This window comes from Pelobates fuscus, chromosome 1 (genome assembly GCF_036172605.1).
Source record: "Pelobates fuscus isolate aPelFus1 chromosome 1, aPelFus1.pri, whole genome shotgun sequence".
In the NCBI taxonomy this organism is placed as follows: domain Eukaryota; kingdom Metazoa; phylum Chordata; class Amphibia; order Anura; family Pelobatidae; genus Pelobates; species Pelobates fuscus.
The window spans coordinates 378,654,113-378,726,201 of record NC_086317.1 but is presented as its reverse complement, the minus strand read 5'-3'; the positions used below and the strand labels follow the sequence as shown (position 1 = coordinate 378,726,201).

The window sequence follows — 72,089 nt, the reverse complement described above, 5'->3', positions numbered from 1 at the left end:
ATTTTACATCTACTCAAGGTCATAGATATGTTTCTCCCTGCGTTTTGCTTATTCACACCCATACCCCCTTTAACTTTCCCTTCAGACTACTGATTTAGTCTATCCTCATGTGCATAGAAACTAGGAAATAGACAGGTGCACTAACCCAATGCATTAATACCTTTTTTTTTTTTAAAGCGAATTTAAGCCAATATATACTGGCTGTAAAATAGATTTACAGATGTTTACTTATACACTTATTTTGGAGCACAATGCATTAAATGCACTGAACAATTCTAGTCCCTCTTATATCTCCTCGCAGATCCATAGGTATGCCCCTTCTCTGTCTCTCCACTCTGCCCGTGACCTTCTCCTGTCCGTTGTTCGTACCCATCCAACTCACGCTTGCAGGACTTCTCGCGGGCGACTCCCTTTCTATGGAATAGCCTGCCTACCGCCGTCAGACTCTCCCCTAGTCTTCAATCCATTAAGAAGTGCCTTAAAACCCATCTCTTTAGGAAAGCTTATGGCCTCCCAGAGTAACCTCTACCTCACATACCTGTCTATTGCTCTCTCCTAAAGCACTCTACTCTCTCCTCCAGCTCTGCTTCTCTCCCACCTTATTTGATTGCCATTTCCTGTCCTAATGTATTTTATACCCCACCTCCTATAGACTGTAAGCTCGTTTGAGCAGGGTCCTCTTCAACCTATCGTTCCTGTAAGTTTTCTTGTAATTATCCTATTTATAGTTAAATCCCCCCTCTCATAATATTGTAAAGTGCTATAGAATCTGTTGGCGCTATATAAATGGTGATAATAATAATAACTGCTTACATTTTTACAGTGTGCGTAATAACAGATAAATGCTCACTGCATCATGTTCACAAATAGAAAAGTGATACCACATTGCCACTGGGAGTCTACAAAACATTTTCTTTCCTCTACTTTTATAACTTTACTGGAGTTTCACAAAATCTTGCATACCTTTACAGGTATGTTTACAATTTTCTGTTAGTAAATATGCTGTGCTGGAATGTGGCCCTCATTGCATATCTTATCATGATAGGTCCTCTGTCCTTCAGGATAGCTTATTGCACATTCTAAGGATTCCTTATCTTACAGATTTGGGCACATTCCCTGCATTCCTGAATTCCTTTTATTAGTGGAACCTGTTCATACAGGGTCTTACTTCCTTTTTTTGTGTGGGGTCTGGTTCATGATTTGTTAATTTATCTGCAATTCTATTGTATGGAGCTGAGGAGCCTGATGTTGCTGTATTCACTTTAACTTGTGTATCTCTATAGAGGCACAAAACCATAATCTTTCTTTTTGTTTCCTCAATACAAAAAATGGGTTTATATACTTAACTACAAATTTGCAGTTAACATTCAAAACAAAAGCTGCATTACAAAAATAAATAAAATAGAAAAAATACCTCAAAGTGTGTCACAGAGACATTAACTTTAGGATTGTACATTTGTGGAATGCAGTCCTTACCATGTGTTTTTCAGTATCAGTATTAACAAATCTAATGCTATTTAATGTTATGAAAGCTGGATGGGGGAGCAGAGAAGACATGCCACTTGCGAGCTCTGGTTTATCGCACTATACAGGGGCGGACTGAGAGCATTTGGGGCCCCCGGGCAAAATTAGATCCCAGGCCCTGTGAATGCACAAATATATGTGCATTAAATAAATGTTAAAGGATCACTATAGTGTCAGGAAAACCGCTTTGTTTTCCTGACACTATAGTGCCCTAAGGGTGCTCCCACCCTCAGGTTCCCCCTCCCGTTGCGCTGAAGGGTTAAAACCCCTTCAGCAGCTTACCTTTATCCAGCACCGGGCCCCCTCGGCGCTGGTGACCTCTCCTCCCCCGCCAACGTCAGCTCACGAGTGGAGCGAAATGCGCATGTGCGGCAAGCACGCTTTCAAACAGTCCATAGGAAAGCATTTCTCAATGCTTTCCTATAGACGTTCTGCATGTCAGGATGACACCCACTAGAGGTTTGATTAACCCTGCTAAGTAAACATAGCAGTTTCTCTGAAACTGCTATGTTTACATCTGAAGGGTTAAAACCTGAGGGACCTAGCACCCAGACCACTTCATTGAGCTGAAGTGGTCTGGGTGACTATAGTGTCCCTTTAAATATAACTCTCATATAATACAGCATTCCTTTGGATGTGTATATTGTGAAGACCTGTGTATGCATGCATGTTTGTATTTGAGTCCGTGTGAATGCACTTGTACATGTCTGGATGACTACATGTGCTTTTTTGTATATAGTGTCAGTGTGAATGCATATGTGACAGGTGACAGAGTGTGTGAGGGAGAGGGTGACAGGTGGAAGAGTGTGGGAGGTGGTGACAGGTGGCAGAGTGAGGGGGTACCTGGAGGCAGAGTCAGGGAGGGAGGGGGTGACTAGTGACAGAGTGAGGGATGGGGTGACTGTCCCCCTTACTATGTCACTATTCACCACCACCCTCCCTCACTCTGTCACCAGTCATCCCCTCACTCACTCTGTCACTAGAGTTAAGGGGGTGACTACTGACAGAGTGAGGGAGGGGCTGACTAGTGACAGAGTAAGGGAGGGGGTGACTAGTGACAGAGTAAGGGAGGGAAGGGGTGACTAGAGTGAGGGGGTGACTAGTGACAGTGACAGAGTGAGTGAGGGGGTGACTAGTGTGAGTGAGGGGGTGACAGAGTAATGGAGGGAAGGGTTGACTAGTGACAGAGTGAGGGAGGGAGAGGGTGACTGTCACTAGTCACACCCCCCCTCTGTCCCTAGTCACCATCTCCCTCCCTCACTCTGTCACTAGTCACCCCCTCCCTCCCTCTGTCACTAGTCACCCCATGCCTCCGTCACTCTGTCACTAGTCATCTCCTCCCTCTATCACTAGTCACACCCTCCCCATCCCTCACTGTCACTAGAGTGAGGGGGTGACTAGTGACAGAGTAAGGGAGGGGGTGACTAGTGACAGAGTAAGGGAGGGAGGGGGTGACACAGTGACAGAGGGAGGGCTGGGGTGACTAGTGACAGAGGGAGGGATGGGGTGACTAGTGACGGAGGGAGGGGGTGACTAAGGACAGAGTGAGGGGGTGACACAATGACAGAGGGAGGGAGGGGGTGACAGAGGGAGGAGTGACAGTGACAGAGGGAGGGTGACAGTGACAGAGGGAGGGGGTGACTAGTGACAGGGGGTGACTAGTGACAGAGGGAGGGGGTGACTAGTGACAGAGGGAGGGGTGACTAGTGGTAGAGGGAGGGGGTGACTAGTGACAGAGGGAGGGGGTGACTAGACTAGTGACAGAGGGAGGGTGACCAGTGACAGAGGGGGGGGGTGACCAGTGACATGGGGGGGGTGACTAGTGAAAGAGGGGGTGGGTGACTAGTGACCGAGGGAGGGGGTGACTAGACTAGTGACAGAGGGACGGTGACCAGTGACAGAGGGACGGTGACCAGTGACAGAGGGGGGGGGGGGTGACCAGTGAAAGAGGGGGGGTGACCAGTGACAGAGGGAGGGGGTGACCAGTGAAAGAGGGGGGTGACCAGTGACAGAGGGAGGGGGTGAGTAGTGACAGAGGGAGGGGGTGACTAGTGACAGAGTGAGGGATGGGGTGACTGTCCCCCTTACTATGTCACTATTCACCACCACCCTCCCTCACTCTGTCACCAGTCATTCCCTCACTCACTCTGTCACTAGAGTTAAGGGGGTGACTACTGACAGAGTGAGGGAGGGGGTGACTAGTGACAGAGTAAGGGAGGGGGTGACTAGTGACAGAGTAAGGGAGGGAAGGGGTGACTAGAGTGAGGGGGTGACTAGTGACAGTGACAGAGTGAGTGAGGGGGTGACTAGTGAGAGTGAGGGGGTGACTAGTGACAGAGTGAGTGAGGGGGTGACAGAGTAATGGAGGGAAGGGTTGACTAGTGACAGAGTGAGGGAGGGAGAGGGTGACTGTCACTAGTCACACCCCCCTCTGTCCCTAGTCACCATCTCCCTCCCTCACTCTGTCACTAGTCACCCCCTCCCTCCCTCTGTCACTAGTCACCCCATGCCTCCGTCACTCTGTCACTAGTCATCTCCTCCCTCTATCACTAGTCACACCCTCCCCATCCCTCACTGTCACTAGAGTGAGGGGGTGACTAGTGACAGAGTAAGGGAGGGGGTGACTAGTGACAGAGTAAGGGAGGGAGGGGGTGACACAGTGACAGAGGGAGGGGTGGGGTGACTAGTGACAGAGGGAGGGATGGGGTGACTAGTGACGGAGGGAGGGGGTGACTAAGGACAGAGTGAGGGGGTGACTAAGGACAGAGTGAGGGGGTGACACAATGACAGAGGGAGGGAGGGGGTGACAGAGGGAGGAGTGACAGTGACAGAGGGAGGGTGACAGTGACAGAGGGAGGGGGTGACTAGTGACAGGGGGAGGGGGTGACTAGTGACAGGGGGAGGGGGTGACTAGTGACAGGGGGAGGGGGTGACTAGTGACAGAGGGAGGGGGTGACTAGTGACAGAGGGAGGGGGTGACTAGTGACAGAGGGAGGGGGTGACTAGTGACAGAGGGAGGGGGTGACTAGTGACAGAGGGAGGGGTGACTAGTGGTAGAGGGAGGGGGTGACTAGTGACAGAGGGAGGGGGTGACTAGACTAGTGACAGAGGGAGGGTGACCAGTGACAGAGGGGGGGGGGGTGACCAGTGACATGGGGGGGGGGTGACCAGTGACATGGGGGGGGGGGGGTGACTAGTGACAGAGGGGGTGGGTGACTAGTGACCGAGGGAGGGGGTGACTAGACTAGTGACAGAGGGACGGTGACCAGTGACAGAGGGACGGTGACCAGTGACAGAGGGGGGGGGTGACCAGTGAAAGAGGGGGGTGACCAGTGACAGAGGGAGGGGGTGACCAGTGAAAGAGGGGGGTGACCAGTGACAGAGGGAGGGGGTGAGTAGTGACAGAGGGAGGGGGTGACCAGTGAAAGGGGGGGGGACTAGTGACAGAGGGAGGGGGTGACCAGTGACAGGGGGGGGTGACTAGTGGCAGAGGGAGGGTGACTAGTGACCGAGGGAGGGGGTGACTAGTCTAGTGACAGAGGGAGGGAGACTAGTGACAGAGGGGGGGGGGGGGTGACTAGTGACAGAGGGGGGGTGACTAGTGACAGAGGGGGGGTGACTAGTGACAGAGGGAGGGGTGACTAGTGACAGAGGGAGGGGTGACTAGTGACAGAGGGAGGGGTGACTAGTGACAGAGTGGGGGTGACTAGTGACAGAGGGGGGGGTGACTAGTGGCAGAGGGAGGGTGACTAGTGGCAGAGGGAGGGTGACTAGTGACCAAGGAAGGGGATGACTAGTCTAGTGACAGAGGGAGGGTGACTAGTGACAGAGGGGGGGTGACTAGTGACAGAGGGGGGGGTGACTAGTGACAGAGGGGGGGGTGACTAGTGACAGAGGGAGGGGTGACTAGTGACAGGGGGGGTGACTAGTGGCAGAGGGAGGGTGACTAGTGACCGAGGAGGGGGTGACTAGTCTAGTGACAGAGGGAGGGTGACTAGTGACAGAGGGACGGTGACTAGTGACAGAGGGTGGGTGACTAGTGACAGACGGGGGTGGTGACTAGTGACAGAGGGGGGCGACTAGTGACAGAGGGAGGGGTGACAGTGACAGAGGGGGGGTGACTAGTGACAGAGGGGGGGTGACTAGTGACAGAGGGAGGGCTGACAGTGACAGAGTGGGGGTGACTAGTGAAAAAGGGGAGGTGACTAGTGACAGGGGGGGGTGACTAGTGACAGAGGGGGGGTGACTAGTGACAGAGGGGGGTGACTAGTGACAGAGGGAGGGTGACTAGTGACAGAGGGAGGGTGACTAGTGACAGAGGGAGGGTGACTAGTGACAGAGGGAGGGTGACTAGTGACAGAGGGAGGGTGACTAGTGACAGAGGGGGGTGACTAGTGACAGAGGGGGGTGACTAGTGACAGAGGGGGGTGACTAGTGACAGAGGGAGGGGTGACTAGTGACAGAGGGGGGGTGACTAGTGACAGAGTGGGGGTGACTAGTGACAGAGTGGGGGTGACTAGTGACAGAGTGGGGGTGACTAGTGACAGAGTGGGGGTGACTAGTGACAGAGTGGGGGTGACTAGTGACAGGGGGAGGGAGGGTGAGTAGTGACACAATGGGGGGGGGGGGGGGGGGGAGTTGATTAGTGCCTACCTTTCTCTTGCTCCCTCTTCTCTCCCTGGCTGCTGCTCCTTCCTCTCTCGCTGATTGGCTCTGTATGAGAAGAGAGTACAGGAAGTGATGTCACTTCCTGGCCCCCTCTCCCCATCACACAGAGCCGCATGGGACAGGGAGAAGGAGACCTGGCAGAGAGGAGGTGAAGCTGCCAGGTCTCGGGTGAGGGTGAGAGGGGGGGGGGGGGATTTACAGAGCGGTAGGTTGCTGGGGCCCTGCGCTCCATCAGGGGCCCCAGCAACCTAATAAAGGAAAATATATTTTTTATTTTTTTTTGCTGTTCCAGTTGGAGAGATCTCTGATCTCTCCAGCTGGAGCATGGCTGTGCTGCCGGGCCCCTGGCTGCCTCGGGCCCTCGGTCCATGACCGATATGCCCGAGTGGTCAGTCCGCCCCTGGCACTATATATCTATTTTCTTCCACATATCTACGAGAAAATCCACCATTACGAAGACTACACGCAGAACCTGGTCCATATTATATCCCTAGACGGGGATCATTCCGCCCAAGGGTTCAAGTTGGAGCTTAATCTAAGCTCCTAAAAACTGTTAGTGCACAATTTTTTTTAATCTTTTTTATCTTGTAATATTTTACGTATCACACTATGTTTTTTCTTTGTTATTACATATATTTTCATAGACATCTTAGGCGCTTCACAACTCCCTTTATTTTTCTCATTTTCTATCGGACAAGAGAGACCCTCGATCTGGTGATTAAGCTGTCCTTTAAACTGTATCAGTATTGAAAGTATTGGAAGAAGGCTGGCTGGTGGAGACCGTATATGCTCTGAGCTATGTTCTGCTGGGAAACCTTGGCTCTGGCATTCATGAGGACATTACTTTGAAACCTACCACCTACCTAGAGATCATTGCAGACCATGTACACCCCCTTCATAGCAGTGGTGCTTTGGGATGGCAATGGCCTTTTTCAGCAGGATAATGCACCCTGCCACACTGAAAAAAAATATTCAGAAATGTTTTGAGTAACATGACAAAGAATTCAAGGGCCTCCAATTTCTCCAGGTCTCAATCCAATTGAGCATCTGTGTGATGTGCTGGAACAAAAAATCTGATAAAATTTAAAAAAAACAAAAAAAAAACGTGTGTGTGTGTTAGAGTGTGTGAGTGTGTGAGTGAGTGTGTTACTGAGTGTTTGTGTGCGTCTGTGAGTTTGTGTCTGTGCGTCTGTGTGTGTGTGTGTGTGTGTGTCTGTCAGTAAATGTGTGTGTCTGTTAGCTAGTATGTATGCGTCTGTTCATGAGTGTGTGTGTGTCTTAAGCACTTACCTTTCTCCAGCACCGGACTCCCTTGGCGCTGGGGATCTCTCCGCCCCGATCCGCCTCTCAATGCTTTCCTATGGACGTTCAGCGTCTTCGCACTGTGATTTTCACAGTGAGAATCGCAGAGGCTCCCCTAGCGGCTGTCAATGAGACAGCCACTAGAGGCTGGATTAACCCTCAGTGAAACATAGCAGTTTCTCTGAAACTGCTATGTTTTCAGCTGCAGGGTTAAAACTAGAGACCTGGCACCCAGACCACTTCATTGAGCTGATGTGATCTGGGTGTCTGTAGTGGTCCTTTAAGTGTATGTGTTTATGCATGAACTGGCGTACATACCGCGGTCGCAGGGGTCGCAGCCCTGTGACCAGGTGCCTGCCGCCATGTGTTGCGGCCCCAGCCCCCGCAGAGTAAGCACGCACGGGGGGGGAGGGCCCATGGATCAGTTTTCGACGTTTGGATCAGGGCATCTCAAAAACGGCAAGTGTTGTGGAGTGTTCACAGTACGCAATGGTTGCTACTTACCAAAGTGGTAGACAACTGGTGAATCAGGGTCACAGGCACCCACGGATCACTGATGCATGTAGAGAGCATCTGGTCAATCACACAGAAAAGCTACTGTAGCTCAAATTGCTGAAAAACAATGCAGACCATGATAGCAAGGTGTCAGAACACACAGTGCATCACAGTTTACTGCAGTAGAGTGCCCAAGATGACCCCTGTTCTTCACGGAAAAAGACTTTAATGGGGACAAGAGCTGGACTATGGAGCAATAGAAGGTTGCCTGGTCTGATGAATCATGTTTTCTTTTAGATCAGGTGGATGGCTTGGTGCATGTGCATCATTTACCTGGGGATGGTATGGCAACAGGATGCACTATGGGAAGAAGGCAGGCCAGCGGAGGCAGTGTTATGCTCTGGGCAATGTTCTGCTGGGAAACCTTGGGTCCTGGCATTCATGTGGATGTTACATTTACATGGACCACCTACCTAGAGATTGTTGCAGCTCTTCATGGCAATTGTGTTCCCTGATGGCAGTATAAAGTACTCTACCACACTGCAAAATTGTTTACGAGTGGTTTGAAGAACATGACATGAGTCAAAGTGTTGACTTGGCAAAATTATATTTACTAAATCTTAACCTTGCTGGCTTCTGAAGCAATTTAATAAATGTGGAGGCTTGCAACTCTGGTTTTGCAGAATTCTCTGTTTCACAATATTGTGTGAGATACACAATTTTACATCCCATTTAAAAAAAGTAACATGCATATGCCCTGGAGACCAGAGTTGTTAAACCTGTCCTACAAGATCTCTGAATTCTAACCATTATAGGATTTCACTAAGCAATCAATTTAGTGGAGTATCAGATTTGTGAACCTGCTTGCACATCGTTGACTAGGTGTTTGCCATTAACTATTGCTTATTCAGGTGAAATACTTAGCTTTGGTTTTATTTTAGGTTCTCATACTGCAGTTTCAGTGGTGAATAGAGCAAAAGAGAAAATAATCTATGGAGTTACAATACCCAGCATAATATGAGAATGTATTCCTCAGATCACATATCCCTTGGAATGCAATCTGTGCCTGGAATTCTATGCCTTGATACACGAGATACCCGTCAGCCTCTAACCTTCCATTCCTTATATAGCAACCTGGAAGAGATACCTGTCTATATACATATACTGATAAGTTACTCCATCCCTTATGCAAATATTTTTTTATTATTATTATTTACAAAGCCATATAGGGCATTACAATTAAGTCCCCTCTGTAATATGTTTTAAATGTACTTTAACCCAGCACCAGGAAAAGCAACCATAGCTGCTCTTCCATGGCCCATACTGATGTGATTGGACCGTTTCTCCGGCTCAGTGTGCATGCGCACAATCTGAGACAGCAAGAGGAAGAGGGATTGGGAAGGGGAGGGATGAGAACTTTATTTTATTTTTTTAAATATCTATTTAAGACACACAGGTCCACCGGGTGGGAGGGAAAGGCTATCTTACCCTTTACAGGCCCGCTGCCTGCAAGATGGAATATTTTTACGTCTGTCAGCAGAGCGCGGTCCTATAAGTGTTGTGTGTGATGGTATTTGACAGCTACCATAGAGACAAAAATGAGAAATTTTTATATTCCCTAAGAAATTAGTCTAATCCTGGTGAAAATAAAGGATTACAGGAAAAAAGGGGAATGATCTGGGATTACATTGTAGGCATTCTTATATTACCTCCATGCTTTAAGAGTGTGCTGTAAAATAATATTCGCAACGTCATAGTTCTCCTTTAACCTCGCTGGCGGTCTGATTATTTCAGTATATTTTAATGTTAAAGGGGTACATTGTTTTTACAATGTATTGTGTGTATTTAATGGCAAGTGATACTACAGTAGTCACAGCATGGCTCAGGGTTACCGCTTTTGGTACTGAAAATTAACCCCGAGCCACATCCGGGATTACCGCCAGGGAGGTTAAATATAGCAGTTACTTTGTAATTTTAAAAAAAGGTATGATCTCAAGTATGTATGTCCTGAGATGCAGAATACGAAATATAATGAATGTATATAATGGATATATCTACAGCACTGTAAGATTCTATAACAAGCCGTACATAAGCACTCAGTTTGATACAGACATAAATGAAAACGTAGCAGTTGTTAAGGTATGTTCCAGAAGCTAAGAGGAAAAACTCAATCGTTGGGTGAAACCCCAATCTTTCATGGGTATTCACTAAACAAAGAAATATTGAGACATTACTAGACGACTGCAGAAAATGGGCTAAAATAGCAGAGTTGGCGATGTAGATTTAAAAAAATAATAATTCAATTTGGACAGTCTTGGCTAACATGTTGAAATGTCCTTGGTAGTTCCTGATCCTGACAAAGCCCAGTTTAGTAGATATATTCTGTAAGTTGGAACAGAAAGAATCCTTACCTCATGACTTCATGAATTCTTTGCGATTGGCAGGAGCATAGCAAGTATGTCTCACGTCAAAGTGTAACAAGGTTAAGTGACTATTTCTCTTAAACAAGAAATCCAAGAGGGAATGTGCTGTTTTAGACATAGCTAAATATAAGAACATTTCCATCCACAACAATTATGGGTACAAATTAACAGACATAAAGAAACATCCAAACACTGCATTACATCACGTTTATCATTTCATATCAGTGGCTTGAAAATTAGGTCAACTTTTTTTTCTTACATTTTTTTTTCTTTTTTTTTTCTTTATTCTTTAATTGCTGTAACATATAAATCTAATTTTCATTGTGTGCTTATATTGGACTACGGAATAAATTCTAAAACTTTATTAGTCTTAAAACAAAATAAATAAAAAAAAAACCTACAGCCAGAATTTAAAACAAAAAAAAAAAACAAAAAATAAAAAAAGGAAAGAAGAATATTATTTGCATACCTGAAGCTTATTTATTTATTTATTTATTTATTTTTAATCAGAGGGATTGTTGGATGTTAACCGAAGAATTTTGAAGAACTGCTTCGAGTGAGTGTGTTCATCATTAAACTTTACCATTTACTCCAAGAAACAAACTGGAAGTTTTGTGGACATCCCTATTTTATTGCCTAGTTGCTTGGTAACCTGTATAAAACACAATACAAAACATGCCAAGTAAATATAAGCAAAAATATAAGCAAAAAAGGAAGTCAAGTACATGTGGTCATTTTACCTTTTTGAAATCTATTACTCACAAATTCAATAATAATACTTACAGAATGTTCTCCATGCCACATGCAGCTGTAAAACAGGTCTGTCAAACATGCGGCCCACGAATTCGGCTTGCAGCAATAAAAAGCAGCACCTTGTGTGCAATATGGTGTTTGTGCGGGCTTGGAGGCTTATTGGATCTGTGTGGGACTCGGAAGGGTTCCTAGATAAGGGGCTCTAAGCCCTTTAATACCACACTGGACTAGGACCTTGTCACAACATTCGTTCCCCCGACCCCCGGCAACCTACTGAGTTCAGGTCACTTCATCCCAGCTTGCTGTTTCAGTGTATCTGTATGTGTGTCAGCAATGGTGGAACTTAAAGGGACACTCCAGGCACCCAGACCACTTTTGCCCATTGGAGTGGTCTGGGTGCCAACTCCCTCTACCCTTAACCCTGCAAGTGTAATTATTGCAGTTTTTTTATAAACTGCAATAATTACCTTGCAGGGTTGACTCCACCTCTAGTGGCTGTCTACTAGACAGCCACTAGAGGGCACTTCCTGCTCTAGAGCGTCGCTGGACGTCCTCACGCTGTATGAGGACCTCCAGCGTCGCTCAATTCCCCATAGGAAAGCATTTTCAATGCTTTCCTATGGGGAGCTCTAATGCGCATTAGGTCTCCCTGGCCGGTGGGCGGGATCAGTCTTGCCCACCGGCCGACGTAATGACTGGGAGGAGCGGCGGCGAGAAGAAACCACCGCCGAGGGACATCGGCAGGGTCTCAGGTAAGTGGCCTGAAGAGGTTTTCACCCCTTCAGCTACCGGGGATGGGAGGGAGAGGGGAACTGCAGTGCCAGGAAAACGGATTGTTTTCCTGGCACTGGAGTTTCCCTTTAAGCAGATAGGAACCCTGGTGCAAGAATTATTTTGCATCCCTATCTCAAGGATGAAAAAAAAAAAAAAAAAGTAGATCCCCATATGTTGTACAACTCCCACAATGCGTCACCAGTTGGGCATTGTCACTGCTTACCTTAGTTGGGAGTCTGGTAGGCAGAGATTTGTGCTCACCCTACAGATAAACACAGCCCACGGTAAACAGATCAGAAGCTACCTGGGCTGTGAATCTGTGCACAGGGGCATAGGCAGGAACAGTAACCGGGTACGAGGAAACAGACCAGGTGAAATCCAGAAGAGTAGTCAGACACTGTTCCAAAAGTGAGGGCAGGCAGCGAACAGGCGATAACGAATAATCCAAACAGAAAGGGTCACGAGCCAAGTCAGTCTTAGGAAACAACAAACTGACAATGTCCTCAGGGAGGGGCAGTGTTTTATGCCCAGCTAATGAGTGAACTGCCTCAGGTGAACTTAAATGGACAGGTAGGAGCCACTGGTGATGTCCAGCCCCGTAGTTCAGAAGTTGTTCAGAGGCAAGAACTCATGCTTAGGATGCAGAAGGCCCCAGGTTCAAATCCTCTGTTAGGCCCTTCTGGGGAAACCCTGTCTGGCACAGTGAGAACCGTGACAGGCATCTACCACTTGCCCATCCTTGCAGGGTTGTATTTAGCACTGAGAAGTGTTTTTGTATTGAGTAAGTGTGTGTGAACGTAGGGGTGTATTTGTATGTAATGTTATGTGTTTTAAGTACTGTTTCCATTTGAAAGCAGTGGTTTACTTGTGTGTAGAGTTTGCCTTTGAATGTAAGTATGTATCTATTTGCAGTGTTGTTTAAATGTGTATTTGTGTTCAGTGTTGGGAGTTTGAATGCTGAGATGTATGCACATATACACACTACTGACACACACATCCAAATACACAGGAACAGACATGCAGATATACACACTGACAAACATGCAGATACACAGACAAACATATACACACAATAACACTCAGACAGATACAACCGCTGACACACATACGGATACACAGGGGCACACATTGACACACACACACATGCAGAATATACACAGTTTAAGCTACCTTCCGGTTTCCAACCTTTTGGGTGCAGAAGGGTGGCTTCCCTCTGTTTCAGTCGGCTGGCTAAGGCTGTTGGGAGTCAGAGGCTCTCCCACTTCGAGCCCCCTACTATTTGCCTTTTCTTCCTGTGTGGCTCTGTTTTATCTGGGAGGAAGTGACTGTTTCTCACTTTCTCCCAGCGCTGCCGAGATTACAGGGACCTGGTCAAGCTGTTAAAGGGCTGCAGTGCACGACTGGGCCCCTAAAAAGATTTTGCCATCAGCTGGCCCTAAGTGCATGGGCCACCCAATGGACCCCCTGAGTGTGCCGGCTGCACCGGCAGTAGTTCTGCCACTTTGTGTCTGCGCCTTCTTTCAATTTCTTGTTAATAGAAGAACAAGAGGATTAGTGTTATTTCCAGTTTATACCCATAAAACTGCAAGGAGCTATGGGCACAGTCGGTGCTGTATAAATGCTCATAATAAAGTTTAATAATAAATGCCATGCGTTAGTGATAGATCTAATGTGAACACGCAATAAGGAACCTAAAAGGTGGGGGGGTTCCCAGAGCACCACAAAACTAGACAGGAATAGACATTGCTCTCTGGGTCCATCTTCACCCCATGTTGTTGTAGATAGTTTTGAAAATGCTCCTAAAAGGTCCGAATTCTTTTAGATTGTGTTTGGAGAATTAATGAGCAAATAAAAGAAGTGAAACAAAATTAAATTAAGTAATTCACTGCTACTTTATGAAACTACGGAAAACGTCATATGAGGACATTAAAGATGATGATGTCCATTTACAAATTAAAAAACAAGAAACTGGGAGGTGAAAATTACACATGCCTTTGTGATGATTTTTGAATAGGTGAATAAATTATAAAAAATGCAGATGTAAACACCTTTTAGTCTAACCCAGATTTCACCTCTTAGAATTCCTACTAAATGTATTTACAAGATATCTATTGCAGGCTTCTTATCTTAAAGTGTATATTCTGGATACAATGCTACTTACAATCGGTGTCATTGTTCCTCACTTCCTTTTATTATAAACTTGTTTGAGCAAGTTTCCAATCAAGACTTGCTTATGTGTACCTTAATTATCCTTGTACCTATGGTACAGTTGGTGTATAACAAATAATTACACACCACACTATTTTAATTAAATAATAGTGGTTGCACTAATTTTAAGCGGGTGTGTTTTATCTATAACTATTTTTTTTTCTTGATCAAACTTTCAATGTTATTAAATATTCTTTACTCGCATTTGTGTGTTCCATTTTTACCAATATTTTTTTTTTTTTTTTTATTCTTTTAGAAGCTTTGTACAGTCTAGCATTTCATTATTCGGATGAATGAGTGAAAGAAAATAGCTCGAAATAGTTTGTCCCTAGAAAAGTGAGTTTGCTTCTCAAAAACCAATTAGAATCAAATAATGCAGGCCATTGGATTGTTTTAATGATTTCCTTTTTTTTTTGCAAATGTTTCTATGTAGAACCTGCCCATTTGAAAAAACATCTACCTAATACATTTGTGGGCATAAGTAAATGTGTTACACAATGAAATAATTATTTTAGTATTCAAAATAATAGTATGTCTATTAGCCATCATTCCTGATGTATTAACCAGCATGCCAAACACTGCCAGAAACATGATAGTGTTATGGTACTTTTTCAGTAAACCAAAATGTTTAAGTGTCTATCTGTTCCTGTCCAAATTAAAGAGAATTGAATTGCGTATATACGCTGAAGTAATTCAGTCTGACACACGGAGTTCAGGTTAAAATAACTTCGAGGAAATTTATTGGCAAGTGCAGAATCAGCGGGCGCGCAGGCCCTTTTAAGAGACATTTTCGTCATCATTGATTATCAAGATATCAGTGAATAAACATCATTAATTGGATTAATTGTTAAGTGTCTGGGTTAGTGTCCACCTATCAATATAATTAATTGGATCAAAAGCTAAGTGGTTAGTTCCGTGTCCACCCACCAAGAGGTGGTACTTTTTCGGACACGGGTGGGGGACAAGGGGTCTTAAGCGTCATTTTACTCGGTCGGTGATGTCAAATCTCGTGGTTAGGTGCAAGGTCTCTTATGAATAGAACATTTCATTACTACTGTGTTCTCATGGCCTTTAAATTATATTATGTTGCGAGTTAGAGGAAATTCAACAGTTCCTGGGTTAGTCATATCCTTATGGAGAATACTGTCCTTGTCTATTGTATTAGATGTCCTGAGAAATACTGTCATGTAATGTAGTTTTCATATGAAGAAGTCAGGTTATGAGGACAAAATGGAGGATTTGTCACAGTATCAGGTTAATACAGAGTTAGAGCAGCAATTCAATATAAATACAATAAGATTTTTTAATAATTCTACATCAGTCCCCCCTATGAAATGTTAGATTCTAAGAGATAAAAACTTTATTTGTTAATACCAGAAGACGTGTTAGCCCAAAGGCACAGAAACCCCGTGGCCGCTAGCTAGGTGTTAATGCAAAGTGCAAGTCTGTCCCTAGATCTGACCCTATTAGGCTAGCTCATCTGTCAGTATGGCTCTCGAACACTTCACACCCAAGGGTATCCCATGGCAGCTAACCCACCACTTCTCCACATGGGGCCTTTACCATTCACCGACAGATGCTGTCCCTAAGGTGGTCCCTTCCTAGAACTCTCGCACTTTATCATCAAAAGGGATGGATTGCAGCGGCAAACAGGGTGAGTTGAGATCCTGGAAATCTTGGTCATCAACATCAAGTAGTGTGAAAGTGGGTGCCGCTTGGTCAATAGTCTTCGTGAGAGCTTTCCTTAGGCAGGGGAAGACACAACAAAAGAGAAGAGCAAAGATAAAAAGAGAAATTAGTATTGCCATACCAATATGCATTAAAGCCTTTTTCCAACCTGTCATCCAACCAAACCATCTGTCCCAGGGATCTTTTATCCCAGAATTCCTTTTTAATTCTTCTGAGAGGTCATTTAATTTTGCTATGGCTAATGTAACTTTACCATTAGGACCTGTGTTTTCTGGGATGTAGGTACAACATGTCATGGTGTCGGGCAAAATTTTACATACCCCTCCTTTTTCGGCTAGGATCATATCCAGGGCTATTCTATTTTGGAAGGCCATTTGGGATGTTGCCTGCAACTGTTCGGCTAATCCCTGGAGGGCATCTCTAGTGTAATTAACGAAACGCTGTTGATTGTAATAAATGTAGTTTATCCAATTTAAGTTCTTGTTTGCAGTAACTATGGTAAAAATTGATTCAAATCCTGCAGCAACTTCATCTCTTGCTTTAAATTCATTGGGTACCCCCCTAGGCACCCCAATGGCATCAATGTAAATGTGAGGGTCAAAACTTCCTTTTACTGGGGCTTCACGCTTAGCCTTAGTGTGGCTGGACTCATGGGTGTTGGTGTGTGTGTCAGAAATAATGTGTATAGGCATAATGGCCTTGGCCAATGTACACTCCCCCCACCACTCTGTGTCCATTCTGGATCTTAACTGTAAATCCCCACACAACCAGTAAATATCTCCTAGTGACCTAGTGTGCTGCTGCAGCAAACGTACAGGAACAGTTCTATACGTAGTACAATAACCTGCGGGAAAGTTACCCACAAATTTACCAATCCCATCATGTTTGACATAGCAAGTGTAATTACCTTTATATATGGTAACACCATGAGGAGGTCTTACATTTTTGGCTATAAGAGGATACTCCGATGTCCATGCTTGACATTGAGACCTGTTGAAATTATATTGGTAGGCAAAAAGACTTAAAATGCATTTTTCATCATCTACTGGCAGGGTTAAAGGTACAGTGCCCAGATGAGGCCGGGCACCACCACACACATAGCATGCGGTTCGGTTATGTTTGTTGGCATTATATTTCATCCATTCTAACCATAGGTTAACATCATTAAAACCTGTTTCAGCGGCCATAGTATCTTCAAAGGTGGGGTTAGCAATGGCCATCATGTCCTTAAAGGACTGGATGTGTGGTTTTAATGGGTTTGTGACCATATGAGTAGCTCCTCGCCACTCAGGGGAATTACACATATCTTTAAGGTAGAAATGCCCTAATTTAGTATAGGAACCCTTTTTCCAGTACATTCCCAATACATACTGGTCTGCATCTGTTGGGCTTGGATGCTCAACGTTAAGAATTAACTTCATTGGTGTGCCTCCTCCAGGCTTTCTCAGAGTCATTCTTTGAAGGAGGGACCTACCATGATCATCTACTTTAGATAAGGCACTTTTTGGCTTGTAGCCCCAGGAAGGCCCGGCATTCCATCCCGCCGCCCCCCAATGGCCACAATCATGCCCCCATTGTTTGTCAACTACACAAACATATGGATCTTTTACATGAGGGATATCTCTATAGATATTCTGGATTTGTGTTGTAGTGAATGGGCATTCTACGATGTCACAATAATCAAAGGTATAGGTAGCCACACGGGTACATGATGAATTATACCAGAAGGTGTACCCACTAGCATCTTTAGTGATGGCTACTTGCTGGGCCTTAATTAAACTAATTAAGGAGACAATGTACCAGAGGTACATGGTTGTGCGGTATCTGCTTCCTCTGGGGCAGGAGACTTCTTGCAGTGGGAAGCGTGGATCCAATGTGGCCTGCCGGCCAATTTGACAGAAGTTGCGGTGATCAGGAGAACTTGGAATGGCCCGTCAAATCTTGGTTCCAGGGAGCTTTTCCGCACGAACTTCTTAACCAGAACCCAATCTCCGGGAAGCAGGTTATGGGTACCTGTGTTCAGATCAGGATCTGGAATTGAAGAGAAAACTTGGGCATGTATTTTGTTCAAGGCACTTGCAAGTTCAGTTACATAGTCTATTAAAACATCTGATTGAAGCTGTAACTGCTGTGGATAATAACAACCTAGCCTGGGTGCTGTCCCAAATAGAATTTCATATGGGGATAACGAGTATTTCCCTCTAGGTGTGTGCCTAACGCTGAACAAAGCTATTGACAGACTTTCTGGCCAGGGCATTTTTGTTTCTTGTGACATTTTTAACATTCTGGCTTTTAGAGTGCCATTCATGCGCTCTACTTTACCACTACTTTGTGGGTGGTAAGGGGTGTGGAAGGCTAGGGTCACTCCCAGAGCAGTCCAAATTTCTTTAGTCACTGTTGCTGTAAAGGCTGGGCCTTGATCACTTTCAATGACTTCTGGAAGTCCAAATCTACATACAATGTCTGTAAGTAGGCGTCTTGCGGTTGTTTTTGCAGTGATATTGGCTACAGGGTAGGCTTCTGGCCAGCCTGAGAACATGTCCACTATGACTAGTGCATATTCATGGGGCCCACTCTTGGGCATTTGGATGTGGTCAATTTGGATTCGCTGGAAGGGGTACATGGGCTTTGCCAGGTGTTTTGCAGGCACCTTGATTGGTCTTCCTGGATTACATTTTGCACAAATGACACAGGCCCTGCAGAAGCTGTTGATCAGGGTTGTGATTCCAGGTGCTTCATAATATTTTTGAATGAGGGCGGCCATTAGGTCTTTTGACAGATGTGCAGGCCCATGGGCCCATTGGACAACTGCTGGGTATAAGCTTCTTGGAAGGCAAAATTTAGAATTGTTGTAGTAAATTCCGTCCTTTAGGACAGCTCCTTTCTTCTTCCATTTCTGGATTTCTTCAGGGGTAATTTTAGCTTGTTGTTCTCGTAGAATTCTTAGGTCAGTAGGAAGAGTTTGTAAGGTAAAGATAGGAACTTCTTCTTCTTGACCGGACACTTCTTCATCCACTTCCTGCAAATCTCTGGCTGCTTGCTTAGCAGCCTGATCAGCCAAATGGTTGCCCTTTGCTTCATCTGAATCCAATTTCCCATGTGCCTTTACTTTCAAAACGGCCACTTCTTCAGGGAGTAGGAGGGCATCCATTAGTTCCTTGATTGCAGAGCTGTGTTTGACTGGTGTACCGGCAGTGGTAAGAAATCCTCTTGTCTTCCAAATGAGGCCGAAGTCATGTGCCACACCCAGGGCATATCTTGAATCTGTATAGATGTTGGCACGCTTTCCCTTGGAAATCTTGCATGCTGAAGTCAGGGCTTGCAATTCAGCTTCTTGCGCAGACATTGCTGGCGGTAAAGGTGATGACTTGAGAACTTCCCCTGTTGTGGTTACGGCATATCCTGTATGGTATTTTCCTTCTTCATCAGCATACCTTGAACCGTCCACAAACAGAGTAAAATCCGGATCCGGTAATGGATTCTCATGCACAGTTGGTAAGTGTACTGTTTCCATTTTCATCTGTTCGAAACAGTCATGAGGAGTTTCTGGGTCATAGTCATTTGTTATAACTAGGTCTTTAAATTCTTTTTCTAGGAAGTGGCGTGGCCATGCTTCCAGAAGGTCAGTTGTTGGGTATTTGACAATACCATTTTCCTGTAGCTGTTCTTCATCCATGGTGGCCCATAACTTTGCCATGGGCCCAAGATCATTCCATGACTTTGTCTTCAATTTGGTAACAGGAATATGTGGGATAGCAGTATCCCAATGGCGGTAAAGGTAGTTAAGTTGTTGAGGTAATTGGACCAAGACCATGCTATTGCCTTCAGAGTCACAATAGAAATCTTGAGCAGTGAGCTTAACATCAGTCCAATGGTAGAGCTCATCTTCATAGCAAGGCTCGGGAGTAATGTCTGGTTTGTACCACATGGTACAGAAGGCGTAATCTGGGCCTTCACAGAGAGGCTTTTCATCTTCATAAAATGTCAAATGTGGATGCATGACTTTCTTGATACATCCACAAAGCAGGTAAATGTAGGTTTCATCTGTGATAAATCCATAATAGATACCCCCCTCAGGGAGTGGAAGAAGAGTGGATGGGTTAAGAACTTGACATCTTTGGATGGAAATGTTGTCAGGTAGAAGAAGATGGCACTGCAGGCGTAGGTGTCTGGCTGGAGACACGTGCTTGAGCTGGACTTGGTTGATGATGGCAGAAATGTCATGAGGGGCCAAAACAACCAGGGGGTGGCCAAGGACCAGGTCTGAGGTTCTTTCTATGAGCTCTCTTGCAGCAAAAACAGCCCTGAGACAGGAAGGGGTCCCTCTGGCCACAATGTCCAGTTGACATGAGAAATATCCAATAGGCCTCTGGCGGCCTCTTAAGTCATTAGTTTGGGTGAGAACTCCTGTTGCGTGGCCTTGTCTTTCAGAGACAAATAATTTGAAAGGTTTGGAGTAATCAGGTAGGCCCAAGGCAGGAGCAGAAGCAATGGCACGCTTAAGAGATTTGAAATTGTCCAGAGCTTCGTTGGTCAGGCCGAATGGATCTGACTTGAGTGCATCGTAGAGAGGTTGCATAAGCAGAGAGGCCTCTGGGATCCATGCTCTGCAGTAGGAAATGAGGCCTAAGAAGGCATGAAGAGATTTTGAAGTCCTTGGGGGTTGAATGTCCAGAATTGTTCTGACTCGGTCCCGAGTGAGATGTCTGGTACCTTGAGATAGGCAATGTCCAAGGAAAATCACAGAAGGTTGACAGAATTGCAGCTTGAGAAGCGAAGCTTTACATCCTTGTTCTGCCAAATAGCAAAGCAGACTAATTGAACATTCTTCAGTAGTGGGTATATCATCTCCACAGAGCAACAAATCATCCACATACTGGAGTAAAACAACTTCTGGGTGTTCAGCTTGCCATGGGTCAAGAATAGTACACATGGCTTTGGCAAATTGACTTGGAGAATTTTGTGCCCCTTGGGGCATGACAGTCCATGTATATTGTTGCATTTCATGGGTGAAAGCGAACAGGTATTGACAGGATGGATCCAGTGGAACACTGAAAAAGGCATTAGCTAGATCAATGACTGTGAAATACTTTGCAGAAGGTGGGACGCCAGAGAGCAGGGTATGGGGGTTTGGTACAAGAGGGGTGTCCAGGACAGTGGCTTCATTGACTGCACGGAGATCCTGAACCATCCTGTACTTTACTGGCTCACCTTTTAGAGTCTTCTTCTTCACAGGAAATAATGGAGTATTACATTCTGATTTACACTTCACTAAAGCACCCTTTTCCAGGAGCGCTTTGATGTGAATAGAAATGGCTGCAGCCTGTGCTGGTTTTAGAGGATATTGTGGTTTCCTTGGTAACTTAGCTCCTGGGATAAGCTTAACCACCACAGGTGGGACATTTAGATGACCTATATCCTCTGGGCCTGAGGACCATAACTTAGCAGGTACCTGAGTTTTTAACTCATCTGGGAAATTGGACCTAGGTTCTGCTGCTTGCTCATTGGATATATCTAATTGCAGCATCAAAGGTATGGAGCACAGGGCTGAAGTGTCAGAAACAGATAGAGGTGTAGACATTTCTACCTGTCCATCTGGAGTGAAGGTTATAGACGCCTGTAGGCGTGAAAGGACATCAGCGCCTAACAGGTTAATTGGGCATGTGGAGGAAACTACAAAACGGGCAAGTAAGCTTGTGCCAACCCGCAGAGGGGTTGTTAGAGGACTGTGTCTCGGTTGGCCATCCACTCCAACACAGGAGACATCAATACTTGACAAGAAAGATGGGTCTGGCAGGTCTTGTTCTCTGAGAACACTTCGGGCTGCGCCTGTGTCAATAAGAAATGTGGTAGGTTGGCCTTCAATGGGTAAAGTTACTGTGGCAAGTGGCCCCCCCCCCTTATCCCCTGTAAACACTGCCATGACAGGGGTTAATGACACAGGTTTGCCAATTTCCTAATCATCATCTGGTTCCTCTACAATTGGAACCGTTTTCATGGTCTTAGGGGCCGGGGCAGGCTTGGGAAACTTTTTGGGCTCCCCTGTAGGAAACTTTTTGGGCTCCCCCGGTTCCCTTTTGGGTTCTGGACAGTCACTTCTGTAGTGTCCCTTAGCCCCACAATTGAAACATGATACGTCCTCTAACTTGACACCCTTGGTGCCAGGGGTGATGGGGGTGGCACGGGCCACCATGAGAGGAGCTGAATTGGGTCTTCTGGGGGTTTGGGCAGATTCCAAACCTCTAGCAACTAGGAGTAACGTATCTAGGGGAACAACCTTGTATTCAGGGCGTGCAGCAATGATTCCCTTGCGTATGGAATCTTTAACACCTTGGACAAACGCACCTGATAGCATTTGTGAATGAATTTTGTCAGTGAGATCAAATCCCAAATCTGTAAACATTTGATATAATCTTGCATGAAACCTTTCCACTGATTCTCCTTTGTCTTGCACAACATCAGTAAGGCCAGCAGCTTGATCTGCAAGTTTATCCTTAGCCCAATCTCTCAATTGATTGCAAAAGGTTACTCCGGAGGGATAATCAACATCACTTGTAAGTAGATCTGTACTGAGGTGGCGGGCCATGCTGGGCCAATATGCATCCCCTGCTTTAATAGCACAAATGCTCAGTAGGTCACGCCAGGCGGCGGAATAAGTCTTTTGTATCTGAACTATCCCTCGGTAAAAAGGCATAGGCTGTTTCTCTGGGTCAGGGAGAGATTTCATTAAAGCACTAGCTTGTGTGGGGTTAAAAGCGACATATTTAGGAGGGGCCTGTTCTCCCCGACCCTGATGGCCGAAGGGATCTTCAATAGAACGGTGGGCTCTCGCAGCCTCCATTGAAACCTGGGACAGCCTGTCATCCTCTCCCTCATCTAGCTCTATTATCTGGGACCTTCTGCGTGAGGGGATCACCTGAGGAGACAGGGCCGGGGGATAGGAGGGAGCTCCGGAGGCGGGAGTTGCCATTGGGTCATAATCTTGGGACCGGTAATCACCGGGAAGCACCGGCATCAGGGGTGCTGAATGGCTGGGGGCCGCCATATTGGAGGCGGGGAAGGAAGTTGCATTGGGGTTAAGGGAAGATGTGGCGGCCATGTTGGATGTGGGCACATCCGGGGCAGACTGAACCGGACTGGGCATGACCGGAACCTGGGGAGTGGCTTGGGGAAAGGGGTATGGCCAGTGAGGATAGGGGTATGGGAAGGGGTATGGCCAGGCCATTTGGGTAGGAGTTGGGGCGGAACCTGGAGTGGGCAGTGAGGTTGGGGAGGGATTAGCAGAGGGGGTGGGAAACTGGGCTGTGGTCGGGGCGGGCGAGGGAGAGGGTGGGGAAGAGTCAGTAAAGGTGCCTGAAGGAGGAGGAGCCGGAGTGGGATCAGCAAGATTGACAGTGGCAGGAGAGGAGGGGTTAGTGAACTGGGCAGATGCAGATGGGAGGGTAGGATTATCTACGGAGACAAAGTGTGAGGAAGGAATGGCAGATGAGATGTTAGCATTAGACACAGAAGGTGGCTTGGGGATGGATGAGGATGATGGGAATGTTAGGGAAGGAGAAGGGGAAAAGTAGGATCCATCAGAATTTAGGACCGGGCAAACGGGAGAGGTGACGGGATGGGGATTGGGAGGATTGGGAGTGGGACACATAGTCAGCTGGCAATCTCCCATTGCTGACTGGACCTTTGGGATAGACATCCCCCGGGCGCCATTTTGGGGCGCTGGCTGAGGAAGAGCCCCAGCAACACAATTATTATGGTACACAAACAATTTCACACCCTTGTGAATTATTTCTTCCTCAACCCAACCTTCTTGCTGAATAGCCTTTGCTACTCTGTACCATGCTTCAGCTGTTTTTAATAAATTATAATTTGCAAGCTTGCCTTTCTTTTCCATCAACAATCTACGCCAGCTTTCTGGTTGTAATCTACCACATGTCGGCACAGCAATTTTACAAACTTTTGCAATCTTTTCAACACCTTTAACCATCTCCTCACCCTCTCTGTCATCAACTAAATCACATGCTAACCAGCCCTTACTGGGCTTACCTAAATCCTGCCCCATAATCCCTTCTCCCCTACACCAGCGTCCCAGATATAGGGAAAGATAAGGAAAATTGAACCAGAACGTCTACAATGCTCGACTGCCACCTGAGAATCGTGGGTCTTTCTCAAGTGCGTCTTCCCAAAACGTAGACTAGTCACTGAATCCGCCTACCCGGGGTGGTAGACACGGATTGGAGCGAGGTGAGAAGTGTGTGACCAATCACTTCTCTATTAAGAGGAATGGGAGTGGATAGTACAATAGTACAGGAAGTGTAGAAAAGGTAAAGAGTAAGGGAAGGAAAATCCTTAGAGACAGATACAGGAGTTTAAATGACTCCACATTAAACAAACAAGACAACAATACAATTGAAATACAGTGCATGCATCACAGTTCAAATGAAATCAACAGTAATCCCTTTCCTTCTACATGTGCTTACTCCAAAGTCACCTTTCTCAACCTCGTAGTGTCCCCGCTCGGAGAATGACTTCCTCAAGTCTCACTACCAGCGGCCAAGGATAACAGCTAACACCGGTCCGAAATCCTTTCTAGCCTCCCTCGTTACAGCAGTCCACTTAAAGTGGCCACGCCACCCTCACTCCCGTAGTGCCCTTATAAAACCCACTCTATAAGTCTCACTACCACGTGATGCGGAAAACAAGCAATGCCTGCCTGAATCCCCCCAGGAAACTGAGTCCCCTGCCACAAGGCTAAGTCTCCTATCACAATTAAAATAATCAGTGGACCCTCAGCTCAACTAGAGCCGAAGGGTCCGGGTCAGGACGTCCCCAACTCAACTAGAGCTGGATGGTCCGGGTCAGGACGTCCCCAACTCAACTAGAGCTGGATGGTCCGAAAGCGCACAGTGAAGCTAGCTAGGCTATCAAGGTGACACAAAATTGGATCACAGGAAACTATGATTCTACACAGATCCCACAATTCCACAAACTTCTTTTTCCTTACAGCCACAGCCACGAGGCTCCTAAAAGAAGTAAACAGGCAAAGAAGACCCCCAGGAACACATCCACAGGTCAACCCCCCTTTTTCCCTACAGCCACGAACACGTGGCTCCTAAAAGGAGTAAAACAGGCAACAGGACTCCAGGCAAACCCCCCGGGTCCACCCTCCCCTTTATCCCAAAAAAAAGGGAAAACAGACAAACACAGGACCCTCAAGCAAACTACCACGGGTCCACCCCCCCCCCCCCCTTTATCCCAAAAAGGGGAAACAAATAAACATTCAGCCCGGGCAACCAAACTAGACACACCCAGGTAACAGATAGACTAAATGCAGGTAACAAATGGGTAATAAGACTCCGGGCAAGATATTACCTGTCTTTGATGTCCTCCCGGGAAGCAGTCACAGACACGTGGACGGGTCAATCAAAGGGGCCGGAACGTACCGGTGGCTCTGCAGAAGTCTCTACCGTGTAACTGGAGGTGATCAGTCTCCCTTTCCTTCCCCCTGGATTCCTCCGTCCACCCTTGTCTTCCTTAGGACGGCTCACCGGCCAGACATAGCCCGGAGCCCCACGTTGGGCGCCAAAGTTGTTATGGTACTTTTTCAGTAAACCAAAATGTTTAAGTGTCTATCTGTTCCTGTCCAAATTAAAGAGAATTGAATTGCGTATATACGCTGAAGTAATTCAGTCTGACACACGGAGTTCAGGTTAAAATAACTTCGAGGAAATTTATTGGCAAGTGCAGAATCAGCGGGCGCGCAGGCCCTTTTAAGAGACATTTTCGTCATCATTGATTATCAAGATATCAGTGAATAAACATCATTAATTGGATTAATTGTTAAGTGTCTGGGTTAGTGTCCACCTATCAATATAATTAATTGGATCAAAAGCTAAGTGGTTAGTTCCGTGTCCACCCACCAAGAGGTGGTACTTTTTCGGACACGGGTGGGGGACAAGGGGTCTTAAGCGTCATTTTACTCGGTCGGTGATGTCAAATCTCGTGGTTAGGTGCAAGGTCTCTTATGAATAGAACATTTCATTACTACTGTGTTCTCATGGCCTTTAAATTATATTATGTTGCGAGTTAGAGGAAATTCAACAGTTCCTGGGTTAGTCATATCCTTATGGAGAATACTGTCCTTGTCTATTGTATTAGATGTCCTGAGAAATACTGTCATGTAATGTAGTTTTCATATGAAGAAGTCAGGTTATGAGGACAAAATGGAGGATTTGTCACAGTATCAGGTTAATACAGAGTTAGAGCAGCAATTCAATATAAATACAATAAGATTTTTTAATAATTCTACATCAGTAGTGCAACAACTTGATTTGATTTGAATCACTGTATAATCCCGACCTTTGCACACATTATAAAAACAAACATTACCTGCATGGCCAATACACACATGCGGACTCAGCAGCAGCTGCTGTATACACTGTCAGAGCCTATCTCTAATGTGCATCCTCCTTTAATCCCACCTCCCCCCAGCAGCTGATGAGCCCTCTGTCTCCATGCTCCACCCCTCCATTCCTTTGAAGCAGATAGTGGGCGCGTCGGTTAGGGGAGAGGGGCGAGGGTGGTTCAGTCCGGTTTGGGGGCGGGGATATCATGGCATAGTAGTAATGAGTTAAATGAACAAGGATAGAAGTTGCTCGTAGGGCTATCGGTGGGGTTTAAGCAGTTGGTTCTGATAGAATGTGATCAGCGGTAACATTCCAATCTATGTGTGTGGGTTCCATAGATAAGCTGAGAGCTGCTACCTGGAGCAGTACTGGCGGAGGAAGGTAAGCTGCTCGCTGGACTTGCTTTGTTCTGCTCCAAACCCTCATCTTCCTGGATCTCCCGTGACCGTAATTTTATTATTTGGTTAAACTATTCAGTAGCGCTGTGTATTTTTTTTTTTTTTTCTGTTCATTTTTGTTTTTGTTTTTTTGTTACTGTTGTTTGGCATTTTGCAGTCTCTGTGTATCATATCTATAGTAACTGCTTATGCAAATAAATGTGGTTTATTCTTGAGTGACAGATCGCTTTTGTAGTCTCTTTAAGGATTTAAGGATTGTGAGGTGTTTGTGTCTATTTAAAGGGGAACCATCAGGGACATTTACTATGTGAAGTGGTATCAATATGCTCTCAAAAAAGTTCACCACCTTCTCCTCCTCCCCACCCCCTTTTTTATTTTTTTTATTTTTAAATAAATCTAATGAGCTAATAAACTGGTAGTGACTACTGTCCCCTTTATCCTTCCTCGTGGTCATCTGTATAGTACAAGAGGTTAGCACAGCAGGTTTCCTGGTTATTTATGGCACCCTCCCAATTGACCTTTGGTGAGTCCCATGCCCTCTGATGCACCCCTTGTATCCTGGGTAGATTGCTAGCTGATATGGTAGAGTGCATGTGTTGCGGTTTAGCAGGAAGAGCTGTTTTATTTTCTAGTCTCCTTGGGGGGGAAGTGTTGAATTGCTGCTATGTTTTGTGTTAGCCACCTAGATGCACACAGCTTAAAGCTGTAGGGGGTTGGGGAGATTCTGTTCCTTAGAAACTTCTAAACCAAGTTTAGTCATTGCAACCTGATCATTGCTCCAATAGGGTTCTGTGTGTGACTTATTATTGGGAACTCACATTGGTAAAATAGACTACCAAAGGAAATGCATGTTTGTTAGAATTTTAGAATGAGATCTTAAATCCCAATCTAAAAACGTATCGATCTGAGCATCAAATCCCCATAAATTCCCTACACGTCATCCTGTTTTTAAACACAGGATATCCTATCGGCAGAAAGGGCCCTCTGCTCTAATTTACAGCTTCCTCCTCACCCCCCCATTGATCCGAGGATTCATTGACAAAGAGCATTCATTCATTATTGTCTGCCTGCAGAGTATTCTAGAAAAGCTATCCCGAGCTCGCAGACCCCCAGTCACAAGACCTCTGAGCTACAGCCTAACTAAAACCGTGTGTGCATTACAAAGGGATGGAGGAAGTAGTTGGTGTGCGTTCTGTGCATTGATGCTTTTAGAGTAAAAAAAGAAACAGACTGTAGTTCTAAATGTGGAGCAGTCACCATGAAGACTAGTAGAATGTTTCACATTGTTCATTTGGTTTCCATGTTGGAAGTTTTAAGACACAATCGTATATTTATTTAAATCTATGGATTTTTATTTTTTTCAATTCTTTATTTTTGTAGTGCACATAAAGGGTTACAGGCAGGCATGAGGTGCCCCGAGAGCAGTCCTCAAGCATTTACTCCGCTAAACATGCGGGACATTTGATTATCAGGCACATTTTTATATAAAATTAGTTGCACATATATTCAATTGGTGAAAGTAGATTCTGCCACAATAGCTAGGGTAAGCATTTGTGACATATCTTGACAATAGTTAGGCATTAGTGGATACTGCACAGTTTTATATATAATAGCATTGCTTATCTAAGAGTAGTTTTATGTTGCTGCATATAGAAGGTAGATCAGATCACAAGATTAAACATTGCAGAGTAATATATGTCTAGTGCTGTAGAGTAAGGTGTTCCAATTGCAGATTATGCTAGTGAAAGGTGTACTGGTATTTACTTATAAGTGTCTGCATGTTTATCATTAGGCTATTTCTAGTGATAATTTAAGGTATGGTGTTTGCTAGTTAGATGGCTAGCTCAGGTGCTGGCATCATTGAAATGTACACTTCGTGGTGAGCCTAGTGTGTAGCGTTCTCATTAGATGATGCCAAGTCCAGGTTGGGCGGTTTAACCGATCCCCATCAGTTTAAGGCATGGTGCCCGAAGTAGTGGTCGGTGGGGATCCTCCCAGGCAATGTTTTTCCAGTTCCCCGCCGGGATGTGGTCCGAGGGTAAGGTGGCAAAAGTCCCCTGATCTGTGGTGAGCCTGCTTTGGGGTTGTGAAGCTGGTGGTGGCTGGGGTCTGCGGTCGGGGCGACTTGGTAAGGTCCCCCCATGCTTCCCATCTCTATCAAGCAGAGGTGTTGGGTTAAGTCGTGTCTGGGGGTGTCTTTTCCCAGGAGGGTTGATGGTCCCCATGAGGGAGAGGGGGGTTTGTGCGTGCGGTACCGGAGCTCGCTGCTTGTCAGGTGGGTGACTCACCGCTGGCAGTCTGTTGCTGACCCGCCATGGCTTGTGTCGAGTCTCCCGCATTCTCCTCCCGGCCTTCCATGCTGTAGTTGCGCCCTCTCCTGGAGCTGCGGGTCGTGGCCAGGGCATTCCTGGAATCCTAAAATGTACAGTGGGCTGTAATGGCCATGATCCGTAGAGTATTTTTTTTCAAACTCTTCGGCAACTTGGGAGGTGAGCTGTCACAGCGAGATGTTATCGCTCTTCTTAGCTCACAGCTCATGAACGCATACAGCATTTTTTATCATCATTTAATAACTTCTGATAGTTCTACCTTTCCAATGTTGTTTAATGTACACTGTGGTGTATTTGGTTATTGGGCTGTCCAAGGCATGACTAAACTCTGACACCCACTAATCTAAACTTGCCCCACCCATTCCTGTCAAGGCCACACCTCTTCCTGTTTAAGACCAACACGCACTTTGACTGACAGACACACGCCCTCACTTATACATACTGACACACAGAACCATTTGCACACACACAATTTCACTATCACTCAGGCACACACATTCACCGAGCGTCGCACACACTTACATACTCACAGACCCACATATCCAACTGACACACTTGCACACATTTTCTCATACACAAAAATTATTATATAAATGCCTTGTTAGGCTCACAGTAAACAGAGCTGAGTGTACATATTTCTTGTGTGTAAAACTCTTTATTTTTCTTTTTGTGTGCAGCACCTTTTGAAATGTTGTCTGACTACATTGCTGTTAATAATCTATAATTGGCTTACACTCTCTATATTTTGCCTGACTTGGATACCCCACCCTTGACTCAGACAATTCTGCGGTTTACCAGAGTAAATGGTTTTACATCCAAGTAATTTAGCCAGTGCTTCAAGTTTAAACTTAATTTACAAAATTCAAAAGGCAACATATTTTTGTGAATCAATGTTTCTTTTCAGGTCTAGTTCAGTTTTGGAATAACAGAGAGCCAGCAAGTTCCCTCTGCAAAATAGATACAGCAATCCCTGTGTAGAATTGTATTATAGATTTTTTTTATTTTTTTTTAACATGCAGATCTTGTTTCCAAAACTTGTACTGCATGGTTACAATAAAATAACTTTTGTGCTGTGTCATGCAGGGGCCTGAATCTCATGGGGACATAAATGCCCTGGTTTACCTGAGATTGGAGTTAGTTTAAATTCTCGCTGTTTTCCGTTGTCCCCAATAATTCTGCTCCTTTGTATATTCTTGATCTACTGGTTGGAGGGGTGGTGGGCAAACAGTAAGTGTCACTGCAAGGTAAGGGTGCTGAAGCTATAACTATAGCTAATATAGCTAACTATAGCTTCTGGTGCTTGGAGTATAGCTCCCACTAGACTGACTGACTGTGATATGACCTACACTAAACTCCAACACTAAAATAATTGTTAAAATGAAACTGTGTATTCAAAGAAAATGAATGCCATCTGGGACAAAAAAGATAATATGCCGTCAGTTTCTGTGACCATTTGACTTTATTTTCCCATGTTTTACAATTCTATATCTTCTCTGTATTGGTATATAATCTGTGTATTACTTGGGTTTTATTGGTGTGGGAATGTTTAAACACGTAAATGAAATGGTTCCTAGAATACTGCTCTATTCTAGGAATCCTGTCTTTATCTAGTGTTTATTTTACCCTTGATTTGATGTACTGCTAATTGCTACTAGTAGAGTACAAGTGACAGCAATATAAGAGTAACTGCCTTATTAATGTTAGAAAAGGATATGGATATGTATGTTAGACCTGGGAGGAGGGGGGGAGAGAGAAACACCAGTCACAGAACTGCTTATATTCATGCCACTCAAAGTACCAAGCAAATAATTAGACATTCTATAGGGATGGAAAAGTGAACACATTTTTATTCTGACCACAACTTTCAAGATAACTATTCCAAATATACTGTCTAACAACTTACTCCAGGGCTCTCATGCAGATACAAAACCCACTGTTGTGCAGAGCTACGTTTATTGGTCTATTGGGCACAGCACAAGTTCAAAGGGGCAAAACTGAGTGCAGGTCTAATGATGTGCTTGTGCTGCATCTTTTTATGACCGTTCCGAGGTGTCCTCAAAAGGGACAGGATCCTAAAATCTGGACTGTCCTGCCGAAATCAGGTTACGATTGACTCAGAGACCAGAAAATGAATGTTAGGTGACAGAAGCATGTAACATCTTGCACCATCGCTAAATAATTATTTTGTGTGCAGAAGCCGTGTATGATAACAATTTAGAAATCCATCCTATCTCCCTGTCAATCAGGGGCGGACTGAGAGCATTTGGGGCCCCCGGGCAAAATTAGATCCCAGGCCCTGTGAATGCACAAATATATGTGCATTAAATAAATGTTAAAGGATCACTATAGTGTCAGGAAAACCGCTTTGTTTTCCTGACACTATAGTGCCCTAAGGGTGCTCCCACCCTCAGGTTCCCCCTCCCGTTGCGCTGAAGGGTTAAAACCCCTTCAGCAGCTTACCTTTATCCAGCACCGGGCCCCCTCGGCGCTGGTGACCTCTCCTCCCCCGCCAACGTCAGCTCACGAGTGGAGCGAAATGCGCATGTGCGGCAAGCACGCTTTCAAACAGTCCATAGGAAAGCATTTCTCAATGCTTTCCTATAGACGTTCTGCATGTCAGGATGACACCCACTAGAGGTTTGATTAACCCTGCTAAGTAAACATAGCAGTTTCTCTGAAACTGCTATGTTTACATCTGAAGGGTTAAAACCTGAGGGACCTAGCACCCAGACCACTTCATTGAGCTGAAGTGGTCTGGGTGACTATAGTGTCCCTTTAAATATAACTCTCATATAATACAGCATTCCTTTGGATGTGTATATTGTGAAGACCTGTGTATGCATGCATGTTTGTATTTGAGTCCGTGTGAATGCACTTGTACATGTCTGGATGACTACATGTGCTTTTTTGTATATAGTGTCAGTGTGAATGCATATGTGACAGGTGACAGAGTGTGTGAGGGAGAGGGTGACAGGTGGAAGAGTGTGGGAGGTGGTGACAGGTGGCAGAGTGAGGGGGTACCTGGAGGCAGAGTCAGGGAGGGAGGGGGTGACTAGTGACAGAGTGAGGGATGGGGTGACTGTCCCCCTTACTATGTCACTATTCACCACCACCCTCCCTCACTCTGTCACCAGTCATCCCCTCACTCACTCTGTCACTAGAGTTAAGGGGGTGACTACTGACAGAGTGAGGGAGGGGCTGACTAGTGACAGAGTAAGGGAGGGGGTGACTAGTGACAGAGTAAGGGAGGGAAGGGGTGACTAGAGTGAGGGGGTGACTAGTGACAGTGACAGAGTGAGTGAGGGGGTGACTAGTGTGAGTGAGGGGGTGACAGAGTAATGGAGGGAAGGGTTGACTAGTGACAGAGTGAGGGAGGGAGAGGGTGACTGTCACTAGTCACACCCCCCCTCTGTCCCTAGTCACCATCTCCCTCCCTCACTCTGTCACTAGTCACCCCCTCCCTCCCTCTGTCACTAGTCACCCCATGCCTCCGTCACTCTGTCACTAGTCATCTCCTCCCTCTATCACTAGTCACACCCTCCCCATCCCTCACTGTCACTAGAGTGAGGGGGTGACTAGTGACAGAGTAAGGGAGGGGGTGACTAGTGACAGAGTAAGGGAGGGAGGGGGTGACACAGTGACAGAGGGAGGGCTGGGGTGACTAGTGACAGAGGGAGGGCTGGGGTGACTAGTGACAGAGGGAGGGATGGGGTGACTAGTGACGGAGGGAGGGGGTGACTAAGGACAGAGTGAGGGGGTGACACAATGACAGAGGGAGGGAGGGGGTGACAGAGGGAGTAGTGACAGAGGGAGGGGGTGACTAGTGACAGAGGGAGGGGTGACTAGTGGTAGAGGGAGGGGGTGACTAGTGACAGAGGGAGGGGGTGACTAGACTAGTGACAGAGGGAGGGTGACCAGTGACAGAGGGGGGGGGTGACCAGTGACAGAGGGGGGGGGTGACCAGTGACAGAGGGGGGGGGTGACCAGTGACAGAGGGGGGGGGTGACCAGTGAAAGAGGGGGTGGGTGACTAGTGACCGAGGGAGGGGGTGACTAGACTAGTGACAGAGGGACGGTGACCAGTGACAGAGGGACGGTGACCAGTGACAGAGGGGGGGGGGGGGGGGGTGACCAGTGAAAGAGGGGGGGTGACCAGTGACAGAGGGAGGGGGTGACCAGTGAAAGAGGGGGGTGACCAGTGACAGAGGGAGGGGGTGAGTAGTGACAGAGGGAGGGATGGGGTGACTGTCCCCCTTACTATGTCACTATTCACCACCACCCTCCCTCACTCTGTCACCAGTCATCCCCTCACTCACTCTGTCACTAGAGTTAAGGGGGTGACTACTGACAGAGTGAGGGAGGGGGTGACTACTGACAGAGTGAGGGAGGGGGTGACTAGTGACAGAGTAAGGGAGGGGGTGACTAGTGACAGAGTAAGGGAGGGAAGGGGTGACTAGAGTGAGGGGGTGACTAGTGACAGTGACAGAGTGAGTGAGGGGGTGACTAGTGACAGAGTGAGTGAGGGGGTGACAGAGTAATGGAGGGAAGGGTTGACTAGTGACAGAGTGAGGGAGGGAGAGGGTGACTGTCACTAGTCACACCCCCCTCTGTCCCTAGTCACCATCTCCCTCCCTCACTCTGTCACTAGTCACCCCCTCCCTCCCTCTGTCACTAGTCACCCCATGCCTCCGTCACTCTGTCACTAGTCATCTCCTCCCTCTATCACTAGTCACACCCTCCCCATCCCTCACTGTCACTAGAGTGAGGGGGTGACTAGTGACAGAGTAAGGGAGGGGGTGACTAGTGACAGAGTAAGGGAGGGAGGGGGTGACACAGTGACAGAGGGAGGGAGGGGGTGACACAGTGACAGAGGGAGGGGTGGGGTGACTAGTGACAGAGGGAGGGATGGGGTGACTAGTGACGGAGTGAGGGGGTGACTAAGGACAGAGTGAGGGGGTGACTAAGGACAGAGTGAGGGGGTGACACAATGACAGAGGGAGGGAGGGGGTGACAGAGGGAGGAGTGACAGTGACAGAGGGAGGGTGACAGTGACAGAGGGAGGGTGACAGTGACAGAGGGAGGGGGTGACTAGTGACAGGGGGAGGGGGTGACTAGTGACAGGGGGAGGGGGTGACTAGTGACAGGGGGAGGGGGTGACTAGTGACAGAGGGAGGGGGTGACTAGTGACAGAGGGAGGGGGTGACTAGTGACAGAGGGAGGGGGTGACTAGTGACAGAGGGAGGGGGTGACTAGTGACAGAGGGAGGGGTGACTAGTGGTAGAGGGAGGGGGTGACTAGTGACAGAGGGAGGGTGACCAGTGACAGAGGGGGGGGGGTGACCAGTGACATGGGGGGGGGGGTGACCAGTGACATGGGGGGGGGGGTGACTAGTGACAGAGGGGGTGGGTGACTAGTGACCGAGGGAGGGGGTGACTAGACTAGTGACAGAGGGACGGTGACCAGTGACAGAGGGACGGTGACCAGTGACAGAGGGGGGGGTGACCAGTGAAAGAGGGGTGACCAGTGACAGAGGGAGGGGGTGACCAGTGACAGAGGGAGGGGGTGACCAGTGACAGAGGGAGGGGGTGACCAGTGAAAGAGGGGGGTGACCAGTGAAAGAGGGGGGTGACCAGTGACAGAGGGAGGGGGTGAGTAGTGACAGAGGGAGGGGGTGACCAGTGAAAGGGGGGGGGACTAGTGACAGAGGGAGGGGGTGACCAGTGACAGGGGGGGGTGACTAGTGGCAGAGGGAGGGTGACTAGTGACCGAGGGAGGGGGTGACTAGTCTAGTGACAGAGGGGGGGGGGGTGACTAGTGACAGAGGGGGGGGGGTGACTAGTGACAGAGGGGGGGGGTGACTAGTGACAGAGGGGGGGGGTGACTAGTGACAGAGGGAGGGGTGACTAGTGACAGAGGGAGGGGTGACTAGTGACAGAGGGAGGGGTGACTAGTGACAGAGGGAGGGGTGACTAGTGACAGAGTGGGGGTGACTAGTGACAGAGGGGGGGTGACTAGTGGCAGAGGGAGGGTGACTAGTGGCAGAGGGAGGGTGACTAGTGACCAAGGAAGGGGATGACTAGTCTAGTGACAGAGGGAGGGTGACTAGTGACAGAGGGGGGGGTGACTAGTGACAGAGGGGGGGGTGACTAGTGACAGAGGGGGGGGTGACTAGTGACAGGGGGGGTGACTAGTGGCAGAGGGAGGGTGACTAGTGACCGAGGAGGGGGTGACTAGTCTAGTGACAGAGGGAGGGTGACTAGTGACAGAGGGAGGGTGACTAGTGACAGAGGGAGGGTGACTAGTGACAGAGGGAGGGTGACTAGTGACAGAGGGAGGGTGACTAGTGACAGAGGGAGGGTGACTAGTGACAGAGGGAGGGTGACTAGTGACAGAGGGGGGTGACTAGTGACAGAGGGGGGTGACTAGTGACAGAGGGGGGTGACTAGTGACAGAGGGAGGGGTGACTAGTGACAGAGGGGGGGGTGACTAGTGACAGAGGGGGGGATGACTAGTGACAGAGTGGGGGTGACTAGTGACAGAGTGGGGGTGACTAGTGACAGAGTGGGGGTGACTAGTGACAGAGTGGGGGTGACTAGTGACAGAGTGGGGGTGACTAGTGACAGAGTGGGGGTGACTAGTGACAGAGTGGGGGTGACTAGTGACAGAGTGGGGGTGACTAGTGACAGAGTGGGGGTGACTAGTGACAGAGTGGGGGTGACTAGTGACAGAGTGGGGGTGACTAGTGACAGAGTGGGGGTGACTAGTGACAGAGTGGGGGTGACTAGTGACAGAGTGGGGGTGACTAGTGACAGAGTGGGGGTGACTAGTGACAGAGTGGGGGTGACTAGTGACAGAGTGGGGGTGACTAGTGACAGAGTGGGGGTGACTAGTGACAGAGTGGGGGTGACTAGTGACAGGGGGAGGGAGGGTGAGTAGTGACAGAGTGGGGGTGACTAGTGACAGGGGGAGGGAGGGTGAGTAGTGACACAATGGGGGGGGGGGGGGGGGAGTTGATTAGTGCCTACCTTTCTCTTGCTCCCTCTTCTCTCCCTGGCTGCTGCTCCTTCCTCTCTCGCTGATTGGCTCTGTATGAGAAGAGAGTACAGGAAGTGATGTCACTTCCTGGCCCCCTCTCCCCATCACACAGAGCCGCATGGGACAGGGAGAAGGAGACCTGGCAGAGAGGAGGTGAAGCTGCCAGGTCTCGGGTGAGAGGGGGGGGGGGGATTTACAGAGCGGTAGGTTGCTGGGGCCCTGCGCTCCATCAGGGGCCCCAGCAACCTAATAAAGGAAAATATATTTTTTATTTTTTTTTTGCTGTTCCAGTTGGAGAGATCTCTGATCTCTCCAGCTGGAGCATGGCTGTGCTGCCGGGCCCCTGGCTGCCTCGGGCCCTCGGTCCATGACCGATATGCCCGAGTGGTCAGTCCGCCCCTGCTGTCAATCATTATTCTAAGTTCTGTCCTTTGCACCTGCCAGTCAGTATAGAGAAAACATACAGGGAAGAGTAGGAATTAAACAATGTTCCTATTTATCTTAATTTATATTGTTTGTCTTGTTTGAGAGAGATTGTCATTATCTTAATATAAATTCATATTAAGTTATAGGTAATCTTCAAAGTTTTTTGTTTTTGTTTTTTTTACTCATGTGACAGTTCCCCTTTAAGTTAAGTCTACATTTCTGTTGTGACCTAAAATATTAACTTCTCTTTTTACCACAGTTTCGTTTGTTGTGCTTCCCACTAAATTTTCATATATTCTTTTTTCTGCTTTGAACTGCTTTACAACCCAGACAACAAACACAGCCTTGACGAACTATATACAGTATGAGAAGATCAGAATGTTTAACCCCTTAAGGACACATGACATGTGTGACATGTCATGATTCCCTTTTATTCCAGAAGTTTGGCCCTTAAGGGGTTAAAGGATTGGAACCTTTCCAGTGAAAAATGCCCTTTTGGGCACTGTAGAGAAGGTCTCAATAAGCTGTGAAACCTGCAAAAAAAGTCACTGAGGCCATAGGCTTCTTATAAAGGACCATTTAGCTGGCTCAAGGTGCATGGACACGCTTCAGGCTGAGGGAGTTTGTTTTTATAAAAAAAAATGAGCGATGAAGGGAGCACCTACACTGAGGGTGGGTGGGAGGGAAGAGCTAGCTTGTTGAATTGACATTAGGCAGGCTGGAACAGAGATCAGGGCTGCCAATGTCACATGTGCTGGTGGTGCAACTAGCCCCCAGCACACAATTGACAATAACTCAGCTGAAACACTGAAGTGGTCATGGTGTTTATAGGAACCCTTTAACATGTACAATTCTTTGCCTTTTCTATACACGCACATACCGTGGGGGTTCCACTTACTAAGATTTAAATAAAACATGTTTAAATGTCTCTGAATTATTTTTAAGCTGGTCTTTTTATTTGTGGGTTCATGTTTCTATTTGTATTCTAGACCTCCTCATTCTGATAGCTCCCCATACTATGTATAATAATAATGTAATGTATATAATAGTCTTGTATATAATAGTCTTTTGCTAATCAGGTTGCATATTAGTACATAGTGCTATATAATTAAATAGATTTATATTTGTAATCACTTGTATGATGGTGATACAGTTTCATTGCAACTCTCTCTAGATGGAAAGTATCACCAATACAGTTTTGTTTTGCTATTTTTTGCCTGAAAATCTGATGAAATAACTAAAAATAGAAGCAGTGACCCTGAAATGCCTTTTTTTTTTTTTTTTTTTTTTTTTAATGATAACCTGCAGCAGAGAGATCTGTCTGGTACATGACCGCTTGCTCCCTCCTGTCATGTGAGCTGATGTCACCCAGCTCGATACATTCAGGATAACAAAGTAGAAAACTTATCAGTAGTCAACACTCTGCACTGTTTTACTCATGTCACAAACTGCTATTTTTTTCCCTTTGTAATCTAAAAAAAAGCTTACTTTTTAATAAAAGTTCCATAAATACTTTTTACAAGTAAGAAGTTAGTCACATGATTGCAAAGGTAAACCATATGGTTAAATTCTTTATTTCAATTAATCCTATTGGCTACTTTATCTGTGTAGGGACCAAAGCAAATTATATTCTGGTTCTGATGGATATTTTTAAAAATTAAAACTGATGTTATGGGTATTGTGAAAAGTTGTGCTACACTTCCCTCCCCCCTATTGGGGTTATGCACACATGGAACTTGCTGTAACCTTTATCGAATAATAATTACTCTCAGAATGGCTGAGCGTGTCAGCCTGACCTTATTCACCCTCTCTCACAGCACCCATTGCTGGTATGGCTAAGGAAGAGTGAAATCTGTCTTAGCCATAATACCCATGAAGGGGGAGGGGCTTTGCTGTGGGTAGCCAGGGAGCCATTGTTTGAAAATGGTTTAGCACTGAATTGAGCAACAGTGCCGGGTCCCAGGAGACTATAACCAATTTAATGAGATGAGGTGGTTATAGTGCCTGTGTCGTCCCTTTAACTAGGAAAGTGTGTAACTGATATGCCCTATGATCTCATAAGCTGAGTGATCCTGTGCTTGCTGTTTTGAAGAGAGGAATGTTGCAAACTGCACTTGGTTTCCTTTTTGATTTGGTCTGTCATGCAAATTTACATCACTTCTCTAAAATTTCCAAAAGTGTTCTTGTATCATATTGCGAAAATAAAACTGGTCCAGATTTGGCAATCAGACCTGCTGAAGTTTGGAGTCAAATAAAATAACTCTGTTTTAAGGGACTGAATATAATGTAAGTAGTTGTTCATTTTTGCTGAAAGGTGTGAGGTGAGTATTACCACTTCTTTTGCTTCTGTGGACCCCCATGGTTTTGCTGGGACATTCAAGGAAGTTTGCATTTTTGTTATCTTATCGCAAAAAAAAGACAGGAAAGCTAGCTGGAGTATCCTTTTCAGTGCTGGATTTATAAGGGCTTTTTGTGGCTCAAACGTTGCTGTATTTGGAGCTGGTTTGTAGAGAACCATTTAAAACGTACTGATCTATACAACTCTGTTTTTGTCATCAAATGTCTCCCATTGTCCTCTAAATGTCATTCGCTAATCTATGTGGGTGATTTGCAAATAATGATTTATTATATAGTAGACTGACAGTGTGAATCTTGAAAGACGTGTTTTCGAAGCTGATATGTTTGTGGCCACGCTGTTTAGAATATTTTGTAATGCTCAAAACTGTTTGTAATTTTTATATGAGCCAAGTTAATTTTATTAAATGGACATGCATTACTTAGAGACAACTATCTCATTCAAAAGCTTTAGCACTGAAATAGACAGTTGCCTCAATCTGCAGGGAGATATGATCTATATCTCATATATAACTGCATCTACATTCCACACCCACTCAGGAAGGAGGGAAGAGACACTCCAATTTAATGTCCTATCCCTAGGAATGCGGGAAAAGTGCATTCGGCATGCTTGGCTGATTTAAGTCATGTGCAGTTGGAAGATCTCTTCACCTTGCAACATCTGAACAGGGTGGGAAAGCGAATGAGAGCAGAGCTGATATGTTGTCGAGTTTCGGCACGATAATGCCCTGTTTCTGTCATTCGTGGTCTGAAACTGAGATGGATAAATACTTCTAGCCTAGCTGAGCGGTGTGCTCAACAATGTCATCCAACCAAGTTTATAAAAGATTTTTGTTACATACTTTTCAAAGTTTTGCTTGATTTTGTTTTAGTTTGTGTATCTGTTTTAAAGAGCTTGCTGGTTTAAAAAAAAAAAAAAAAAAACATTTGTCAGATGGTGCATGTACACTTTTTTTTTAAATGTGTTGTTTTTTTTTTTTTTAAAGCTGGGTTAATCCCCAAAACCCATTATCTTTAGAAGTCTGAATAATTTTGGTGTTTATGCATGGAAGATTAAGACCTGTCCTTCTCCCTCCTTTTCTTCCTTTAAACCATTTATGGGTCTACTAACCCTATATATTGCTTTGTGGATGAATTTATTGTACTTTTTTTTTTTTTATACAAAGAAACCCTGATTTTGAAGTGTGTGTGTGTGTGTGTATATATGTGTGTGTGTGTGTATATATGTATATGTATGTATATGTATGTATATGTATGTATATGTATGTATATGTATGTATATGTATATGTATATGTATATGTATTTAGACTTGACATGGCTTTTTCTTTACAGGTGATAATCATATTATTCATTATACCCAGAACAAAAGCAATGGCTGTCTCAAATCCTATAAACATGATGCCAAGGACCCAACCTGTTCTTTTTCCAGAAGGCAAGTCTGTTTTTATTTATTTAATATAAATTCGAAAATGGCATTATGTGTATTTTAAATGCTTTATGTTCCTTCCGTAGTCGTTTTCTTGACCTCTAAAATCTTTTATTTATTCTCTTACTTGCAGATGAGTTACCAAGGCCTGCTGTAATTGGTTTAGATGGTTGTCGTGGGTCACATGCAAGCAGTGCCGCAGCTATCAAAGACATTCTTGCTTCTGTCTTAAACCTTCCGAGTAATATGAAATCCAAATTATCCACCAATATGGAATTTCAAGACAGTGATCTAGATAATTTGGATTGCAGCAGTAATAGTGATTCTGATACGGAAAGTTCTAGCTGTGTTCGAATAATCTCTGGGCCTTTAGATGACATTCGGTTTAACAGGCCCACAGCATGCTGGGATAATTCACAAATGGACTCTCCGACATCTTCCACCTTGGAATTACTTCCTCTCTCACCCCGAGTTCCCATTCTAAGTTTTCAAAATGATGTAACCGAACCAGAGCCTCAGCCTTCTACTTTACTTAAATGTGGGGCTTGCACAACTTTCCAGTTGTCTGAAGAAGGCTTTCCATCACAAATGAATGTTCCACTTCAGATGGGTATACAATGGGAGAATCGGAGATTTTCCTCACCTAATCTTTCAAGTCCTATTCCTAATCTTGATCAAAGCACTCTGAATTTGACGTTTGATGTACAATCTTTGCCAATAAATAACAAAACAAAAGAACTAGAAAAATGCGATGTCGAAGATCACAAATTATCCCATCGGAGATCACAATCCTATTCCAGTCTTCTCACAGGTATTTAAGAATATCAGTTTTGGGGTTTACATTTTTATTTGTTTTGGGTTTTTTTCTCGCCTTCCCCACCCCCATTGAGTCACAGATCAATCTTTTAAATTTTAAAAATGCATTCTACCATTTTCCCTTCTTTTCCTTTTTTGTTTTAAATTGTTCTTTATTTTGCATATAGAATGGTATTAGATGTAGATCATATGCACTGTTGCCTTCGCAGAGGCATAATAAATCCGAAAGTAGGCAAGTGTTGCATTTGGTCGCCTGCGCAGAGGCACAAAGAGCTACATTTATAGGCAATATTAGATCAGTTGCATTTAACCAATGTCGGTCCAGTGCACTATACAGAAATAGCTTGTTCTGGTTTGATTAACGGCTATTTACTAATACATAACAATAATGCTAGTGACAACAGAGTATGGGAGCTTATGGTGCTGTTAATTAACGGTACTAGTAATACAGATCTTCCGCGTGCTTAAAACTCAATCCAGAAAATAAAGAAAAATTTGCGGCCACATGTTAAGCTTGGATTACATTCGCCCTCTGGCCTAACTGCTTAGCATGTGTTGAGGGAATTATGGTGTCGGGTAGCATATATTTGTATCGGCTAAGGCGCTGACATGCTGGTATCCTTGATGTAGTGTGGCAAATGGCAATCTGGTTATGGAGACCTTTTTTTTTTTTTTTCAATTTGAAAATGTTTTTATTTCGCCATATCAAATGTTTGGCGCCTGCTCGCCAGGGTACAGAAAAGAAAAAGGGGGTAAATGCAGGTACATTGTGTACATATTGGGGTGTTGCACATGCCTAACAATCATAGATCATTTGTCATTGCTCATTTGTACAGTTCACCTGAGGCAATCACCTTAGACACGTATCTCAAACCTCTTTCTGTGCCGTCTGTTAAGGGATTAGGGCGACATCCATTCGCTTGGTTTCCTATCTTCCCCTCCCTCCTGTTACCTGCGATCTGTGGGCTGCGGTGTGTCCAACACCAGGATGTGATCAAGCTATGTTGTCGGTCCCTGTCAGTGCCCAATGTTAATGAGTGTTAATGAGTGTTAATGGGGACATTCAGTCGTTCCCCCTCTGAGTCACCATCTGCCTCCCTGTTTCTAAATTTCTCCCATCTCTCTCCGGCTAGGTATGTGAGTTGTCGTGGGATGAGATGTTTGTTGGCCATGAGTTCATATTTCCAGTTCAGGGAAATTTGCTTGTTCAGATTGCTTAGTGATGGAATCCCCTGGGACTTCCAGGCTCTGGCTATAAGTGTTACTGAGGAGATTAGTAGGTGGAACAGTAATCGCTCCTCTATTTTGCCTAAGTTCGGGGGTAACATGAAAAGGACACAATGCTCCACCTGTATGGTCCATGCCCTTCCAAGCAGCCTTTGTATCATGGCCTGGGCCCCATTCCAGAATGGTCTTAGGGCGCTGCATGACCACCAAATGTGGGTCATAGACCCCCCTTGTCTACCGCATCTCCAGCATACGTTAGGTGAGCCCGGAAACATACGTGCTAGCCTCTCCGGGACCAGGTACCACCTGTATTGGAGTTTTCTGATGATTTCCAGGTGTGTGGTGCACAGTGTGTTACCCTTGTGGATGTTGTATGCCCTGGTCCACTGGTCCTGTGTGAACGTATGCCCTAGTTCTTTGTGCCATGCCTCTTGGTGTGTCACAGCTTCTTTCAGGTCGTTGTTATGAAGTGCGCTGTATATGCGTGAGAGTATTTTTGTGGGGGGTTTGGGGGACAGGCACATGTGTTCTATTTCTCGATTCTGGAGGGTTGCTGCGGGTCGTGTGTGTGTTCCCGTGAGGAAGGATTTCAATTGTAGGTACTGGAACAAGGCTCTATTTGGTAGTTGGTATTTAGTTTTAAGGGCCGGGAAGGGCATTAATTCCCCTGCTTGGTACAGATGATCGATTGTGGTGCAACCTCCCTCCCTCCAGGGGGCAGGGTTAAAGGTCGGAATTCCGACCGCCAAGAGAGATATTGGGGCGTCCCTGGGGATATCCTCTGGTGTCCCCCCCTTTTCTTTGACCTCATCCCATATTTTTAGTGTGAGGGTCGTGGTCGGAAGGGGGTCCAAGTGCGGAGGACGTAGGTGTCTGGGGATCCAAAACAGGTTATGTAGGTTTTGTTTCCCCGCCCAGTGGGCTTCCAAACGGGTCCACTGTGGAGCGTCCCCGTCGGCCGTGGCGACTTTGACTGCCATCAATTGCGCCGCTCTGTAGTAGGCGTGCAAGTTAGGTACCCCTAGGCCCCCAGTTCGAACGGGCTGTTGAAGGAGTGTCATTGCGACCCTGGGTTTCTTTTTTTCCCATATGAATCTAGCCACTAAGCTTTGCATGGACTTGAGGAAGGATGTCGGCAAGGGTATCGGTAGGGTACGCAGGAGGTATTGAAATTTAGGGAGTAGCATCATTTTTAGGGCAGCTATTCTGCCCACCCAGGAAAGATATTTGCCCTCCCATCCCTCCATTGTGGACTTGAATTGTTGTTGGAGTGTGGCGTAGTTGATCGTAAATAGTTTGGTTAGTTGGGCTGGGATTTTGATTCCTAGGAATGTGATGTGGTCGGACCTCCAGTCAAATGGAAAGGCTGAGGTGAGTCTGGCCAGGTTGTCTTTGGGGATCCCGATTCCCATGGCTTGGGTTTTGGCCATGTTAAGCTTGTAGTATGAGTGTTTTCCGTATTCCGTTATGGTGGCTACTAGGTTGGGCAGGGAGACGTGGGGTTGGGTCAAGGTCAACATGATATCGTCAGCGAACAGGTTCGCCTTATATTCTCTGTTTCCCACCCGCACTCCATGAATCGAGGGATGCTGTCGTATGGCCGCCGCTAAGGGCTCTAGGGCCATGACATATAGTAATGGGGATAAAGGGCAGCCCTGGCGGGAGCCATTGGAGATGCGAAAGGCGTCAGACACAAACCCTGCGTTGAGGACCTGGGCAGAGGGGTTATTGTACAAGGCCCTGACCGCCGAGATGAAGCCCTCCGGAGTCCCGAACTTAGTGAGGACTGCCTCCAGGAACTCCCATCCCAGCCGGTCAAAGGCCTTTTCGGCATCCAGCGCTAGCGCTATAATTCCCTTTCCTAGGCGTTGGGCACTGTATAGAACATCTAGCACTTTCCTGGTGTTGTCTCCCCCTTGACGACCTTTAATAAAGCCCACCTGGTCCGTGTGAATCACTTGTGGTAGCAGTTTTCCTAACCGTTGGGCGTATATTTTTGCGTAGAGTTTGGCGTCTGTATTCAACAGGGAGATGGGCCGAAAGTTCTGGGGGCAGGTGGGGGGCTTTCCTGGCTTGGGAAGTGTGATGATGTGCGCCAACAGTGTTTCTGTGGGCAGTTGTTGGTGTTTTGTGGCTTCATTGAACGCCTTCGTGAGGTGCGGTGTCAGTGTGGACTGAAAGGTCCTGTAGTAGCAGTTGGCGAAGTGGCCTGGAGCTCAAGGGAAGCAGCCGCATGTTCGTGTAGCTCCGTGCTGCATAGGCCTACCAACTAAGCGAAACGACTACCCCAGCAAAACAAATACTCCCCCGACAAAATGTCACAACAGAAGAGCAGGCGACAGACGGATAAAACCGAAAAAAATAACTTTTTCGGCGCCCGCAGCGCCCAAAACAAGGCACCGGCCCTGCAAGAAGACACACAGCAAGATGGCGCCGACAGCGCGCAAGGCGGAGGGCTGGGAACCCCCGACATGGAAGCACCGGTTACCCAGGGCATGCTACAACGTATGTTCGACACCATGCACGACAGGCTACAACTTACCATGCAATCAACCGTGAAAGAGCTCACGACAGACCTCCGGGCACTGGAAACACGCACCTCCGAGTTGGAGGACAAAATGGCGGAACAAACAGAGACCCAGAGCGACATGAGGGCCACGATGGAGGAAATGCGGGACACCATGGAGACCTTCGAAGCTAAACTGGCTGATTTGGAAGACCGATCTCGGCGCAATAACCTCCGGATTCGAGGGATAGCAGAGACAATCGGACCGGCTGACCTACATGCCCACCTCCAAGGCCTATTCAAACTGCTGGCGCCCGACCTGCACCAGGACATGCTCTTATTGGACCGCTATCACAGGGTCCCAAAGCCGAGATTCCTTAACAACGAGGCGCCAAGGGATGTCCTGGTGCGAATGCACTATTTCCATGTAAAGGAGGTGATTATGAGGGCCAGCAGGCAGCGCCCCGTACTCCCAGCTCCCCACAGAGATACATCCATTTATGCAGATATATCAGCCGCCACACTGCGGAAAAGAAAATCTTTCTCGGCCATCACAGAACAACTCCGGCTGCACAAGCATCCGTACCGCTGGGGCTTCCCGGTTAAGCTCTTAATACCGCACGAGGGCAAACTCACGGTCATCGCAACACCGGAGGCAGGTCTGAAAGCCCTCCGAGATTGGGGCATACCACCCCCAAGCACCAAACCACAGCAGGCTGAACGGAGCAAGTCCACCCCGCAGTGGCAACGGGTATCCCGCAACAAGTAGAGCGACAGACGGAGGCAAGTACCTTGCACGACCTTTGGGTCGTATGACTCCCGAGAGGGGGGGGCCCACCGGGTGAAATGGACAATGAGAAAGACAATTTTGTTTCTCTCCCCAAGCAAACAAGTTAAATTGTTACAGGGTCCCGAGAGACCACAGGGACCCGGGGTTGAGTACCCGACTCCAGAAACGGGACATTACTGTGACTTACATGAGTTAACAAAAAAAAAAAAAAAAAAAAACAAAAAAAAAAAAAAAAAAAAAAAAACTCAGAGGTAGATAGTTCAGCCCCACAATTGGTAGGCCGCACAAGCGCCCTATACAGGCATGGAAGCAAGACGCTTCCTCCCCCACGGCACCTTCTACAGGCGCCAAGCCGACTACCAGGCTTTATGTTTAGTTATGGTTTTTGTACTGCTGTTTGTACTGTTTGTTTTTAACTGTTATCCCCCATATAGCCATATCCAAAAATCCAAGCACACGAATCCCCAAAGACCAATCAGATGCAGTTCACCCCATGGGGACAGGCCACCCAGTTCGATATTGCTGGGTAGGGTGGCTTTCCCACAAATAGATGGAGAGACACATCCATTGAGCTACACCCGACACCACGAACCCCCATGAAAATATACACCCATAACACTAAAGGGCTTAATTCACCCTCAAAACGTAGCTTACTCCGCAGAGACCTAGACAAAGTTAGGCCAGAAGTGGTGTGTCTACAAGAAACCCACTTCAAAACCAACAGGCACTCACAACTATTTGGGACAGATTACCCCCACCAATACCATGCCACCTATCCCACTAAATCGAAGGGCGCATCAATCCTCATTAGCAAGAACGTAGCCTTTACTCTCAAACACTTGGAGGTTGACAGGGAGGGGAGATTTGTCGTGGTGGTAGGCTTATTTAATGATGTAACATATACGATTGCTAACATATACGCCCCTAACGCAGGACAAAGGAACTTCTTACATAAAATTATTGCTAAGGTCACTCGAATACAGGAAGGGACCACTGTAATATGCGGGGACTTCAACCTAGTAATGGACCCACTGATAGACTCCACGATCCCGCCCAATGCACCCAGAATGCGGGTCCTTCAAAGACAGAGCAGGGCACTACGGAAACTAGTGCTTAACCATCACTACTATGACATATGGAGGGCCACACATGTAGGGGAAAGAGGTTACACATTTTTCTCAACAGCACATAACTCGTACTCCAGAATAGATGGGGTACTGATGAAGGGACAACAATTGACCCAGGTTAGGAGCTGCACTATAGAACAGATCACTTGGTCTGACCACGCCCCAGTAGTGGTGACCCTAGCCGACCTATACGAATCGACACACAGGAGCCCTTGGAGGCTCAACGACTCCCTACTCACAAACCCCCAGTTCCGAAACACAATAGAACTAGAACTCCAGAATTACTTCGACACCAACTCCGGTGACAGCGTATCCCATAACACGGTCTGGCAAGCCCATAAGGCAGTGGCCAGAGGGTTGCTGATCCAAAGAGCAGCATACCTAAAACGGAGATCGGAAACCCAATTACGAACCTGGCAAAAAGAACTGCTGGACCTCACAACTCTAAACCAAACAACCCCTTCACAAGAGACCAAACACCGCATCATGCAAATCACACAAGATATACACAAACAAGCACTGGAAAAAACTGGCCAGTACCTCCACAGACTCAAAGCACTACAATACACACAAGGAAACAAAGCGGGGAAATTAGTAGCCCAACGCCTCAAGGCACTACAAACCAAGCAAAAGATAGCATTCCTCCATAACGAAGCAGGCCACAAAGTCACGGCCCCAAAAGACATAAGCAATGTCTTTGCGAAGTACTACACTTCATTATATAACCTGGCAGGTGATGCCCATACACACCAACCTGAGACACTAGCTATACAAAGATACCTACATGAGATCCCCCTACCCACATTCACACCCAGCCAACAACAAACGCTCTCCTCAGATATCACTAACGAGGAGGTAGCGGAGGCGATCCAACAACTGCCGCAAGGAAAGGCCCCTGGCCCAGACGGCTTCGCCAACTGGTTATGGAGACCTTTTGACTTTGGTGAAGTAGGTCTAAATTAAGGTCTTTTGGTACACCTATTTTAGTAAGACATGGAGTTATACGGCAGACCAGAGATGCGTTTATCCACATACCTATCTTAAGCAAAAGCATTATCCTCGTCTACCATATGCATACTGGTTCACTAAAGGCTATGTGCCAAGTCGGTTTAGTTAAAGGCTGGCACTCATAACCTGCTATAATATTATCAGCATATGTTAAGGTCATTTTTACATGGAGCAAGCTGATTCTTAACATTGGGTGACGTGATGGGGTTATAAACCTCCGGTTTTAGATCTACTGAGCATTACATTTACGAAAGAATAATCAATTAGGGATTATAGCAGTACAGGACTTTATAGTAATCGGGCAAGGGCCGTCTATGGCACAGCAGCAATATGTCCCCCAGCCCGCCGAGGCTCCATCCGTCTCCCCATGCAGGCCTCAGCCCGCCAGCAGGACTATCCATGGCTCTGTGGGCACTCAGAGGCAGGAACCATCCACATGACCCCCACACCTAGGGTCTATGAACCGCTTGCCTCCTGCACCTCCCCAGAACCTCTCAAGTCTCTGTGGAGCGTATGCCCCCATGTCTCTCCTGGTGCCGGCCACACTCTTGGGGATGGTGCACGCCAGTCACGGCCACCGGTTCGCCGCACAGCCCGCCACCACCCGGACCACAGGGCTCACGGCATCAGGGACAAGTTCCTCCAGGGACCCCTCAGACCCGGAGGCCAGGGCACCCACTCCTCTTGCGGGCTGGTTGCCGGAGAATCCATCCGGAGGCCGGCAGCACCGAAGGCCACATGCTCTGTCCAAGCCGGATCCCCACGGTAGGTGAGTATGTTTCGCTGTGTCCCGTCTCAGAGCGGTCTGGAGCGCAATTAAATGGGTTCTAAACTGCCGATGGTGTCCTCTGCTGCGACTGTTCCCATATCAGTGTAGTCCAATCTTCTGACAGGCTGTTCAGCAGGCAGCCTTTGCCAGTATAGGCGATCGGCACAACACCAGCCCGGGGATTCCCGCCGCCGTGAGGGCCGCCGTCATGAGGTCAGGATTACCCCCGCCGACCATAGGGGGGGGAGCGGGGCCGCGCCGCCAGCAGGCACCGGCCGCGTAATGTCAGTCTCTCATCGTTGGCGTATAGGGTTCACTCACGCTGCCGGCCCTGCTCAATTGCCTCTCGAGGCTCCCAGTCGTGAGTAGGCCAGGGATAACCGCACCCACCTTCCAGTTTGCTGTTGGCGGTTATCGGGTGTCTTTCTGATGCTGGGGTTATGCTCATCGCCGGTATTGTGGAATTGTCGACTTTGGGGTGTTCGGCACCCACTTTTAGTGCCTCATTTATGTGCTCAGGTCTGGAGCTGATGCTCGTGGCTGCCAGTCGGCACGGCGGCCCGGCCCCGCCCCCTTCTTTTCCTTTTTTCTTCTACTTGATAATCTTGTGTGATATAATAATTTGTTGTTGGTGTGTGTGTGTGTGTGTGTGTGTGTGTGTGTGTGTAGCAATCTTTCTCTTTGTAAGTGTTTATAATCTTAGATGTATTGATGATATATTCATATATGCTACATTCTATTCTTGCCTTCATGTACATTCTTGTATGTTAACTACCGGTGTGTGTATACTTATTTATTTTTATTTTTTCTAAACAGCTTCAAATCAGATCTTGGCTTCAAGAGCGGAGACGTTACATCCCTTAACAGAAAATTTATTTGAACCAACTGTGAATTTGGAGAATGTAAGGAACCATTAGTAAACCATTATTGACTAGTATTAAAAATTGTATGATTTTCTCATGAAAGAGATTAAAGCCAAGTGTACCATACCCCCAACAAAGACTGCAAGTAACTTTTCATCTGTCCAGCATTCTTTTTTTTTTTTCTTTTTTCTCAATATTTAACCCCTTAAGGACCAAACTTCTAGAATAAAAGGGAATCATGACATGTCACACATGTCATGTGTCCTTAAGGGGTTAAACAGATTTTTGTGTTCTCTCTCTGCTTTTCTTGTGCCCATTTATCATAACTGGTACTTGGTAAGCTTAAAGCCCATACAATTCTGTCCCATGTGATTTGTGATAAAGAAATCATTTATCTTGGCGGGTATCAACCCCTTTCTTTTTCTTGGAAGGCATATGTGTTTTTGAAACATGGTGTGCAGAGAAAAGTCTTACACTCTCTTCCAAAGTAGATCAGGGCTTTGTACGTAGCCTTGCTGGATACTTTAACACACAAAAGAACATTTTCAATGTAATGAAACGTGCTTCTTCTGTTGTGTACTAATTTATCCAGTGTCCCAGGTAGGGTTGTCACTGGTAGACTTCAGTGATTTTATGCTAGCCATTCTAAAAGACATTCAGATATTCCACATACTGTAGTGGCACTTGCAGAAACAGATGCTACTTGTGATTTCTAAAGAATCACTTAGAACATTGTCTATCAAATTAAACCTCCTACATTTATTTTGTTTCTCTCCTCTAAGGAAAATGAACACTTCTTGGTGGCAGATATGTTTATAGCTGCAGTTGAAAAGATTAAAAGCAATTTGGCATACGAGCAGTGGAAAGTAGCTAGCAGCCAAGCTCCATACTGGATTACAAAAAAACCCAAAGACGTTTACTTTCACAGGAAAAAATGTATCTCCGAATCTACAATCTCCATTGATAGTGGCTATGGAGGTAAATTCATTATTTTATTTTTTAATTTTTTTTTATGGTTTTTTATTTTTTTCTCATTATTTTTTATTCTTTATTTTTTGATGTGCAGGAGTGTACATTGCATTTTCAAACGCCACAACAGCGTATACAGGTGTAATCAGGTTAAGCAGTGGCAGATTTGATTGCACAACTTTTCTTTTTATGAACTTGGTTAACATTTCTATTTTGTCTCCGAGTAGAGAATAACCTTAATGCGAGTCAAAGAGACATGCATACATTTCTACATTTCTATAGCATAGAGGGTTAGTTACGGCATTTTATGTTGAGATGAGCGACAGAGTATGCACATGTGTCTAGATGCGTATTACATAAAGATTTCAGGCTGTTAGACTTTAGCGATTGGTGGTATACATGCTATATAGCTGATATTCACACTTAGGCTTACGATTTTGTGTAGGTTGCATGCTGAGAAATAATAAAGTGAGCAAGCTTTCTGTGAAATAATGAATTGTTTGGTCGTTTAGTAACAGTAGCTTAATATGGTTATGCTTTTGAGGTTATGTTTGTTTAGCCCAGAGATTTAATAAGCCACGGGCAGCAGGGGCTGTGAGTGAGGCCGCAGCACCCGTCGGCAGACACCTACCCTGAGTGCAGTGCAATGTGGTGTGAGTGATTTAAGTGTAGCTTTCATACTTTTGTGTGGCTGCCTGTATGTGCTGGGAGTGTGCCTATTCAGTGTTGTGGTGCGTCGGTGGATCTGTATGTGCATGTAAGTGTTTAAGTCCTCGGGAAACGGGTTTCAGGTTGCTTCTGAGTGCCACTCTCCTCTCGTCCGGTACCCTGGCTTGGAAGCCTGCTGGGGCGGTAGCTCGTCTGTGGGGTGAAGTTGTTAATACCTCTCCCTGAGGCCGTGATGATTAGTCCATGATGATTAGTGAGGCCTGGGTTTCCTCCGTTTGGGGGTAGTAGAGTATCTGGGCTTGGAGGTTCTGTCTGTGGTGACGTCTCCATCATGTCGCCCGCATTCGTGCCAGGTATCTCTCTCTGGTGGGTTGCAGCCTGGGTGGGCCCTCTGAGCGCCTCAGTGATTCAGTTTAATAAGGTTCGACCAGTAGGGATCTGCTCTTTTCGTTCTCCGTTTTCCCCTGTGTGGTGAAGGTTGTTAGTGCCTTGTACTGCACAGGTTTATCAGCCGTCATTGCTCTGGGGTATGCTGTAATGGTGGGAAGTCAGTGCCGACTGGTCTCTGTTGCCTGCAGCCCTTTCATGTTAATGGGCCGTGCACAAGGCTGGCGTGCGGCGGCGGCCAGCTTGAGAGGCACCGCCTGGCTAATATTCCGCGACCGTGCGGTCATTTGGGCCCTGAAAAGCGTTGCAGTGTGTGCCTGTGGAGACTGGGATAACCCCCCCCCCGGTCCAGAGGGGGGGGAGAGGGGAGTAAGCGAGACGCCGGTCGGAGACCCGGGAGGGTTGGCCGTCCCATCCCGGCTCAAGCTCCGCCGCGCTCCGGGCCCTGTCCGGCCCCAATGGATACCATGACTGGTCTTGGAAGGTGTCCCCGTGTGCCCCAGTAGCTGTAGGTCACCGTGGGCACCAATATGGGTCGGTGGTTGCTTTTGGCTCCAAGGTAATACCGGTTTCCAGGCCCTGAAGCAGGAGCTCAGACGGAGCACGTCTGATCCTGTCGGCGGTCAAGCCCTGACCCCTTTTTATGTATTTTTAATACAAATAGTGTGCTGTAAAACCCTGTTTAAAGATTAATAGCTATTTAGAGAATTAATTGGGTCAAAGCAACAGAGCTGGATAAAGTGTGTGTGTGTGTGTGTGTGTGTGTGTGTGTTGTCAATTTTCTAGGAAATAGACCAACCATAAGCTGATCATATTTGTTTTCGTTTGACAATTGCTATACATGCTGACATATTTAGATGACTTTTAATATGTATTGTAAATGGCTTCAGTAAATAATTTACATGAAAACAAACTTTTAAATGTTTTAGTAGCTGCTTTATTTAGCAAAATTTTTTTTTTTTTATATCATTTTTTCAAAAATTTTCTGCAGCACAACAGAGTTCTCTTCCTGCAACTCCCATATTAGAAGAAAAAACAGAGATCTTAAAAAGTGATGAACCCTGTGAAGATTATTATGATGATGAATTTGTAATTATTGGTAATTTATTTTATAATTTTACCCATTGTGTGTGTATTTACAACTTCACAATCTATATTCACATATTTCCAATAGCTTTGATATATATATATATATATATCTTCGATTTTAAACTGAATAAAGAAGAATTGTTGGAATTCCTGGAGTACTGGTATCTTGCAATATGACTTGTATTCTATTATCCTCCGCACACACAGTGATATAACTGTAGTTTTATTCAGCCTTCAAACTGGATCTGGGAACATTTTGACACCGTGTCTTTATCAAGCCTTGATCCGCCGAAGAAGGTCCTTCCGTACGACAGACTCCAAAAGTATTGAGCTGTAATCCAAGTGTTGTATATGGACATTTTTAAAAAGCAACTTATTGTAATGCTTGAAATAAGAATTGCCGTCAGGTGTGATTGCTGCGTTTTAGCTATAAATTAATAATGACTTTTGTATTTTCCAGAGTTGGAGGACTATGAGAAACTCTGCACACCTGCTTCCAAACTCCTTGATAACACACCAGAGAAGTATGCCATGCTTTTTATTTATTTATTTAGTTATTTATTTTCCTGTTACCAATTGATTCCAAACTTAAAACTTCCCTTTCAATTGCAGCCCTGAACCCGGTTTTAACTCTGCTCAACAAACTGCCAAGAAGCTGTACAGAGTATTGAGACGGCAATGGCAACAAATGGAAGAGGACACTCCAGATGCTGCCTCACCTAATCACTGTATTAAGAGAGTAAGTTCTAGCAGATACATTTTACTTCTGTTGTGTAGTTTTGCACCCAAAGCCTCCCCTCCGCCCCTCTTCTGTCTGGTCAGAGCTTTGATTAGAAAGCCCTCATACTTATTTTTATTACATCGGAGTCTCTGGCAATGGCTGGCTCACCTCCGGACATGGCTTCACTGAAACAGCTGTATATGTTTTGAACAGTTTGTCTATCCGTGTGAAAGGAAAGCTTGATGTCCAATGATTTGGGTGGTATGCTCAGTTATCAGTCAAGGTATGTAGGTAGTGAAGATGAGGATAGATGAGTTACTAAAGGAATTCTATAGTTTCAGGAATAGAAAAAAAGTTTTAGGCTCCTGGTCCCTCTTTGCCCCCTCCCCCAACCACCCTTCTCCCTAAAAAGAATGAAAACTCTCCTTTATTCCAGTGCTGCGCGGGTTCACAAGTGCTGGCTCCACCCCTGCCATTATGGCTGAGATCATCAGAATTGACAGTCTTAGCCAATCCAATGGTTTCCCGTAGTTAAAGCGTTGAGTTGGCTGAGATCATCAAATCGGATGATCTCAGCCAAGAAGACGGAGCGGAGCTCTGATATTGTACATATGGTGTCCTGCTCCTGCCAAAGCTGCTAGACTCCAAATTCTGCTCGATAGAAGTCTTAAAGTGTGCCGGCTACTGGATAGTGGTTTTCTATTTTGGAAATGCTCCTGATGCACTTCTGAGATATCCGGATGGATCTTGAACGTTAAACTGTCACATTATAGGTGTTAAACTGTCAGCATTCTGATGCTAGAGCAGAGTAGCATATCAATGCAAAGGAAAATACAGTATTTCTAAATACTCCCAGAGGTGTCTTGGTTTTTTTTTTTTTTTTTTTTTTTTTTTTTTTTTTGCTTAATGGAAAAACTATTTCTTTAATCCATTGATAGCACTGATGGTTGTGTGTGTTTTTTTTTTTTTTTTTTTCTATTCAGCCGCTAATGAGTAAAGACACCATTCCTGAGGAATTTGAGTCAAGTTTGAATTTGGAAGAGGAAATTAAAAAATTCAAGTTGAGAGAAGTGAACGAGTGGAGTCCCCCTCGCTTTCAAATTCTAAACACTATTCATCCCTATAACAAGTGAGTACTTTGTTTTTGTGTTATGGATTTGTTTTGTTATGAATGATGCCAGCGTTCCAAATATGAACCATACTGAAACTTCCTTTGTTTACTGCTTTTATTTTAAGCCAAATTCTGGAAGGCTGAGAATATATGCCTATTTATTAATGGAGAAGCAATGCCCCCATTCTTGGCCATCTGTAGAAAAAAAACCACTTTGCAATATTAATAAAATATATTAAAAGACAGTCTAAAAAAATCTTTGGAAATGTTTTTTTCTTTCTCAAAAAGGCCATTCCACCTCTCCGGCACTTACTTAAACACTCCTTACTATGCCATGAACTCCTTTTAACTCCAGGCACTGGACTCCTAAGCCCTGGGCAGCAGCAATGACTATTGTACACAACAGCCCCAATACATACAAAACAAAACTTGCGCACTATCCCAAACCAAATCCCTAGAAAGAAACTTCTTGTACACCACTATCACTGACTAAATATCGAATAGAAAACCAAACAAAAAGATCCACCACAAAATAAATAGCAAACATGGATTAGGTAAATGTGGAGGGGATTTTGCTCCTTTAAAATATATTTTTTCTTTTTTTTCTTTTGGATTTGATGAAAAAAATATATAAATAAGGATTACATTTCCATGAAACTTTATACTCCAATGCCATGAAATTTCTTAGTAGAAATTATTGGAATGTTTTTTTTCAATTAATTTATTTAAATATATATATATTTGTATTCGGCTCATCTGCTTGTCGAGGCAAAACCTCTTAGGCGAGTCCGACACAAAATGTGTTTTTTTTTTTTTTTTTTTGTTTGTTTTTTTTGGTGTTTTGCACTTTCAAGAATACTCTGCACTTTGCCCTTAATAGTTCTTGACACGTATACCCTTTAAAGTGCTGATAGTGGAAACCAGATTTTTTTTTTTTTTTTTTACAAAATTACTTCCTTTTATGCAGACCAGCTGACCAAATAAAACTTGCACACTTGTCAGCAACTTGTTTTTGTTCTAAAACTAATGGTTAATGAATGATAAATACATGATGAAAAGTTCTAGACTAGCTTCTAAACTGAAGACCTTTCAAAGGTCTTCGTGTCTGTTACCAAGCATGGCATTATGATGCACAACAGTGTTAACACTTCTCATAGAGAAGCATCTGACTGGCAGAGAACAGTGACTGCTATGTATGTGCTATAGGTCCCCAATGCTTGTCTTTGAGGTGCATCAGATTGTCTGTCTGAGATCCATCAGTATTGTGTATCTCAGAAGAGTTAGGTCAGCTCTTGCAAGGAGTCTGTCACAGTATTGGATTGCAGGGCAGTTTTAATTCCCTTCCCCACACCTACTTTATTTTTATATGGGAGGGGTTCCTGCATTTAAAAGATTTGACGCCTTTTATTTACCTTTTAAAGGTTAGTGTTCTTTTAATATCGGTTGAAAACTAAATCCGGAAGTAATTTTTCAATATGTGAAATATTTTGTTATGTATACTTTAAGGCGTGAGAACTTGTTAGGCATCAAGGACAAAGTTTAAAGCTCATAACTGAAATTCTCCATGTTGTGTTTTTGCTTTATCTTTTATTTGCCTGTAAAATGCCTTTTATTCTTTAGGGAGGGAGGAGGAGGTGGTGTGGCGCATGTGGCTGTGGGTTTTTTTTGTTTTTGTTTTTCCAGATTATGATTTTCTGCTCCATTAATTCTCAATAACTTGTGTCGTGAAAACATTGGAAGCCTGCATGATCCATTCTACTATTTTTGTGGTCTAGCTCAACTTCCTTTTCTTGTTTTGGGAGTAGATTCAGTTAAAATTTTGCCACTGAATGCATGGCCTTTCTGTGCACTAAACCTGTGAAATATTTTCTTACAGGAGGGATTTTGTTGTGGCGTCACAGAATTATTTGTGTGCTGGCTGTGGAACAAAAGTTGAGCCAAGTAAGTGACTCTTAATGCAATTAATATTTGAAAAGAATGGATAATCCTTACATCCATAACAGAAGTATGTGTAATTCTGTGTACCTGAAGCTCTTTTCTAAGGATTTGCGAGTAGCTAGATGCTACCCATTAAAAATAACCAAACCATCTGTAATATTAATAAACTATAGTTTGTAACGTATATGGAATATTAATACAATGTTATTTTCCGGAGAATTACGTGTCACTTGTTATACTTTTGATTTCGATTCCCTTCTTTCTCATTCGGAATTAAAACAGTTTACAAAAAAACTGTTTTATAAAACCATTGTCCCTTACTACCTATAGCGTTGAAATGATGGTTAGGCCAGCAAATACTCCTCCAGTAAACGCTAAACTATTCCACTTGTTCTTCGATGGACATTTTTCGAGATGCTAGAATGCATTGTATATCTATGGGCAAGCATCTCTATTACACCTTCATTCACCTGGTTTGTTTCTTCTGGTCTTTCCTTTACTCCTTACCTCTTTACTTTTTTTTATATATTTCCATTCTCACAGAGATCGGAAATCATTCAGCAAAGCATTTTGGGTAGAGTCACGATGAGTCACCTCTACATTCTCTACTTATTCCAGTCCCTCATTCTAAAGTCTTTCCCCTTTCTGACACTATGAAACTGAACTTCTAGCAAACCATGTGTCCCTTCAGTCACCTGTTGTATTTCTGAATACTCAAAGCTTGTTTTGCCTTTCAGGTTATACAAACAGATTGCGGTATTGTGATTATCTAGGAAAGTATTTTTGTGACTGCTGTCACTGCTATGCTGAGAGTTCCATTCCTGCTCGGATTATCCTGAAATGGAACTTTAGTAGATATTATGTCAGCAACTTTTCTAAAAATCTGCTGGAGAATATATGGGAAAACCACAAATTCAACGTCCAATGTGAAAACCCGGACTTGTACAGGAAAGTGAGAGAGCTGAACCGTGTCAAGGCAAGTTGTTTTGTTTTTCTGGTACTTTGCACATCGTTTCTGTTAATTTTTAAATGCTGTTTTATTGCACATGACTGGATAATCTGTATTGTTTGTGGGTGAGGTTAATTCTTGCAGCAGGCTGGCTTGGATGAATATGTGAAATATCCTGTGACAGCCAAATTGCACCGATACTTCTCACAAAACATGTACAGGACGCTATGTCTGTCTCTTTTTGGAATAGAGGTGCAAACAAAATCTAGATTTTATTAATTTACTTACAGTTTGTCTAAATATCTAGCATACAGCGCTACGGAGTCTGATAGCGCTATATAAATAATAAAATATTAATAAGCTGCAGGTCTAATGTCCAATTGATAAACTGCATTCCATGTCACATACCACAGTGTATTTTTTTTTTTTTGTGCGATTGCATGGTATATATGTGCATGAATAAAGCCATAAAACTGGATGAATTAAATGAATGTGAAATCTACATGGTTTGATGTATGCCCATGATTCTGAGCCAATTTTTACTGCATCTAGTCTATAAATTACAAATTCCATTTTATTTATTTAAAATTTTCTTGGATATTTTTAATTTATTTTACATATTGGCACCAAATATGTTTGTTTGAATTCCTTACACAAACTGACATTGGCACACTGGGGGCTAACCTCCCAAATCTACCCTTTTTGAAATGGCAATTTTGTATTTTCAGTAAAAGGCAGCCTTAGAGATGTTAACCCAATTTCTAAGATGGACCTCCTTGAATAATCCTAAATGAATGAGCAGATAATATTTACATAGCAACTGCTACACACACACAAATGTATTTAAAGGGACACTATAGGCACCCAGACCACTTCAGCTAATTGAAGTGGTCTGGGTGCACTGTCCCTTTTGCACCATAGAAACCAGAATGTTTACATTGCAGCACGAAGTCTGCATCCAGTGGCTGTCTCCCACTAGAGGGCATCCTGGATTGAAACGGACCTTTGGTCTGGTATCTGATGCTCTGCATGAGGACATCCAGCATCAGATTTTTTCCCCATGGGAAAGCATTGATTCACTGCTTTCCTATGGGGAGGTCTAATGTGCGTGCGGTATTAGAGCCCGCTCGTCAAGGGGGCAGTGTCACCCAGTGCGAGGAACATCTGCACTGGGATATGGTAAGTTAATAAAGGGTTTTTAACCCTTTATTTACCAGGGAGGGGAGGCATGAGGGAGGGGGGAGCAATAGTGCCAGGAATACAGCTTTGTATTCCTGGCACTATAGTATCCCTTTTAATGAGGAAGCCTTTTTGCCAACTCTACTGCACATTCATAATAATTTGAGAGAGAGAGAGAGAGAGATATGTGTATATATATATATATATATATATATATATATATGTATCTCTAAAAAAAAAAAAAAAAAAATTACAATAAAAATTATATTTAGTTTTCTGTTCTTTGACTTTTTATTAAATTCCTGCTGCTTAACATGCAATCCTTCTGTTCTGTAACATTTCCATTCTTCTTATTTTTCAGGATGTCCAAGAACAGTTGATTCAATTAAAGAGATTTCTGCTCACATGTAGATTTGCGGACAGGTACAGATTTTATTTTCATATTAATTAGAACCATGTGACATCTGACTTCTTTTAATGCCGCTTTATGATATATGGTGACTTTTTTTTTTTCTTTTCTTTTTTTCTCTGACAGAATTGGTGTATTAAAGATGTTTGAGGAAGTGCCAATACACCTGACTGAAGAACTGCATCAATTTACATTAAGTGACCTAATAAAAGTGAAGCAGGGTTTGCTTTTGCCTGCCTTACGCCAGATCCTCGCCAGTGGCATAGCTCATGTGGAGATCTGTGAGGTATGGCCCAGGCTCAACCATATTTTGTAAAATTATTCTTTTCATGTTTATTTCAATTGTTTTTTTTTCCCCTCTTCTAAATGTTTAGAAATCCTTAAATCTTTGGCAAGCTTATCTGCCAGATAATGAATCCATCCCCCCACGCACCCCAATAGCAGTCATGCTATGCCTCTCTGGCCTTGCTGTATGTCTCTTAAATATATTCTTTCTGTCTTTAAAGTTTACTGTTCTATTTATAAAGATATTTTGACCACAAATTGTAAACACATTGGGAGTTAATTTCCTTCTGGATCTATTGCACATTTCCCAATATTTCAGTTACTTGCTTGTGTTTACTTATTGTACAACAGATGTTAAAATGGGGCTTATTCACTAAACAGCAAATTGGTTTTGAAATGAGAAATAAATAGATAAGATGTGACTACACTAGCTTAGGTGGGACATATTTCCATATCTTCTATTTTGCTTAATTTTTAGGGGAAAAAATGCTTTTCTATTTTCACTACAGTTAAATGTCTTTTGGGGAAAAAAACTCCCCTTTATCGTATTGCACTTGTATTTTTAATTGCATGTGTGTTTGTTTTTTGTTTGTTTCTTCTTTCAGCTGTGTCAAGCCAATGGTTTTATATGTGAATTTTGTCAGGGTGATGACATCCTCTTCCCCTTCCAGTCTGAAAAATGTGCAAGATGTGACGGTATGGGACATGTGATTGTATCACTTTTACATTAACCAGTGCAAACACTAAGAAAGCAATTTATCTTCAAACTATTAGATTGTTCGTGTTCATATCTGCTTCTGTATTGCTGGCTCTGTATAAAGGAACAATGAAGGGATTTGCTAGACTTTTTATGTTATGGCAACAATCTTTAATGTATCTTTATTCATTGTCTACAATGATTTTGATTTGATTGATCATTGGGCAAGATCTTTTTAGATTGTGGTTATTGTAAACTGTGTGTGTGTGTGTGTACAAAAAATACATCTGATTTTAGGCATTTAGCATTTGCACACTAAATAGAAAAGTTGGGTCTCTTGCTCTATATGTAGATGGGCTAGGGCTGTAACTTTCCTTCTCTCTTTGAACATCTACAATTTTAAATTTAAGGAACATGTTATGACCTACGGTGAGGGGGGAAAAAGTATTTGATCCCCTGCTGATTTTGAACGTTTGCCCACTGACAAAAAATTATCAGTCTATAATTTTAATGGTTGGTGTATTTTAACAGTGAGAGACAGAATAACAAAAAAAAAATATCCAGAAAAACATATGTCAAAAAAGTTATAAATTGATTTGCATGTCAATGAGTGAAATGAGTATTTGATCCCCTATCAATCAGCAAGATTTATTGCTCTGAGGTGTCTTTTTTTTATAGAGGTAACAAGCTGAGATTAGGAGCACTCTCTTAACCCCTTAAGGACACATGACGTGTGTGACACGTCATGATTCCCTTTTATTCCAGAAGTTTGGTCCTTAAGGGGTTAAAGGGAGTGCTCCTTATCTCAGCCAGTAACCTGTATAAGACACCTGTCCACAGAAGCAATCAATCAGATTTCAAACTCTCCACCATGGCCTGGACCAAAGAGCTGTCCAAGGATGTCAGGGACAAGATTGTAGACCTACACAAGGCTGGAATGGGCTACAAGACCATCGCCAATCAGCTTGGTGAGAAGGTGACAACATATGGTGCGATTATTCGCAAATGGAAGAAACATAAAATAACTGTCAGTCTCCCTCGGTCTGGTGCTGCATGCAAGATCTCACCTCGTGGAGTTTCAATGATCATGAGAATGGTGAGGAATCACCCCAGAATTGCAATGATCTCAAGACAGCTGGAACCATAGTCATCAAGAAAACAATTGGTAACACACTACCACACTCTTGCAGCGCCCACACCCGCAGTCCCCCTGCTCAAGAAAGCACATGAACAGGCCCATCTAAAGTTTGCCAATTAACATCTGAATGATTCAGAGAAGAACAGTGTGAAAATGTTGTGGTCAGATGAGACCAAAATCAAGCTCTTTGTCATCAACTCAACTCACGGTGTTTGGAAGAGGAGGAATGTTGCCTATGACCCCAAGGACACCGTCCCCAACCTCAAACATGGAGGTGGAAACATTATACTTGGGGGTGTTTTTTCTGCAAAGTGGACACGACAACTGCACCGCATCAAAGGGCCGATGGATGGAGCCATGTACCTTCAAATCTTGGGTGAGAACCTTCTTCCCTCAGCCAGGGCATTGAAAATTGGTTATAGATGGGAATTCCAGAATGATCATGACCCAAAACACACAGCCAAGGCAACAAAGGGGTGGCTCAAGAAGCACATTAAGGTCCTGGAGTGGCCTAGCCAGTCTCCAGACCTTATTCCTATACAAAATCTGTGGAGGGAACTGCAGGTTCAAGTTGCTAAACGTCAGCCTCAAAACCTTAATGACTTGGAGAGGACCTGCAATGAGGAGTGGGATAAAATCCCTCCTGAGATGTGTGCAAACATGGTGGCCAACTACAAGAAACGTCTGACCTCTGATTACCAACAAGGGATTTGCCACCAAGTACTAAGTCGAAGGGGTCAAATATTTTTCACTCATTGACATGCAAATCAATTTATAACTTTTTTGACATGCGTTTTTCTGGAATTTTTTTTGTTTTGTTTTGTTATTCTGTCTCTCACTGTTAAATTACACCTACCATTAACATTAAAGACTGATCATTTCTTTGTCAGTGGGCAAACATTTAAAATCAGCAGAAGATCAAATACTTGTTTCCCTCACTGTAAAATCCCCAACCCCCATGTAAATAATCCTACCTTTTTGCTAACATTTTTGACTGCTTACCTGGGGTCCCTATGTTTCTGCAGATAGAAATTAGGTGGAAGCTCCTCTTGGAGCTTCTATTGGCTCTCCTGAGAAGTCCTGCTGTGAGGTGCCACAGAGCCAAGAGCCAAGAGCATTAGCTCATTGCTGTCAGCCACTGAGCTAATCTCTGCACTGCCAGACTTGGCGCAGTGAAGATGGTTTTGAAATGTAGGGATCCGTGCCTGTCAGACTCCAGGTAACAAGTCAAATTTTTGACTATTTACATTGTGACGGCGCTCCTGGCACTATATCCACTACATTGTGCTTCAGTGCCTCAGAATTTTCCATTGCAATAAACTATCCTGGTCAGGTGGAATATGGGAAAGTGACATTATTGAGGAAACGGGTATGAAGGCCAAAAGTAGGTATGCCCTGGTCCTTTCGTTTGTAACATTCGAGAATTTGAGAACCTACTAGCCAGCCATGTATGCATTACAATCCAGAAACTCTAATCGTGGAATGGAAACTTGGTGAGCTACTAGCCACCCTAGATTAATCAGGGATTGTATGTGTAATGATAGCACTTCTGAATTATATATATTTTTTTTTTTGTATTTTATTTATTTAAAATGGCTATTCAACAATTCTTTCAAAGGGAGTTTAAAAAAATAAAATAAAATAAATTGAAGCTGTATTAACATTGTTGGCAGTGCTGACTTTTTGTCTTCTTATATACCAGGTTGTAAAGCATGTTATCACAAGAAATGTTTCAAGGCCAAAGATTGCCCGAAATGTCGCCGGATTGAAGCACGCAAAGCCCTTCTTACATGTGAATCTCCTGCTGCATCATGTAGCCAACTTGACTCGAGCCCACAGTGTTAACAAAAAAAGGGATTTTTATACCAGATTCTAAATTTTTATTTTTTTTTAATATATGTGAACTTTTATAAATTAAGGAACTGTTGGTGCCATTATCTGGCCAAACTTGCACCAAATCTATTGTATAAAAGTTTACAAAGCATCCTGTCATTTAAACAATTTCAGCTTTAAAGCAATTTTTTTAAGTTTTAATTTATTTATTTTTTCCTTCTTCTTCGGAAGGTTATTCGTGTGTATTTGTTGTCTCTTCAGTGCCACTATGATTTGTCACTTATGGCAATATTTAATCAACTAGGTCAACTGGGAAAGTGCACATATGTTTGGGGGATTTTTTTTTTTTTAAATTTTATTTTATGTATAAAGGGTTTTTATGTTATGTAAATACTTTTGACCTTTTCTGTTTAAAATTGAATGATGTATATTTTGTTTGTCCCCCCCCCCCCCCCCCCTTTTTTTTTTTTTTCTTCTAAAGAGTGTTGCACAATCAAAAGACTTTATGCTGCTATTTAAGAGTACTGTATCTCGGGGAAGGTTTTGTTTTGTGTGATCATTTTTGTTGCACTGAGCACTGAAGACTTTGTATGTTTGAACAGATGAGTTCAACAAAATTGACCAGAAATTATTGAATGAAGTGTATGTTTGACATTTTTATGTACAGCTTTTGTTACAGTGTCCAACTTCATTATTAAACCAGACAAACCTAAAAATGCGGCTTATATTTTGTGTTGAAAGTGTTAGTCACCGTAAGCAACAAACACTACATCATAACATGATTTTGATGCACATATGTTGTAACTTTACTCAGTGAGAAACCATAGAACACACCTCTCGTGCCTATCAGACAGACCTGCCACTAGAGCCACTACCTCTTTAAGAGCTTTTATTCATATATTTTTTTATTTTTTTTTTAACACCAAAGATTTTTACATTAAATGTAATGATAATGAATGCAACAAATACATTGCATAAAGAAGCATTGGATGTGGTGTTTTTTCCAGAAGCAGCAACAGATTGGCCGAGAGCAGCTTTTGCCACGCATGCACCTTGTGTCTCTAAACTGTTGGAGAAGTGGTCAGGATAAGAGAAACCTGCTACATGTATGTTGGGACTACCCAGAGGGGCAGTATTTTGGACAAAACGCTACATAATTATTTAATAGTTATCTGATAACCTCCTACAGTCATGCTCCTCAATCACTTTCAATGCTCACTCAGACCTTAAACTGTCAATAACCTTGAGACATTTGAGAGTAATTTAGAGCATGTGAAAAAGTGCTCCCATTGTTTTGCATTTCTGTGGACACTGTAGACTAGATTATACAGATCAAGGACTTGATAATCTTACATCAAGACCTTAAAGTCTATACCACCAGATGGTTCTCTTGGCTGGAGTTCCTCTCCTTCCTAGGATTTGTACTCCCAGATGCCTACTGGCCTAAAGTGTGTTCAAGGAATGGAGGTGACTGGGAATCTTGTCTCCTTCTCTTGGATTGTTCACCTTGAGACTCTCTTTAACGGGGTTTTCCAAATCTCCTCTTAAACTATTATATTTCTACTGCTTATAATATAGTGTCTCATACTGTCCTGTTCCCTCCCCACCCTTACCATGTCTAAGGACGAGGTGGTCAGAAACATGTAAGGTAGATTATATAATTTTTCTTTTATTTTCCTCTGTCTATGTACTTTGTGGAATAAACCTGTTTGGGTACCTGTAATCAATTGGGACCTCCTGCAGGTGGATGGGTCCATCCTCTAGGTGCTCACATTCTCCTCAGCGGCTACGACACAGGCCGCTGTCGCTCCGCCCTTTTAAGTACATATTTTTGATCACACAATGCAGACACTTCTGATCACTAGATTTGGCTATTTCAACCCTCCCATATATGATATTTATACTAAGGATTGACCAATTATCGGTTTTACCGATATTCTGTATTTTCGGAAATATCGGTATCGGCCAATAGAGATACCGATATTGCCGATAATACATACCAGGACCGCCGGGCCCATTACAAGCTCGGTGGTCCTGGAGGGCCCACAGCAAGCTGTTACCTCCCAGCAGTTTCCTTCTTTTTCACGTGTAAATCTCGCAAGTCCCGCGGGCGCAGAACGTTGCCACGGGTTACCATGGCAATGCTCAGTGCGGCATACAGGCCACGAGATTTACACTGTGAGCTGCTGGGAGGTAAGAGCTTGCTGCGGGCCCTCCCCTACTGCTCAGTACATGCCACTGGATCACCAGGGAATGCCATAGCCCCCCTCCCTGGCCAGGTAACCAGCAGGGAGGGGGGACAAAAAATTGAATGAAACATAAATATTAAAAATAAAATTTAAATAATAAATGCCCCCCCCTCCCGCCCATTTTACACAAATTGCATCCCTTCACAAACACAGCATTCATTATATACACACACTCTGCATTATATACACACTACACAAACACACTCTGCATTATATACACACTATACAAACACACACTGCATTCATTATATACAAACACACACTGCATTATATACACACTATACAAACACACACTGCATTCATTATATACACACACACTGCATTATATACACACTACACAAACACACTCTGCATTATATACACACACTATACAAACACACACTCTGCATTATATACACACACTATACAAACACACTCTGCATTATATACACACACTATACAAACACACTCTGCATTAAATACACACACTATACAAACACACTCTGCATTATATACACACACTCTGCATTATATACACACTATACAAACACACTCTGCATTATATACACACACTATACAAACACACTCTGCATTATATACACACACTATACAAACACACTCTGCATTATATACACACACTATACAAACACTGCATTATATACACACTACACAAACACACACTCTGCATTATATACACACTACATTCATTATATATACACACTACATTCATTATATACACACACACAATCTGCATTAAATACACACTATACAAGCACACACTCTGCATTATATACACACACACTATACAAACACACACACTGCATTCATTATATACACACACTATACAAACACACACTCTGCATTATATACACACACTATACAAACACACACTCTGCATTATATACACACACTATACAAACACACACTCTGCATTATATACACACACTATACAAACACACTCTGCATTCATTATATACACACACTCTGCATTATATACACACTACACAAAGACACTCTGCATTCATTATATACACACTCTGCATTATATACACACTACACACTATACAAACACACACTCTGCATTATATATACACACACTATACAAACACACACTCTGCATTATATACACACTACATTCATTATATACACACACTCTGCATTATATACACACTATACATACACACACTCTGCATTATATACACACTATACATACACACACTCTGCATTATATACACACTATACATACACACACTCTGCATTATATACACACTATACAAACACACACTCTGCATTATATACACACACTATACAAACACACACTCTGCATTATATACACACACTATACAAACACACACTGCATTCATTATATACACACACTGCATTATATACACACTACACAAACACACTGCATTATATACACACTATACAAACACACACTCTGCATTATATACACACTATACAAACACACACTCTGCATTATATACACACACTATACAAACACACACTCTGCATTATATACACACTACACAAACACACACTGCATTATATACACACACTATACAAACACACACTCTGCATTATATACACACTATACAAACACACACTCTGCATTATATACACACACTATACAAACACACTGCATTCATTATATACACACACTATACAAACACACACTGCATTATATACACACTACACAAACACACTCTGCATTATATACACACTATACAAACACACACTCTGCATTATATACACACACTATACAAACACACACTGCATTCATTATATACACGCACTATACACACACACTCTGCATTATATACACACACACACTATACACGCACACTCTGCATTATATACACACACACTATACACACACACTCTGCATTATATACACACACACTATACACACACACTCTGCATTATATACACACACACTATACACACACACTCTGCATTATATACACACACACTATACACACACACTCTGCATTATATACACACTATACAAACACACACTCTGCATTATATACACACACTATACAAACACACACTCTGCATTATATACACACACTATACAAACACACACTCTGCATTATATACACACACTATACAAACACACACTCTGCATTATATACACACACTATACAAACACACACTCTGCATTATATACACACACTATACAAACACACACTCTGCATTATATACACACACTATACAAACACACACTCTGCATTATATACACACACTATACAAACACACACTCTGCATTATATACACACACTATACAAACACACACTCTGCATTATATACACACACTATACAAACACACACTCTGCATTATATACACACTATACAAACACACACTCTGCATTATATACACACACTATACAAACACACACTCTGCATTATATACACACTATACAAACACACACTCTGCATTATATACACACACTATACAAACACACTGCATTCATTATATACACACACTATACAAACACACACTGCATTATATACACACTACACAAACACACTCTGCATTATATACACACTATACAAACACACACTCTGCATTATATACACACACTATACAAACACACACTCTGCATTATATACACACACTATACAAACACACACTGCATTCATTATATACACACACTATACACACACACTCTGCATTATATACACACACACTATACACACACACTCTGCATTATATACACACACACTATACACACACACTCTGCATTATATACACACTATACAAACACACACTCTGCATTATATACACACACTATACAAACACACACTCTGCATTATATACACACACTATACAAACACACACTATACAAACACACACTCTGCATTATATACACACACTATACAAACACACACTCTGCATTATATACACACACTATACAAACACACACTATACAAACACACACTCTGCATTATATACACACACTATACAAACACACACTCTGCATTATATACACACACTATACAAACACACACTCTGCATTATATACACACACTATACAAACACACACTCTGCATTATATACACACACTATACAAACACACACTCTGCATTATATACACACACTATACAAACACACACTCTGCATTATATACACACACTATACAAACACACACTCTGCATTATATACACACCCTATACAAACACACACTCTGCATTATATACACACACTATACAAACACACACTCTGCATTATATACACACACTATACAAACACACACTCTGCATTATATACACACACTATACAAACACACACTCTGCATTATATACACACACTATACAAACACACACTCTGCATTCTATACACACTATACAAACACACACTCTGCATTCTATACACACTACACAAACACACTGCATTCACTATACATACACTACACAAACACACATAGCTCCCCTGTCTAAACACACTGCATCCACTACATGTGGCATGTATATTTTGTGCATTTACGTTTTAGAAATAGTTTATTTTTTCAAAATGGTAAATGTACAGAATATTGGCAAGCTATCTGCCTGAAAGTTCAGATTATCGTATCGGTATCGGCTCTAATGGTTTGCACTGCAGTACAATACCCAGAGGTGTAAGCAAGATGTTCTCAGCACCCCACCCCGATGGCATCGTGTATTGGGCCAGTGAGGCAGATCTTTCATGTCCACAGAGACAGATCTCCCTGCCACCGACCAATGGAAGGGAGGAGCTACCTGTTTCTGCCAGCGTTATCCAGTGTGAGTGATAATTTGATCTCCCCTGTTAGCTTAGACCAGGGGTAGGCAACCTTTGGGACTACATCCCCCATAATGCTCTTACACCCATAATGCTGGTAAAGCATCATTAGAGGTGTAGTCCAAAACATCTGGAGTGCTGAAGGCTGCCTATGGCTGGCCTAGGTCCATGGCAACCTACCTGGCAGTAGGCTACAAAAGTCTACATATAAAATGGAATGTATTGTTAAACACATTTTGTGTATTGTTCCAAAAAACTTCTAGCAGCAACTGAATCTGTGTGTGTGTGTCTGTCTATCTACACGTCTTGAAGATTTAGCTTTTTCTTTATAAATCTCCTCCTTCAGCTTTTAGTAAATCTTTAATATGTAATAGACTTCACTGTAATTTTGGATGTGCTGACAATCAGATTTCTGGATCACTAATTCTACTTAGTTGTTTAGTGATTTGGGGTATTTCAGATGGGACAGCCATGCTACTTTAATAGTTTTGTTAAATGGTTAGATGTCTTGCGCCATCTAGAGGCCGTTTACCACCTAACATTTGTGGGTATACTGTACATGCATTTTTCGATGTTTCAGCCAAGAGGCATGCAATTTCAATCAATCCGTTGTAAAACCTCCATGTGAAGAGGTAAATAATCTCTCAAGACTCTTTAGTGGCAAAATTTGCTTCAGTAGGTAATCATCACCTGACACAAAATGGCTTCTGTAATCCTTATGTCATTTTATAATCTTTACAATTTTCTATATCATGTATTTTAGATACATGTAATGCCACTTAAAGCAACATGCATCACTTTGAGACAACTGAATCCTAAAGTTGCCTCACTCTGCAGGTAAATGATTTTTTTTTTTTTTTTTTTAAAACCTGCTTCTTTTTATGCTTTTCTCACTCCAGGGGAGACACTTTTCTAACCAAATTAGTGTCCTATCCCTAGGAATGCCGTAAATGTGCATTAGGCATGCCTGACAGATTTACACGTTTACTGTTGGAATATCACTTCACCTTGCAACATGCTGATAGGGGGACAAGAGAGGAAGTCAGATCACTGTAATCATGCAAAGCAGGCCTGAAACTGAGGAAGGGCTAAAGAAACTCCCCTGGTTGAGAGGCGTAATTAACAGTGCAATCGGACTAGGTTTAAAGTGAGCTTATACATATTTATTAATACTTTCAACTTTTTTCTTGTTTTTATTTTGGTTTGTTTAAAAGTGTCTGCTTCCTGGTTTAAAAAAGAGAGAAAATTGCGCATATCCCTTTAACGAGCAAGAAAAAGGTCACCCGTTGTCTTTCGATAAAATGGAATGCTAAATAAGACTTGACAAGATAATATCAACTTTCATACAAATGCTGATCAAGCGACTCTGTTTGGTGCATGAAGGTTTCATAACCGGATACTGAGCAGGAGCGAAACATAAAAGGAAGCTTGCGTATTCCGAAGATCTTTTCACAAGGTCTGATAAAGCAAAGACCTTGACCATAGAGAGGCCCTCTGCAGCAGTCACATACCTTAAAGCTTGGGAAAAATATGAAAACAATTGTATCTCAATGATCATGCAAGCATAATTCTAAAATATCCCTTTTTGAGATATGTGCCTACCTACTTAACATGACAGAAAACCTAAACCCTTGTGTAAAATATAAATATACATTTTCAGATCTAGAGCATTTGTAAGCAAATAAGGAACTGGCTCTTTTGCTCGATCTAAAAATCGTAGCCTTAATTATTGACTTTACTTTCTACAGAACATGCTCCTCCATCCAATGCATTGCTGAATTGTACAACTTCCTGCTCGTGTTTAATGAAAATGCTCAACTTTAACGCCTTAAGGACCAAACTTCTGGAATAAAAGGGAATCATGACATGTCACACATGTCATGTGTCCTTAAGGGGTTAAAGGATCGCTCCATACATCATAACTACTAAAGCCTGGTGTAGTGGTTATGATGAAAGGAGTACTCTGAACCCACACTGTGATAAGGTGGCAAACAGTTTAGCAAAGATTTGCCCAGATACCAGGGTCCCTGCCGAGTTCTGAGGTTCCTTATAACGCTTGTGACATGTTTCTGCAGAAGATGGAAGCCTATCCCAGTCACCATTTATTGGAGAGCATCAAATGACCACTCAATGAATGACCTAACACAGAATTGATATAACCACCTTGGATCTGTTGTTCAAGGTTGGCTAATGATGTCCCAATGACAAACCTGTGGTTTAAACTTTAAAACCAAGCACCATGACCACTTCATATCACTAAAGTGGTCATGGTGCCTGAGTTACTTTTTAATATCCTTGCTAAAATCATATTGACTTGATATTAAACTGCACATCTAATGGGAGGAAAACTGTATTAAACTTTCCTATAACTGAAGTTTAAGTTCTGTTTAACCTTTTAATGGCTCACTATATCACTTACTTCTGTAGTGTTTGCTTGACTTCTTCTGGTATAACCGCAGAATATTTCTCCGTGCTGTTTTTACTGAAAGTGAGGGCTGCCAAGTCTGCTAACCTCTGGGGTTCAATGTGAGTGTTTTCTCTCCAGAATAGGGGGTGCATAGCATTATTGCCAACACGCAGGTATTTCAGCTGAAGCTTCAGGGCACCACAGGGCAAAGCTGGTAGTTTATTCCCTTCTATGTTAAGAAACTCCAGTACCCTAATAAAGGGGCAGAATTTTTAAAACACAGTTAGGAATTTGAGAAAGTAAAGTTTGTTTTCCTGAACTATAAAATGCATATTTCATCTAAGAGAGCACAAAAAAAAGCCTAAAAAATGTGTTAACATTATTCAAAATAATTCAGCATATTAATAAATCGTAACCATATATCCTGATTTTTGTGTTAATTTGATATTTGCCAGAATCCGATGGTTTCTTTAGTCCAATCTTTTTGAATATGTGTAAATTCATACTAGGCACAGTTAACAGACAGTGGTTTAAACGAGACTTCAAAATGTCATATAATAAGTTTCATGGTAGGTGGGTTGTAATCTACAAAAAATCTTAAAAATTGCTGAAAAAACAAACTGTTAAAGGAACAGTCCAGACACCTATAGATCAGTGGGGGCGAGGTGAGGCCACTGCTAGTCATTATTATGTGAAGTTCATCAAGGTTGAAAAAAAAAAATATCTATTTTAAATAGTTTGCTGTGATCCAAGTGACGTTTAACTCCAATTTACATCATTAACAACTATGAGAACTAAGAGATACAAAAGAGGAGAGTAAAAAAACAAAACACATATAAAAAATATATATATGGGGGGGCGTGGCTTGCCGTGCATGGAGTGAGTCGCATATCGCCGGAGCTCCGCGAACCCGGACCACAAAGCCCCTTATCTATGCCACATTTCACCTCTAAAATGGGGAAAACTAAGCGCCAGGGCACCCCAGGACCATCGGGCTCGAGT

At 44.0% G+C, this 72,089-nt stretch overlaps 2 protein-coding genes across 2 annotated transcripts in view; one reads left to right on the top strand and one right to left on the bottom strand.

Annotated features, from left to right (window-relative positions):
- Window positions 1–26,471: 26,471 nt before the first annotated feature.
- RUBCNL (rubicon like autophagy enhancer) lies at window positions 26,472–62,704 on the top strand. The gene is made up of 15 exons (XM_063433556.1): window positions 26,472–26,623; window positions 40,119–40,218; window positions 40,346–41,023; window positions 49,272–49,357; window positions 50,101–50,296; window positions 52,335–52,442; window positions 52,893–52,956; window positions 53,045–53,171; window positions 54,137–54,282; window positions 56,141–56,205; window positions 56,940–57,178; window positions 58,692–58,753; window positions 58,866–59,025; window positions 59,630–59,720; window positions 62,562–62,704. The coding sequence occupies exons 2-15, from the start codon at window positions 40,158–40,160 to the stop codon at window positions 62,702–62,704; spliced, it is 2,226 nt and encodes a 741-aa protein (XP_063289626.1). The 5' UTR covers window positions 26,472–26,623; window positions 40,119–40,157.
- Window positions 62,705–69,902: 7,198 nt separating this feature from the next.
- Window positions 69,903–72,089, bottom strand: part of LRRC63 (leucine rich repeat containing 63) — a 20,017-nt gene continuing 17,830 nt past the window's right edge. Inside the window, exons 9-10 of the mRNA XM_063444719.1 lie at window positions 71,100–71,339; window positions 69,903–70,198 (exon numbers count right to left, since the gene is read on the bottom strand). Of these exons, the coding sequence (XP_063300789.1) occupies window positions 70,015–70,198; window positions 71,100–71,339 (424 nt within the window). The 3' untranslated portion in view covers window positions 69,903–70,014. The remainder of the gene's footprint in view (window positions 70,199–71,099; window positions 71,340–72,089) is intronic.

Coding starts and splice junctions, on each gene's coding strand:
- RUBCNL (XM_063433556.1), top strand. CDS start 40,158: ATGGCTGTCTCAAATCCTATAAACATGATGCCAAGGACCCAACCTGTT. Junction 52,957..53,044: donor CTTGATAACACACCAGAGAA/GTATGCCATGCT, acceptor TTTCAATTGCAG/CCCTGAACCCGGTTTTAACT. Junction 54,283..56,140: donor ACTATTCATCCCTATAACAA/GTGAGTACTTTG, acceptor ATTTTCTTACAG/GAGGGATTTTGTTGTGGCGT.